The 72,089-nt window shown below is 37.0% G+C and overlaps 1 protein-coding gene and 1 non-coding gene across 2 annotated transcripts; one reads left to right on the top strand and one right to left on the bottom strand.

Moving 5' to 3' along the window:
* Positions 1-24,668: 24,668 nt before the first annotated feature.
* On the bottom strand, positions 24,669-24,775 carry LOC136221047 (small nucleolar RNA R71). The gene has a single exon (XR_010684838.1). It is a non-coding gene; the product is annotated as a small nucleolar RNA R71 (small nucleolar RNA).
* A 13,815-nt stretch (positions 24,776-38,590) lies between these two features.
* LOC136219417 (probable leucine-rich repeat receptor-like protein kinase At2g33170) lies at positions 38,591-43,619 on the top strand. The gene is made up of 3 exons (XM_066006814.1): positions 38,591-39,144; positions 39,596-42,589; positions 42,933-43,619. The coding sequence occupies exons 2-3, from the start codon at positions 39,634-39,636 to the stop codon at positions 43,289-43,291; spliced, it is 3,315 nt and encodes a 1,104-aa protein (XP_065862886.1). The 5' UTR covers positions 38,591-39,144; positions 39,596-39,633; the 3' UTR covers positions 43,292-43,619.
* Positions 43,620-72,089: the final 28,470 nt, after the last annotated feature.

Here is a 72,089-nt window from a genome sequence, read left to right as displayed (position 1 = left end):
GACCAAGAAAATGATTGGATTAGCTAATGTGAAAAATGGTTTATATCATCTTGATATATCAGATGCTGAATATGCCGTTAATTTTCTTCATGTTGCTGCTAATAATGTTGATATTTCTCCTATTAATGCTGCTGTTGTTTCTTCTGATAATAATGTTCAAAATCTTGGTGTAAATTGTAATCATAGACTTTGACATTATCGTTTTGGACATATCTCTAATGATAGACTTGCTGTTTTGGGAAAGTATTTAAATAACTTTTGTATTGATGATTCTTTTGTCTGTCACATTTGGCCTCAATCTAAGCAAAAGAAGTTGGCATTTCCTGTTAGTACTACAGTTGTTACTGAACATTTTGATATCATTCATATGGATATTTGGGGGTCAACAACAAGTTCAATAGAAGGTTATAAATATTTTCTAACTGTTGTAGATAGTTATTCAAGGTTTACATGGGCATTTCTTATTAGAGTCAAGTCTGAGGTTTTCAAGCTTGTTGAAAGGTTTGTTGAAATGATTTACACACAATTTAATAAGCGAGTGAAAGTTATTAGAACGGATAATGGTGCAGAGTTTCAGTTGCCTGTTTTTTATGCATCAAAAGGTATTATACACCAGACAAGTTGTGTAGAAATGCCCCAACAAAATGGTTTGGTTGAGAGAAAACATCAACATATTCTTAATATAGCTAGAGCTTTAAAATTTCAAAGTCTTTTACCAACTGTTTTTTGGAATAATTTTATGGCTCATTCTGTTTATTTGATTAATAGAATTCCTTCTAAGTTGATTAAGAATAGAACACCTTATGAACTTATATATGGAAACATGCCTGATTTTAATGAACTTTGTTCCTTTGGGTGTTTATGTTATGTGAGTACTCTGTCTAGGAATAGAACTAAGTTTGATCCTAGAGCAAAACATGGTATTTTCATAGGTTACCATTTAGGAAAGAAAGGGTCTAAAGTTCTAAGCATGAGAACATGAGATATAGTTATTTCCCGCAATGTGAAATTTCATGAAGATGTGTATCCTTATAGCTCTAAACAAGTTTTTAATCCTTTTAGCGAGGACAAAGCTTGGGATGATAATACTGCTCTAAGTTCACAAAATATTCTCAATAGGCAAAATATGTTACATCCACCATCTCCAAATAATAATGTTGAATTAGGTACATCAGAAAGTGTTCTACAAAATGTACAACATACACAAGTGGATACTAACACTAGAAAGTCTATAAGACAACAAAATCAGCCTAGATATCTAAAGGATTATCACTGTGCACTTGCTGAAACTTCTCAGGTTTCTAATGTTCTTAAAAAATCTATTTATCATCCTTTGTCTTCTGTGCTTGCTTATGATAATTTATCTTCCAATCACAAAGCATTTTCCATAGAATTATCAATTCAGGCAGAGCCCACTAGTTACAAAATAGCATCGCAATATCCTCAATGGCAAGCCGCCATGGATGCTGAAATCAAGGCATTAAACGACAATAAAACATGGGAGATTTGCTTTTTGTCGGAAGGTAAAAAAGAAGTAAAGTGCATGTGGCTTTTCAAAATAAAGAGAAAAGTTATGGTTCCATAGAGAGATTCAAAGCAAGGCTGGTTGCCAAAGGTTATACGCAACGAGAAGGCATTGATTTTCTGGAAACTTTTTCACTTGTAGCCAAATTAACCACTGTAAGATTACTTTTAGCTCTTGCTGCTATACACAATTGGAAACTAGAACAATTAGATATAAATAATGCTTTCTTACATGGTGATTTAGGGGAAGAAATTTATATGAAACTCCCCGAAGGCATTAAATCTGATATTCCTAATCCAGTTTGTAGGCTTAAAAAAAATCTTTGTATGGCCTTAAGCAAGCTAGTAGAATGTGGAACTCCAAATTAACTAAAGCCCTTTTAACTATTGGTTTTGATAAATCAAAGGCAGATCCTTCTCTTTTTGTTCGTAAAAAAAGTAACAATTTTATTGCATTAACGGTGTATGTTGATGATGTTATATTAGCTAGCAATAATGATTCTGATATTTCTGAAGTTAAAACTTTTTTGCATAAATGTTTCAGTATTAAGGATCTTGGTACTTTAAAATTTATCCTTGGTTTAGAAATAGGAAGAACAAAAGAAGGAATACATGTTTATCAAAGAAAGTATACTTTAGATCTTTTAGCTGAAACAGGTTTTTTGGAGGCAAAGCCATGTTGTACACCTATGTCAGTTGATAATTTTGATTTTGCAAATTCGAAGTTGCTTGAAGATGTAACAGCGTACAGGAAATTGGTCGGCAAATTGTTATATCTATGTAATACAAGACCAGATATAACGTTTGCTGTTCAACAACTTTCACAACATTTAGAAAAGCCCACAGAACAGCATATGGTAGCAGTTCACCGAGTTCTACGATACTTGAAACAACATCCTGCCCAAGGAATTTTCTTTCCAGCGAAGTCTAAGATTCAACTTCAAGCATTTACAGACTCTGATAGGGCCAATTGTAAAGAAACAAGAAAGTCGGTTACAGGATTTTGTGTTTTTCTTGGTGATAGTTTAATTACCTGGAAATCAAAAAAACAAAGTACTGTTAGTCGACCATCTTCAGAGGCGGAGTATAGAGCGATGACTTTAACAGCTTGTGAGCTACAATGGTTGTTGTTTTTATTGAAAGATTTACGAGTTCAACACCCTCAACCAACTTTGATGTTCTGTGATAATCTATCTGCAATACAAATAGCAAAGAACGAAGTGTTTCATGAACGGACGAAACATATCGAAATTGACTGTCATTTTATTCGAGATAAGGTACAATCTGGGAAGATTCACTTGCTGCCTGTCACAACAGAAAATCAACTTGCTGATTGCTTCACCAAACCCTTACATTCACCATTGTTAACATCGTTTCTTCGATGATTAGGAGTGTTAGATGTTCATCTTCCCAGCTTGAGGAGGGGTGTTAACCATACATAGGTTTATTATTAACCATATGTTAGTAGTTAATATTAAGTTAGCAGTTAATTAGAATGTTAGTCAGTTTCATTTAAATATATATGTTAGACTCAAATGGTTATAAATAGGAGTAATATACTGACTATGAAGATAACTTCTTTTTTCCTGTATTCTCTTCTTCTTCTTCTTCAATATAACTCCTTCTTTGCTTTCTTCTATATCATCTTGAGACTTAGGGCCAAGAATCAACAAGTCTGACAACTTTAAGTTTTTTTAAGCCAGGCACAAAGCTAACACGAAAATGATTCACTTGAGAGAGCCACATGTCTTGTCAAAAATAATAGATTGCCCATCATCAACTTTCCATCTTATCCTAAACCGGAGAAAATCAATATCATTCCACACACTCCTCCAAATAAAACTAGGATTAATGTCTAATTTGGAAGTATAGAAATTATCACGAGGAAAGTATTTAGCCTTGAAGAGCTTAATGTACAAACTATAAGGATCAGATATAAATTTCCAACCTTGCTTACTAAGAAGGGAAAGATTGAAAAGGTATGAATCATGAAACCCAAGGCCTCATTGTTGTTTCCCTCTACATAATTTAGACTAATCAAACCGGTGGACATTCCTTAGGCTGTCAACTTTCAAAACCCAACAATTAGAATTTATCATTTTTTCAGCTCATCATAGATAAAGCGAATCATAAAAATTGCGCTTATATAGAAAGTGGAGAGAGCTTGAGCCACCGATTTAAAGAGAATATATCCCCAAAATTAGATAAAAAAACTGAAATCCCCATCTACCAAACCGCTTCCCGAACCTATCAATTGTAGGAAAATAGACAAGCCTAGGTGCATCGGAATAATAAAATTTTATCTATTTCCCTTTTCCAAGATCTGTTAATTATTATTTCATATAAAGAGGGATAGAATGAAATAACTTTTCTGAAGAACTATCTACAGTTGCAAATGAAGTGCCCACAACTCTTAATCCGTGTATCACGAACAACAAAAGAAACAACACAGAAAAGAAAGACGATTAGTAATCAACCTTAATAAATAGCAATCGCAATGACTGCTGATGCGCCTTCGGTGAAGAAGACTCACTAAGGGATAAGTGTACCCCGTCGTTATCAAGTAATAAATTTGGAAAGTCCAGGTATCGAATCCACAGGACTTATTTACCACAAGTATCGAATTACTAGGTCTCAGGTGTTATCTAGGCTTTGTGGGTTTTGAGTTTGTTTTCTTAAGTTAATCTACTCCTAGGTTGAATTACGCTACTCCTAGCTGAGTTATACTAGTTCTAACTAAGTTATTCTACGCCTAATTAAGTTAAACTACTCCTAATTGATCTTTCACTAATGCAATTACCCGAAGGAACATGGTATGAACGATAATAATGAAGTTAGGTTATTAGGTCTATTGGTTAAAAACCTGATCTAAGTCACTTGTATTCAAGGCGATTAACACTACTTACCCTCCTGAAGTTCCTAATGCGTGATTCCCTTGTAAGGCCGAAACTAGGTCTAAGGCTCAGCAATTTGGGCTTAATCAACTAAGAGGTCGTCAATCTCCTAGGCTCTGACTAGGTCAGATTCAGCTCACAATATGTGCCTACTCGATTTTGGGGTTTTTTGAATGAGTTAAACCAATTGAATAAAGCGTAAGACAAAGATCAAACAATTAAACATAGAACAAAATAAGAGCCAAAATATTATTAAAGATGAATGATAATGTCACAGGATACAATTAGCCTAGGATTCATAGACTGTATCAAAGAGTACAAACAAGGAAAGGTAAAAGGAGATGCGAAAATCCCTTTCAAGGAACCTGTCTACTCTGCAATCGGCTTCCTAGGTCTTAAGGACGGACCTTGAATATTCCTCGAGAACAGCTTTGAAGGAGCTTCAATGGATGTCAAAGAAGATGGAGGAGATGGAGAGGAAATTCAAGGGGAAAGCTAAAGTAATTTACAAATAATGAAAGATGCCTAATTTACATTGGAAAAATCCTATTTATAAACGCGGTTCAGGCCCTCTTCTTGACCTAATTCGTGTCCTTATGCGTGTAGGAAGTCGTGGGGTCCATCGTGGCATCGTGGGGGCGGAATTGGTCAAAAAGACCAATTCCCGCAGGTCTGCTCACCGAGCAGGCACTGCTGCTCGGCGAGCAGGCGCTGCTGCTCGGCGAGCAGGCGCTGCTCGCCGCGAGCAGGCAATGCCTGCTCGGCGAGCAGGTGCTGCTCGCCGCGAGCAGGTGCTGCTCGCCGCGAGCAGGCAATGCCTGCTCGGCAAGCTGGCCTGTGAAGGCCAGCTGGCCGCGAGCTGGCCCCTAAGGGCCTGTTCGACGAGTCGGCATGGCCAGCTCGGCGAGCTGGCCTAAAATAGGCCAGTTCGTCGAGCAGTCTAGCCCGATGCGCTCCCGCGCGGTCGCCGAAATGCCAATAACGTGTCTTTTTGCCCGAACTTATCCCTGCACATGCACAAAAACTCCAAACAACATTAGTCCAAAGGCTAAATTGACCCGCCAATCACTTATTTGAGCAAACGATTCGTTTGATGCGACTTTTGACGGATCAATTAGCTTCAAAAGATAACGGAATTATTAGATGCATGCCAATTTGGCCGTATTTGCCTAAATTGATCACAAAATGAGCCTAAACAGCGAAAAGTAAATAAAACATTTCAAATTTCTAACTAACTCACATAAAAGCATTTAAATGCGAGAATTGCTCGCTTATTAACTAAATAACGCTAAAAACCGTTCTAAAACCGTACCCAAAGATAGGGGTTTTTGACCCCTATCAAACCTCCTCGCACTTAAAACTTTACTTGTCCCCAAGTAAACTAAAAAACTAAACCCGCAATCACAAGCAAGCTAGAAAACCTCCCGGTTTGACTAGGTGCTTGACACAATTTCGAGCATCTGTAATTACATGCATTCGGAAATACAAAGTAGAGACACGATATCCAAAAGCCGCATTTCAATTATCATAGGTCATATGTTTTAAGAAAAAGGACACATGTTCAATTAAACGAGCTTGAGGGGATCGCTAAGTAAAACACCTCACCATAGGTAGTTCACTCATTTCACACAATTTTGGTGGCTAAAGTGTTTACTCTCGGCTTATGTTCTTGCTTAGGATTACGTTGATTTTGCACGTTCATCCGAGTTCCTCTACTATGCTATATGACTCCGATGATATCAAAAACAGCCTCGAATTGGGGTTGTAATGTGGTTAGAGGGTTAAAGGTACAACAAGGGTTAATAGTTCTAGCGCTAGAAAAACAAAGTTCAAATGGCTTTAGCAAATATGAAGTGACTGAGCTTTTTATTCATTCCTTATTCTCTTTTTAGGATGTTTTCTTGAGACGTTTTGATTTTAAGAACTGGGGAATGAAGTTCTCCCCTTTTTGTTCGTCTCTTTTCTTTTTTTGTTTTTCTCTTTTTCCCCCCTTTTTTTTCTTTTTGGGATAGCGATGCTTATTCACTTTTTAGCCTTTTGGCTTGCTACTATGATGCCATAAACAAAGATAAAGCGCTAGAAACGACAAAGGCTCGATATGAGCTTTGCAAAAACTTAGGGTTAAGTAGCAAACCAAATGATGGTTTGCAAAATTTGGGTTAGAACGAAAGAAAAATCTATAAACTACAAAAATATGGGCTCAAAGGGGCTTCCTAGAGTGGATGAAAAAGAGAAAATAAGGTAAAGAAAATGGTTAATTCTAATGAGGCTGATTCATCGTTTATCATCTCAAATCATTGCATGTAGGTTCAACACAATATTAGGTGCAAAATCTGTAATCTTTCCACAAGTCAAAGCATTCACACAAAAAATGTCAAGAAAAAGAGCTTCTTGATGTTCGCTCTTGGGCTCAAATTCAACTCACAATTCTTTGGGTTTCAATTTTGTGTTTACTAGTTTTCCCCAAACTCAAGTTTAACATCACATGCCTTCAATTCTTAAGTTATCTACCTAAGTAATGATTTTAGCATTTCTTCAAAAGTAGGGTCTAAATGCAAACTTTAGCTCATGCTTTTACAGAAACAAGGATTGTGTCCTACACCTAAACTAGTTGTCATGCAATCTTAGATTCGGTTCTCAGCCCTCAAGGACAAATAACGAAGTTTAGATTCGAAGGAGGTTCACGGTTTTAGGTCCTAAACATGCAAAACCTAAATAAAACCCGAAAAACGCAAAACTAAACTAGACACGACGCAACAAAAATTTAAAAATTATACAATTTTTATAAGTTTGTCTACCCCTCCTCCTCACACTAAAAATATGCAATAAGTTCCAACATTGCATCACAAACCATAAAGTACAAGTGCAAAAAGTTAGGGTGGAGAAGAAAACTTACAGATTTTATCGCAATCGCCAAAAATTTGATGATTTGCGGTGCCATTTTTTTTATTAATTAATTATTTATTTATTTCAGCTCCGTTCGGGAAAAAATCCCGAACCGTTGCTTATCTCGGCCGAGCAGCGGGCTGGGCGCCAGCGCCCAGCTCGCGGCGAGCAGTGCCCTGCTCGCCGAGCAGGGCCTCCTGGGGCCATTTTTTTTTTTTTTATTTTAAACCTCAACACTTGAAAAAAATAAAAAAATAAAAAAATGAAATAAAATGAAATAAAATAAAATAAAACTAAACAACTAAACTAAAATATCAATGTATAATATAAATAAAATAAACCTGAAAAGTTTTATTAGAACTTGGGTTGCCTCCCAAGAAGCGCTACGTTATAGTCGGTGAGCTCGACATAGAATTCCCGCCTAGGTGTATGCTTCTACTCGCGTTAGGAACTCGAACTCCTTAACAAATAACCCGTACCTACAAAACGGATTAAGAGCCTCAAATAAGTTTAATGAAAGTAGGAGGCCGAATTTAAACATATTATGAAAAAGTTTGGTTTGCTCCCTTTTGGATTCTCTTGGTAGGTCGAAGAGAATGAAAACTTCTGAACAAGGAGTAAATCCAAACTTTTCTAACTTTTGAGGAAAAGGTAGTTGATATACACAAGCTTCGATTTGATTATTTATTTCTATCACATGATTTAGAATTTCAGATTTTGAACCGGGGTTGCTTACCGCTTCCGGTTCTTCACTTACCTCGAGTGATGCATGTGATAGTGGATTTGGTTCTACCTTTTTGTCATTCCTCAAAGAGATGGTTTGAGCTGATTCCCTTTGTGGGATTTCTATGTTTTCCTTTATGCCTGGGAGAGCATCTCGGGATTGCTTTTGCATCTCATAGTTTATTTGAGCCAATTGGTTGCTCAAGTCCTTACAAACCCCCTCGTTGATTGTAAGTCGGGCTGATATTCCTTTCAAAAGGGACAACACCTCATCTCGTGAGCTAGAGGATTGTGGAGGAACCTGGCTTGCTTGTTCGTAAGGGAACATTCCAAATTCGTTTTCCCTCTGCTCATTAACAAACCTATCTGGAGGCCTCAACATGTTAGGGTTCCCGTAGGACATATTTGAGTGTTGAGGTCTCCTCCAATCACTACCATAAAAGCTGTAAGAATTGGGGTTAGAATTATACCTTTGGTGATTACCCACAAAACTTACACTTTGATTGGTGTTGAGGCTCAGTTTCGCCATCAAGATATCCATTTTCTTATTTAACTCGGCCATGGAGGGATTGGGAGCCTCATTCTCCAGGGCATGAACGTATTGTCTTGATGGGATAGTAAACTTTTGAGCTTGCCACTCGACTCTTTCTTGCCAATTCATTGATCAGAGAATGCTGAGAAAAAGTAAAGTTCTAGCACACAAGTTGATAAGTAAAAGTATATAGTTATGAACAAATACAAAAGATATGAACAAGTATAGAAGCTATAAAGATTATATATCAACAAGTATAGAGAATAAGTATAACGAATTATGTATAAACAAGTATAAGCGATATAAACAAGGATATTCACAAAAAGAATCGTGTATAAACAAGTGTATGTATAAACAGGTATATGTATAAACAAGTATAAACGATATAAACAAGGATATTTACAAAAAGAATCGTATATAAACAGGTGTATGTATAAGCAAGTATATGTATAAATGGGTATAAATATGAACAAGTATAAATATAAACAAGTATTAACGGTTATAAACAAGTATAGATAAACAAGTATAGATGATATTCACAGAGATATTCACAAAGGAATGCCTAAACTAACAAATCGACCTTTGGTTCGATATTGCAGAAGAAATAAATCCCCGGCAACGGCGCCAAAAACTTGATGCGCCTTCGGTGAAGAAGACTCACTAAGGGATAAGTGTACCCCGTCGTTATCAAGTAATAAATCTGGAAAGTCCAGGTATCGAATCCACAGAACTTATTTACCACAAGTATCGAATTACTAGGTCTCAGGTGTTATCTAGGCTTTGTAGGTTTTGAGTTTGTTTTCTTAAGTTAATCTACTCCTAGGTTGAATTACGCTACTCCTAGCTGAGTTATACTAGTTCTAACTAAGTTATTCTACGCCTAATTAAGTTAAACTACTCCTAATTAAGTTAAACTACTCCTAATTGATCTTTCACTAATGCAATTACCCGAAGGAACATGGTATGAATGATAATAATGAAGTTAGGTTATTAGGTCTATTGGTTAAAAACCTGATCTGAGTCACTTGTATTCAAGGCGATTAACACTACTTACCCTCCTGAAGTTCCTAGTGCGTGATTCCCTTGTAAGGCCGAAACTAGGTCTAAGGCTCAGCAATTTGGGCTTAATCAACTAAGAGGTCGTCAATCTCCTAGGCTCTGACTAGGTCAGATTCAGCTCACAATATGTGCCTACTCGATTTTGGGGTTTTTGAATGAGTTAAACCAATTGAATAAAGCGTAAGACAAAGATCAAACAATTAAACATAGAACAAAATAAGAGCCAAAATATTATTAAAGATGAATGATAATGTCACAGGATACAATTAGCCTAGGATTCATAGACTGTATCAAAGAGTACAAACAAGGAAAGGTAAAAGGAGATACGAAAATCCCTTTCAAGGAACCTGTCTACTCTGCAATCGGCTTCCTAGGTCTTAAGGACGGACCTTGAATATTCCTCGAGAACAGCTTTGAAGGAGCTTCAATGGATGTCGAAGAAGATGGAGGAGATGGAGAGGAAATTCAAGGGGAAAGCTAAAGTAATTTACAAATAATGAAAGATGCCTAATTTACATTGGAAAAATCCTATTTATAGACGCGGTTCGGGCCCTCTTCTTGACCTAATTCGTGTCCTTATGCGTGTAGGAAGTCGTGGGGTCCATCGTGGCATCGTGGGGGCGGAATTGGTCAAAAAGACCAATTCCCACAGGTCTGCTCGCCGAGAGCTGGCCTAAAATAGGCCAGTTCGTCGAGCAGTCTAGCCCGATGCGCTCCCGCGCCGTCATCGAAATGCCAATAACGTGTCTTTTCGCCCGAACTTATCCCTGCGCATGCACAAAAACTCCAAACAACATTAGTCCAAAGGCTAAATTGACCCGCCAATCGCTTATTTGAGCAAACGCTTCGTTTGATGCTACTTTTGACGGATCAATTAGCTTCAAAAGATAACGGAATTATTAGATGCATGCCAATTTGGCCGTATTTGCCTAAATTGATCACAAAATGAGCCTAAACAGCGAAAAGTAAATAAAACATTTCCAATTTCTAACTAACTCACACAAAAGCATTTAAATGCGAGAATTGCTTGCTTATTAACTAAATAACGCTAAAAACCGTTCTAAAACCGTACCCAAAGATATGGGTTTTTGACCCCTATCAACTGCCTCTAATAGAATCGATACGATATCAAAGAGAGAGTAAGAAAGATTGTAATTAGTCGAGACGGAGACGGAACGGTTCCTCTTGCTCTAGTAATGCGTCTCTCAAAATTTAGGGGTTAGGGTGTCTATTTATAGACTTCTCAAAACCCTAATCCCTATTGTGTTAGGTAATTAATTAATTAGAATCTTATTCCGAATAGGATTACTAATTAGATAATTAAATAAACACTTTATTATTATCTAAATAATAACTAATTATATCTAGATAATATTACTAATCAAATTAATAATTTAATTATTGTTAGGAATAATTAATTAGAGTTTCAATCACATTAAAACCTCTAATTAATATTATCAGATAATACTTTAATTTAATTTATAACTATAATCTAATTATAATTATTAACCAAATTAAATATCCCTAATTAATACTCTAAATTTCAGCCCATGTAGTGTGTGCCGCTAATTACAGTTTCGTCCTCTGGTTCCAAGTCCCATATGCGACCCATTAGGTTCTTTATTCCCACTAGCCGTATATATCCTTTGAAATTAATTCATCCTGATTAACTCCAACATGTATATACGGAATACCGTCGCGAGCTGTTACTAGCAGAACCTATGATATTCCCCCAGAGCAATTAAGAAGTCAGATTGATAACTGACGTTAACCTTTCAGCATTAGGTGCTGTATAATACGATCCTTCATCAACTATATCCTGTTGGTCAATTCCTTATAACCATGGAACGTGTCAAGGTTATATATAACGAAGAGTCTGTTTTACTTGTACATGTTGAATTCACTCTGAAAGATAAGTTAAGTGAAATTTCTATTTCTAGTTTTAACTCTATCACCTTGCAAGGATTTCAGTTAATTCACCACAAGCGGCCATTTGGATATATCTCCGATTTATCAGGAGTGACGAATGCTCAATCTGACATTAACTATTCTGCAATCACTTTATGTGATACCCAACCCTGCTCACACACACCCCAGGCTCTCACCTGTTGGATCATGCTCGCACAGAATCAAAGTACCAGACTCCATAATCCAGAATCATAAATTAACAAATGTTTGAGTCTGAGGATTAGTTATACCTACTAATACAAATGAGATGAACAGTTGACACTTTTAGATAAATTAATCCATGCTGTTATCTCAAGTCGGGTCCCAATCCTAATGAACTCCTTCACCGGATCCATGTAACTGTCTAGATATCTAAATATCTAAAGCTTGTGAGATCAGCTTTCTGTCTCGACAGAAAACACTGTTACATGTAAGTCTCAACAGTAATATGCCAACCCCTATAACATATTACTTGACTTGGGTTGGTTTTAAGTCTATTGGTCTATTATGAAGTATAGTCTCACTTCATGCTTGTATGAACACTTTATAACTACTTAAATAAACTTAGGATTACTTTCTTTATGAAAGATTTGTGCCTTTATATATAGTTACATTTTAATGCTATATATCTGATTAAACAAATGATTAAATAAACAATTTATTCATTAATATTTATATCCTAAAACAATTGTATTTAAGACACTAAACTCCAACATCAATAAGAAAGATGAAAATATTTCTCTTTGATCTTCTAATAAGAGAAGGAATCCCCAAATGTCGATATGTGTCAAGGGAGAATGGACCTAGAGTAGGTTATAAATATCTAAAGGAAGATCAATTTTTACATTTGAGCTAAAGAAAATTGAAGAGTTGCTCAAATTGATGGCTTGACTAGACGCTTATGCATAAGCTTCCAGGATATCAAACACCATATTGGTTTCCGACATCGAGGCTTCGAAGAAAACAAAACTGTCATTTGTAAAGAATAAATGAGAAATGGTGGGAACATTCCTACATATCCGATAGCCGCTAATAAGACTACCACCTTCAACTTTATAGAAGAGTTGGGAGAGCACCTCAGCACACAAGATAGATCACCCTAATAAATACATCTTCTTGGAATAATGGGCCTTATATAGTCTCCACTCACAATCACTAAATAAAAAACATAAGAGATAATAAGCATAATCCACTTCACCAAGGCCGGCTCCAGGGGGAGGCCACCTAGGCGGCGGCCTAGGGCCTCCGACTTACGGGGGCCTCCGATCGGAAATTTTTTAAAATTTGATAATTATTAAAAACGTTATGGTTAAAAGGTATATAGAATTAAATATATAACAAGAAATAGTGCTAGCTTGAATGGTAAAGACATAGTGGAGATGTTTACATGGTGAGTGTTCAATTCCTTGAATTAGCATTTTTTGTTCACATTTTCTCTTATTTTTTCTTTTTTTCTTTGACAACAACACAAATGTATAAATTATTACTTTGTTATTATAGTTATTTTTTATTTTTTTATTTTATTTTTATAAATTACAAGATGAAATTCACTTATGAATTACAATTTGTAATTTGGTATAAAATGTTATTTAGACTCTGATTTATTTAAAATTTTAATATTTGATCACTAATTTATTATTTGGTCACATTTGGACCATAAACTATTCAAATTGATGGAATTCTACTTAATTATGATGAAGTCTTGATAAAATTGTTTCCTTATAATATGTGGTGATATTTTGACATATGAGCTTGACATGTCGTACGTTTTAAAGTTGATTTACCCAAATAATTAATGAGATTAAAACAAGAAAACAAATCTCCAAACTAAAATTTATCAAGTCTAATTATCAAAATATCATCATATGTCAATAATTCTATTAAATTTCTATCCAAATTGGATTGAAATTTCACCAATTGTGATAGTTCAGTGGCAAAATGATAAAATTTTGGATAGATCAAGCGCCAAATGATAAGATTCATTCGATCAATCGATGTCCAAATAGTGATTTAAGCATGTAATTCATAATAAATACGCGAGTCAACCAATTTTTAATCTCGAAGATAAATTCTTCTTTTTCTTTCCATAGAATCTTGCGATTAGGTTCGAGTTCAGCCGTTCAAAATTAATACTTTATCGTCTGCTTGCTTCTCGCATGACTGGTGAGAAGAAACTTGATTTTAAATATATAAAAAAAAACTCGATTTTACATATAAAAAAACAAGAAGAATAATAATTTCATAGTTTTATGTTATTATTATATGACTTGAATTGTAGTTAATAATATATTGGTTTTACTGTATAATATTTATTATTTCTAAAATAGTATTAGATTTGGATATGAAAAAAAAAGTGCACAATGCGCCTAGGGCCTCCAAAATGCTGGAGACGGCCTTCACCCAAGTTAAAAGAAAACCGAGTCTACAACTTCCGAGAAAGCCCACTCAACCCCATCATAGGCTTTACTGATGTCAATCTTAAGTGCCACTTCCCATTTGTTACCTTAATTCTTCCTTTTCACATAATGTAAGATTCGAATGCAATCTGAACACTATCCATAATAGAACGCTCGGGCACAAACACAGACTGACTCTCACTAATAATTTTAGAAAGAACTAATTTTAATCTGTTAGCCAAAACTTTTGCAATAATCTTGTAAAGGATATTACGACTTGAAATATAAATTCATCTTATAAGTTAAGATGAAGGAGAAATTCTCTATTTTTTTTAGAGTGCTTGATATAAAATAAGTTTCAATACAACGTTACCCACACATTTTTGGTGTGTGTACCATTTAGACTATGTCTAATTTTTACTTTTTTTCAAATTTTTTATTGCAATATATTTAACATTTTATGTAATTTTATAAATAATAATAATAATAATATGATATGGTATTTGTTTATTTCTTCATTAAATCAAGCTAAATTTATAATTTATAATATTCAAAGTAAATGAAAAATAAGATAGTAAAAATTAATTTAAAACACATTTATGTATTATAAAAGGAAAAATTATAAAGTTGGGTCAAATTGGAGACGCATTTATATATTTAGCTCATTTATCCAACCCACTACATATCTAGACTATATTATTGTGACTTTCTTAAAATATTTCAACCTTTCATCTTCCCCTTCCTCTTCCTCTTCTTTGCATGGTTTCTCTTCCCCTTTCCAGACATTTGATCTTCCTCTCTTCCTTTATATTGCGAAAATCTGCAACTATTTCTTCATCACCATGTCTTTCATCTTCTTCCTCTCTTTATCTTTTGATTATGCATCTTCCTATTTCTAGAAAATTAAGCCATTGTTCTTCATCTTCATGTTTCTTCTCGTCTCTTGATTTCTTTCTTCTTGTGCGGATCGAAGACATCGTTATTTGACGTTATTTTGATTATTTTTCTCCGTTTATCATATGGTTATTGACGATTTTAATGGTAAAAGGCGGAAAAAATGTAAGTATCTACTGTTTTCTCTCCAATTTTTTTTCCCCAAAAAATCATTTCGCGAAATGAGTTTTGCGAAGGTCAACAAGGAAAAAGAGGCTGAAACGGACGATTTTACTTCGCGAAATAAGATTCCGCAAAGTCTGCGAAGAGAAATGTTCATGATTTTTATATTCACAGACTTCGCGTATTCTGCTTTCGCGAAGTAAAATCGTACGTTTACTGTTACATTTCTCTTCACAGACTTCGCGTAATCTGCTTTCGCGAAGCCAATCGTCCCTTTTCTGTTACATTTCTCTTCGCAGACTTCATGATTTTTACATTCACAAACTTCACGTATTCTGCTTTCGCGAAGTAAAATCGTACGTTTGCTGTTACATTTCTCTTCACAGACTTCACGTAATCTGCTTTCGCGAAGCCAATCGTCATTTTTCTGTTACATTTCTCTTCACATACTTCACGTATTATGCTTTCGCGAAGTCAAATCGTCATTTTTCTTGCTAACACGACTTAATTTTTGTGAAGGTGGTTGAATACAGAATATCAAATTCAAGTACCCATTTAGCTTGAATACAAAAGCGGTGTGCATTGTAGCAACTTCATGTTATCTTTTAGTTGATTTGAATTCTTCCGAGTTGTCTATTCATGTTTCTTTCTATAATCTTTTTGAAAATTTGCTAGAAGCTCTTTACTATCGTGCTTTTCACTCCTTAAGCAATGTGAAAGTTGTTATTTACGAAGATATACATTCATAACTCTAAGGGGAGAAGAAAATGAGATAAACAGAACGCGAATTTTGATCTCCTCGAGCATACATAAAATTATTTTTGCATGAGTTATGCCTAATTTGAGGGAAATTTGAAGAAATCAAAATACGCTTAGAAAAAAAAATAAAGAATTTGTAAAAATTAACTAAAATTCATTTATTCCCTTTCTTTAATTTTTTTTTTACCATATCATGTTGATATGGTATAATATTGAGATACCTTTTATATTTAGGGCAAATGATTATAAAGTCCCTATATTTTTACTTAATACACTACTTAGTCTCTGTGTTTTTAAAAATAATTATATAGTCCCCCAGTTTTTATTTTTGTTAACTCCTTAGTCCTTATGCTTGGGTCAATAGTCAAACTATACTAAATAAATTTTAAAATACCAAAATTACCCTTTACTTTATATTTTAATAATAAAACATCTATTTTTCCTGTTTTATATTTTGTTTTCTCTTTTTTCTTTTTTTTTGATAGAAATTGGGACGAGACAGAACTTGAGCGGGGAGATCACCCATGGCCCAAGAACTGTCAAACCCGTCATATATTAAAAAAGGAAAAGATGAGTGTTTGAACAAGAGAATAGAAAGGAGAACAAATAAGAAGAAGGTGGAAGAAGAAAAGTTTAGGAAAGATCAAGACAAACGCAAATGAAAAATATTACAGATGTCATCATTGATAAACCTGTGACAAAAAGCAGGAGCTGAAGGCCACCAATTGATCACAGAGGAAGAGACTCCAAATTTTGCAAAAGCATCAGCAACGCGATTCCCTTCCCTAAAGATGTGTGTAAAAATAATGTTCATCCTAGAGCAAATGCTGAGACAGTGCAACCACTCTTGTCGAATACTCCAAGGAACATCCCTGGAATGAAGTCGAAGCAGATTAACTACGTACATGGAGTCTGACTCAACCCAAAGATGATGCCAATTTTTCTCCCAAGCAAGTTCAATTGCGAAAATATCGGCTCTCAATTCAGCCATATAAGCAAAAGAAGGAGGGGTAGAAAAAGCAAAACAACCTTTGGAAAAGCCGCGATAGTTACGAAAGATACCTCCCGCTCCCGCCTCGCTAGGAGTACCAAAAGCAGAGCCGTCCACATTGACTTTAACCTAACCCGGAGGAGGTTTAAGCCAATGGACCGGAATAATATTGGGAACCGGAGGCGGCCTTGGAGAACCCAGAAGATGGGATAAGATATCAGCATCTCTCCTTGAAGAGAAAAACCCTTTAGAAGAAGTAAATGATTCTCGAATCATTCGAAATAGGGTGATCTTCGAGTGTTGAATAGAAGGAGAAACCTCTTTAAAGGTTGCTTCATTCCTGCAATGCCAGATTAACCAAATGCAAGAGACAGTGGCAACACGCCAGATCATCGACACTTGTGAGCCAAAATGAATGCTACGAAGAGTGCTGAAGAAATGGGTGAATCGGGAATGACGAGGTAAAGTGCAGTCGAAATGAATCTCAAGGGCCCTCCACAGAGAATCTGCAAAAGAACAGCTAATGAATAAGTGGTTAATGGACTCAGCATCCCTACCACAAAGAACGCAATGAGAGGCAAAAGAGAAGCCTAGATGCCGGAGGAGGTCGTGAGTCGGAACCCTTCCATGCAAAACTCTCCAGGAAGTGAAGGAATGAGAAGGGGGAGTGTGAGCATTCCAAACAAATTTATACCAGTCCACCGAGTAGGAGCGAGGACTGATAATCGAATAGTACTCTTTGGCAGAGAAAATACCCTTCGTAGAGGGCTGCCAAGCGCATAAATCAAAATCATATCTACCCCTATGAATAGATCGAATACTGTCTTGAACAACCGGAGGCAGAGTGCCTAAGCCAAGCCATTCCGAATTGACCAAAAAATCATCAACAGAATTAAAGCGTGAACGCTTATCCTGATGATCAAGACTCAATCTGTCCGCCACCGATGGAATGATCCACCGATCAGTCCAGAAATTGAGCGTTGAAGACTGACCAATCCACCAAAAGGTCTGGTTCCAAATGGATGAATAAACAAACTTACAGAAAGACCAAATCGAGGAAGGAGCAATGGTAGCTTTAGGCAAACCAGAGACAGCCATAAATCTAGACTTTATCAGAGAAATAGCAGGACTGTTGCCTTGAATTAAATCCCAACACATCTTCCCCAAGAGAGCCTGGTTAAAGATCCTAAAATCCTTAATGCCCAGTCCACCACCCTCCAAACTTTTGCAACAAGTTTGCCAGGGAACCGTGATTAACTTCCTCTGATCAATACAACCCGTCCAAAGGAAGTTCCTAACACTTCTATTGAGCTTTTTCAACAAACCCACTGGCCACTTATAGATCAAGAATGAATGAACCAGAGAGCCAGTAATAGCAGACTTAATTAGAGTTAAACGCCCTGCGAAGGAGAGAGAGCTACCTTTCCATTTGCTAAATTGAGATAGAAATTTGTCTGCAAGACAGCTGAGGTGACGGGCCCTAGGGGCACCTTTAAATAAAGGGACTCCTAAGTAACTGAAGGGGAGAGACTCCAAACGGATGCCAAGACAGTTAGCAAGACGAACCCTTCTCGGAGGACTCACCTGAGAACCAAAAAAGATAGCAAATTTATCCCAACTAACCTGCTGACCGGATATCTGACCATAGAGCAGGAAAAAATCCTTAAGAGCATGCACATTGCTCAAAGATGCCACTCCAAAAATGAGCATGTCATCAGCAAAAAGAAGATGAGAGGGAAAGGAATTTCCACCAGAATAATACATAGGAGAATAAGTACCATCCCTAACCATTTTAGTAAGCCAACGAGAAAAAAAATCCTCAGCAATGCCAAACAGTAGAGGAGAAAGGGGGTCCCCTTGTTTAACCCCTCTAGAATAAGAAAAGTAACCATTTGGAGAACCATTGATCATCACAGAAATACGAGCAGATGCCAGAATGTTTAGGATCCAATCTCTGAAAGTGAGAGAAAAACCAAAGGAATCCAACACAGCCAAGAGGAAGTTCCAATCTAAAGTATCAAAAGCCTTACGAATATCAATTTTTAAGGCCATGTGACCACCAAAACGTTTTCTGTCAAGCATATTAACTCCTTCAGAAGCTAAGGCAATGCACTGATGAATGCTTCTACCTTTAAGGAACCCATACTGGTTGGGAGAGACAATCCTTGCAGCAATAACTGCAAGGCGATCCGAAAGAATTTTTGAGATGATTTTGAAACCAAAGTTACTCATCACAATTGGACGAAAATTCTCAATTCTGTCAGCTTCAGCTACTTTAAGAATAAGGGCCATAATACTAGAGTTTAAACCAGGCAGGATGCAACCATGATCAAAGAAATCCTGAACCATATTGCAAACATCCTTCCCAACGATATCCCAAAAGAAGCGGTAAAAGGTTCCCCCAAAACCATCAGGGCCAGGGGCACTGTCAGGATCCATGGAAAAGACCGTGTCTTTAATGGCTTCAATGGAAGGTTTAGAAATTAATTCCTCATTTTCCAAAGAAGTTACTAAGTTTGGAATTACCTTATTAATTGAAGAAAGATCGATATGGTCCCTAGAACTACGGAAGAGATTAGAGAAATAATCAATTACATGATCAGATAATCTAGCCGTGTCAGAAGTGTGACCCTCATCGTCGATCCTTAAATGCTGAATGCCGGCATAAGTCTTTCTAACTTTAGCAGACCTTTGGAAAAAACTAGTGTTCCTATCCCCCGCTTTAAGCCACTTAACACGACTTTGCTCTCTGTACATCATCTCCTTCCGAAGAAGTTGTAAATCAAGATTGGAGCAGGTGGCAGAAGCAGCACTACTCAACTCCGGGGAATCACCTTGCTCAGAAATTTGCTTTTGAATATCGGCAAGATGAACTTCAGCCAGGTGGATATTAGAATCTATTCTGCCAAACACGTTTTTATTCCAATCCCTGAGAATAGGTCTAAGAGTGCGAAGTTTATGACATAATAGTTGTGCAGGAGGGAGAGATATATGGGATGCAGCCCAGTGATTCGCAAGTACCCCCTTTAAGGAATCATTAGTGGTCCACATGGCATGGAATCTGAACCTAGCAATCCTTGGTTCCCCAGTTCTGCATTGAAGAAGCATCGGACAATAATCAGAACTATACCTTGCTAAAGCCGTGCAGTAGATAGAGTCCCAAGAATCTAAAAAGCCCTCTGACACCAAAGCTCTATCCAGGCGGCATTCAACATGAGCCGCCCCATGTCGACCATTGGACCAAGTAAACCTCTGACCCAAAGTATCAATATCAATAAGATCACAATCATCAATAAAATTCCTGAATTCCCTGCAGGATCCAACAGCATGAGGGGGGGCCAAGCTTCTCATGAGAGCCCGTAATAGCATTGAAGTCCCCAAGCACCAACCAATTATTATTTGGAAAGGCACAACTATAAAGAGAAGACCACAACTCCCTTCTTTCCGAAGCCAAGTTACTACCATAGACAAAAGAGAGTAGAAAAGATTTATCACCCAGCTGGTGCTAAACAGTAACATATTGAGCATGCGAAGAATGGAGAGAAAGAGAAGAAGCATCATTAGTAAGAAGCCAAAGAGTCGGCGAATCCTTATCATTCCAGGCAAAAAGAGAAAGATCAAGAGATCTCCAAAACCTATCATCAATGTCATTAAAACAAACAAGAGGTTCTGCAAGACATAAAAAATCAGGACGATGTTGTAGGCACAGAAGCTTCAGGGCTCGTTGAGTGCGATCATTACCGATGCCCCTACAATTCCAATACAACACAATCATTGAAACCGCAGAGGCGGCTTGCTATGCCGTTTACCACTGACCTCAAGGGGGATGATGTTGTCTTTTTGCTTGTTTCTTTTCTGTACTTTAGTCCAAGACTTTTCCTCTGTAACATTAACCACTTGCAAACAATCCCCGTTTCTTGAATGCTCAATGATTTGCAAATTAGGAATATCAGAAACCTGAATATTGGGGTGAGAGGATTGCAAACCCAAGACTCCCAGCTCTTTATCAAGTTGATAAGATTGAAAGCCAAGAGTAGGAGAGGCGGGGGCCGTGCCAGAATCAGAGTCAAGAACCGACTCATTAATCCTGACCGAATTGTGAAGTACCATCTGCAAGTCACAGTTATTAAGTTTGCCAGATTCCCCATTGGAAGGAGCCCCTTTAGAGGATTCACCAGTATCCATTTGAACTCCTGGCTTCTGTTTCCAAATCCGAGTAACAAACCTACCTCGGGGCTTAGGAGATCCCATCTTCTGCTTTCCATTTCTTTGCTTTAGCTCAACAGGCTCTTCACGCCGAATGTTCCTCCTACAAGATCCAGCAGAATGACCAATGGAATGGAAAATGGAGCATAAATCCGGAAGTCTTTCATATTCACGAGAAATCCAATGCATTGAGGTGTCAGTATCCACCCTAAGCTTGTATTGAATTTCCTTAGAAAGCTCCACATCAATCAAGATACGAGCATATTGACCCATTTCACCCTCTACAGTGTTCTTATCAAAACGAAGGGGCACCCCAATCGCTCTTGCAATGCTTGCCATGATCCGCTTATCCTAGAATTCCCAAGGAAGATTGTAGAATCTTACCCATACTTGAGCAGAAGTGGATTTGTGAGAGTCCGGGTTAAATCCCGGGCTCCAAGGAATGAAGCGCATAATGCCTGGCCTAAGAGCAATGGCACCACGACTCCAAACAGAATGGAGAGTCTCTGCGGATGAAAGAATAATGTGGTAAAAACCTCTACCCAGAGAAATCAATTTCCAATTAGGAGAACAACCCCAAATAGCTGAAAGTTTGGCCTTCAAGTCCGGTTGCTTCCAAGGAGATTTCCCTTTAGCAAGAGTGATACGCCCGATAATAGAATGTTTACAAAGATTGAGCCTTTCACTGTAAATATCTTGTTGTATTTTGACGGTTTTAAAACCGCCTTCTTCGGATATAAGAGATCGATCCACAGAGGAAGGAACATCCGGAGAAATAGCCGCAGAAGTAGCATTACCAACAAGTGTATCCGCATAGGACTTAGGTCTAGCAAAGGGCCCTGATCCCGAAGTATGGCAAATCACAGCATTACTAGATCCAGACAAAGAATTTTTCAAATAAGAGGATCTGGAAAAAAGATGGGCAATGGAACAATCCATCTCCATTAGATCTGTTAAAACCGACCAGACAAATGGCCTTACAAAACCAAGAAAAAGATCAAACCTCCAAACCAAAAAGATTTTAAACAAAATTAGATTGTCAATTAGATAGTCACCAAACAATAGACTTCCAATTAGATAATCACCATCATCAATTAGATTATCACTATCACCAATTAGAAAATCACCAACACCAAATAAATTATTATTTTTCTTTTAATATGTGCTGATATGAAGATTATTATTTTCTTTTAATATGTCCTGATAATTAGGTATGGTTACTGCGCCAAGCCAATAATAAGATCGGAAAGCACCGGCGGCAGGTCAAAAGGCAAGCGGCGGTGAGAGGTCCGACGACGGCAGCCACGCGCACAACCCTAACGAACGACGCCAGGCAGAGGAGCGGCCGGTGGAGATCCACGACAGAACGAGCAGATCCGAGCGAAAGGATCAACAGATCCGCGAAGAACAGATCCGCGGCTAACTAAACATCTGCGGAAAGCGGCACCGATGGCGAGAAGCGATGGAGAGACCAGAAAGGGGAGAGCTGTTAAGCCCAAAATATACCTAAAATATCATATATAAATACGTTAAATTTACATTGAAATCATGTTAATTATATTCATTTAGAATACTTTTACGTCTTTATTTACTTCTTTGATGCAAGGTACCTAAATATTTGGTAAAATCCAAATAGGAGCGAAAACGGAGCTAAAATGGAGGAAAAACCTTAAAAACGTACCGAGAATGCATATCAGTCAGAAGAACGCTCGAAGAGGATGAAAAGCAGTCGAACGCCAGGGAGGAAAACTCTCTGTCGCGACTGAGATTATCAAAATCTCAATCGCGACTTACGGAGGCCAGGCTGGGGGAAAACAACGTATTCAAGCTCGCCCCTATACCCCCTATCGCGACTGAGATTTTCAGAATCTCAGTCGCGACAGCAAGCCTTCCTGCACACAAAACACATGTTTAATTCAGAAAAACGCGTCTGTTCGTTCGGATAAAAGCAACCCTTCACCAGTAGACACGACCCGTCATTTACAACCCTTCAACAACTATAAATAAGTGATCCATTTCAGAAATCAAGGTTGGTTAAGTTGGAAAAGTTAGAGAAATTAGAGAAGAAAGTTGTTATGTTGAGTTTCTGATTCAGAAAAGAATCAGAAAGTTAGATTTCATTTCTGTAAGCAATCGTGTTGTACACGAATTGTATTTAGATTAGTTATAAACACAGTATTAGTTTAGTTTTCATTCTGATAGTGGACGGGACCAGTCTCTATTCTAAAGATCCAGTGAGAAGAATTGACGGCTGAAGCGCATATGGTTTGACGAGCCTACGAAGTTTGAGAGAAAGATTGACGACCCGGATCTCAAAGTCTTCGTTACAATGCTATCCAAGTTTCTACTTCTCTGTTAACTTGTGAAAATTCACATTTCAATTAATGATATACTTATTTATTCAATATATTCTTACTGTTGTTATTTTGATATTGTTCTGACAAAATGATTTTCAAAATGATATATTGGTGTTTTTATTAAAACGTTCTATTCCATCTTATTCATATTAAGAACTTTGTTGAACACTTAACAAATTTAGTTTTTATGGATGACATGATCGCTGATCGCGGCTTATCAGAAATAAAACACTAGTTTGATTAAGGTAGGAATCGTCTCTACGCTAGAGGGATTTCTATGGTTCGAAGCCATTTAATTGAGTAAATTATTATATTGTTACATGTCCATAATCTCACAAAGTTAAAGTTGTTTACTTTGCTTTATGAAAATAAGATCTATTTCATTCCGATTGCGGAAGTATCTGTTTTGTAATCAAAATTCCAAACGGAATTGTTCTCTAAACTCGATATAATCTTTCTATCTAATCCTAATTTACCAAAACCTATTCCATCAACTAAACGTATTTCTTTTATCAAACCTAAACACGTGATTAAACCGAATTAAATAAAGTTTTAGTTAAAAAGCGTTCCCTGTGGGTTCGATATCTTTTATTACTACAAGCGTATACCGTGCACTTGCGGAAATCGCTCACCAAGTTTTTGGCGCCGTTGCCGGGGAACGCTAAAATTTTTGACAAAATTTTAAATTTTTCGTGTTTTATTTCGAATCTAGGTTTAAACATATTTATTCTAACTTTTATAATTTAAAAGTTTTCCTATACTAATTTATTTATTTATCAAATTCTGTTTTGTAGGTAGTTTCGGTTCGTGCAAGATTTAAGGTTCATGCGCAGTTCTCGAAATTCAGGCATTGCACCAGACCCTATAGACCTAGAAATTGAGAAAACCATTAGGAAGAACAAGAAAAATAAGAAAAACAAAAATAAGACCCCAGTAAAAACACATACCAAGCCAGAAAAAATGGCAGACCCACCAACACTTATGGAATACGCTAGGCCAGGTGTGGCCGGTGTAACCAATAGTATCGTTAGACCCAGAATCACCGCAAATCAATTTGAAATTAAGCCAGCTTTGCTTAATATGTTGCAAAATAATGTAACATTTTACGGGTTACCTAACGAAAATCCTAACACCCATTTAACAAATTTCCTAGAAATTTGTGACACATTTAAAATTCCAGATGTGACTGCAGAAGCAATCAAACTTCGCCTCTTTCCTTTCACTTTGAAGGATAGAGCCAAAGAATGGTTAACTTCTATGCCAGCCGCAACTTTTGCCACTTGGGAACAATTAGCCCAAGCGTTTTTATCTAAATATTTTCCTTTAGCAAAAACCGCAAGAGTCATAAAGGAGTTAACATCTTTTTCTCAAAATGATAATGAGACCCTTTATGAAACTTGGGAACGTTTTAAAGAACTTCAACGTTTATGCCCACACCACCAATTACCCGCTGAACTTTTAATGCAAATATTTTACAATGGACTGAATCCTACAACTAGGGGTTCATTAGATGCTATGTCGGGAGGGCTATTTATGAAGAAAACATCAGCCCAAGCGAGAGAACTTTTGGAGGAAATGGCAATCAATAGCAGTATGTGGCCCGCGGAACGTGGACATATGCCGGTGGCAAAACCATCATCCTCAACCTCATCGTCAGTTAAAGGTATAGTTGAACTTGATCCAGTCGCGATGCTACAAGCCCAATTTTCTTCTTTATCGCATAAAATTGACCAGTTTATGGCACCACGCGATACCAATGGTAATCCAATCCAAACGGATGTGGATTATGAAAATATGAGTGAGATCGAACAGGTAAATTTTGTCCAAGGACAAAACCAAACTAATAATCCTTACTCTAATACTTATAATTCTGGATGGAGGAATCATCCTAACTTTAATTGGAAAGATAACAGTAACAATAATATTAGTGCTAATCAAAATCGTACCACTAATTATCAAAATCAGTCAAGAGATACGATTAGCACTTTATCTTCTAAAATCGACAAGTTTATAGATGCTATCAGTGGAAAAATAAGTAATCACGACGATGGTTTTAAACGGATCGAAAATAAATTCGATCAGCTTATTAAAAACCACTCATCTAGCATCCATAATTTGGAGGTTCAAATTGGTCAACTTGCTAAATCAATTCCATCCCGAAAAGAGGGAAGTCTTCCCAGCCATACGGAAGAAAATCCGAAAGAGCAGGTGAAGGCTATTACTCTTCGTTCAGGAAAAAATTATCAAGGGCCTGAAATGCCCAAGGATGCAACATTACAAGGAACTGATTTACCGAAGTCCAAAGAAGATATCTTAAACACAAATATTTCACCATTTGACACAGGTACTAAAACTTTTGTACCCAAACCACCTTTTCCGCACAAAGTTCGAAATAAGGACTATGATAAACAACTTCTAACGTTTTTGGATAAACTTAAAAATTTGCATATCAATTTGACGTTTATGGATGCAATAACACAAATTCCTAACTATGGTAAGTTTTTAAAGGATTTGATTTCAAAGAAAATCAGTTGGGAAGGAATTTCATCCATTTCGTTAACTGAAGACTGTAGTTCAATAGTATCAAGTAATTTGCCCACTAAACTCAAGGATCTCGGATGTTTTACTATTCCGTGTAAGTTGGGAGATATTGAATTCCCAAGTTGTCTTTGTGATTTAGGAGCAAGTATAAACTTAATGCCATTGTCTATTTTTAACAAGTTAGGTTTAGAAGAAGATATCAAACGTACCAATATGGTTTTGCAATTAGCGAATCAAACCACTAAAAGGCCGTATGGTATAATTGAAGATGTTTTAGTCAAAGTCGATAAATTTATTTTTCCTACCGATTTTGTTATCTTAGACTTTGCATATGATGTAAATTGCCCTTTAATTTTTGGCAGACCGTTTATGAACACGGGACGCGCTCTAGTAGATGTGTCGAAAGGGAAGGTAGTTTTAAGGATAGGAGAAGATAAGGTCGAGTTTAACATGAACAAAGCGATGAAATACCCTATAGAGGAATTCGCTTGTATGAAACTTGATTTAGTCGAGGAATGTGTCAATGATGTAATTCAAAGTGAAGAAATAATTGAACCTATAGTAGACGAGGAATTAGATGATAAGGACCCAAAGCCTTTGATTAGAGAAGATGGACCAGTTCCGCCTTCAATTGTAACACCCCCTAAATTAGAACTTAAAGAGTTACCCAGTCATTTGAGGTACGCTTTCTTAGGCAAAGGCGATTCTCTACCTATAATTATTTCTAACAAATTAACAAGCGATCAAGAAGAAAAATTGAAGCATGTTGTTAGAAATAGGATAGGAAGTATGGGATGGCAAATTTCAGACTTAAAAGGAATTAATCCTAGTATAGTAATGCATAGAATTCATTTAGAAGAAGATAAGCCACCTAAAGCGGATAGGCAAAAACGCTTAAATCCGAACATGAAGGAAGTAGTCAAAAATGAGATTACTAAACTTTTAGACAATGGAATCATTTATCTGATCTCGGATAGTGAATGGGTTAGTCCAATCCATTGTGTACCTAAAAAGGGAGGCATAACTGTTGTAAGAAATGATGAAGGTGAACTTATACCTACACGAACCACCACCGGTTAGAGGGTTTCTATAGACTATAGGAACCTAAACAAAGCAACTAGGAAAGATCATTTTCCTCTACCTTTCATTGATCAAATGATCGAAAGGATAGCCGATCATGCATTTTACTGTTTCCTAGACGGTTACTCCGGATTCTTTCAAATTTACATTTACCCGGATGACCAAGACAAAACAACCTTCACATGTCCTTACGGAACTTTTGCATATAGGAGAATGCCTTTTGGTTTATGTAATGCACCAGCAACTTTTCAACGATGTATGACAGCAATATTTAATGACTTCATTGAAGACATAATGGAAGTTTTCATGGATGATTTTTCAGTTTATGGAGATTCTTTCAATGCATGTTTACAAAACTTAGATAAAGTATTGTCTAGATGTGAGGAAACGAATTTAGTTTTAAATTGGAAAAAATGTCATTTCATGGTAGACGAAGGAATTGTTTTAGGTCATAAGATTTCTGAAAAAGGTTTAGAAGTGGACAGAGCAAAGACTTCAGTTATAGAAAAATTACCCCCACCAACCACTGTTAAGGGAGTAAGATCATTTTTAGGTCATGCAGGTTTTTACAGACGGTTTATAAAGAACTTTTCTGTAATTTCCAAACCACTTACTAATTTGCTTATGAAGGATTCAACTTTTGATTTTGATAAAGATTGTTTACAAGCTTTCAATACTTTGAAAACGGCTTTAGTCAGTACACCAATAATATCAAAACCCGATTGGAATCTACCTTTCGAAATTATGTGTGATGCGAGTGACTTAGCTGTAGGATGTGTATTAGGTCAAAGGAAGGATAAGAAACTTCATGTTATATATTATGCGAGTCACACATTGTCCGGTGCACAACTAAATTACACCACAACTGAAAAAGAAATGTTAGCAGTAGTTTTTGCATGTGATAAGTTCTGATCTTATTTGTTAGGATCTAAAGTTATTATTAATACTGATCATGCAGCTTTACGATATTTATTTGCTAAGAAAGATGCAAAACCACGTCTTATTAGATGGGTTTTACTATTGCAAGAATTTGACATTGAGATTAAAGACAAAAAGGGAGTTGAAAACCTGGTCGCCGATCATCTATCAAGACTTGAGGATGAAAATGGTCCCATCGGTGAAACATCAGGCATTCGAGATGATTTCCCCGATGAACATCTCATGCAATTACAAAGTGTCATAACTCCATGGTATGCGGATATAGCCAATTACTTAGCCGCACATGTTGTGCCAGATGGATTGACTTCTTAACAAAAGAAGAAATTCTTTTCAGAAGTTAAGAAATCCATTCTTGTTCAAAACATGCGGCGATGGAATATTTAGGAGATGTGTTAGTGAGTTTGAACATGAATCTATAATGATAGAATGTCATGCTAGCGCTTACGGAGGTCATAATAGCGTAAGCAAAACAGCAGCTAGAATACTTGAATGCGGATTCTTTTGGCCTACTCTGTTTAAAGATGTCCGTTCATTTATTCTCCGCTGTGATAAATGTCAAAGAACGGGGAATATAGAAAGGAGAGATGAGATGCCTCTTAAGAACATATTGGAAGTTAAAATCTTCGACGTATGGGGAATTGATTTCATGGGTCCTTTTCCTCTTTCTTTTGGCAAAAATTATATATTAGTAGCCGTAGATTATGTTTCAAAGTGGGTTGAAGCAATTGCAACCCCGACAAATGATTCTAAAATAGTTGTTAAGTTTTTAAATTCAATATTCTGTCGATTTGGAGTTCCTAGGGTTATGGTAAGCGACGGTGGTACCCATTTTGTAAATAGAGCTTTTGGGTCACTTATGAAAAAATATAGAGTACACCATCGTATCTCTACACCGTACCATCCTCAAACGAATGGTCAAGCAGAAATTTCAAATAGAGAACTCAAATGGATACTTGAGAAAACAGTTTCGTCTTCTAGAAGAGACTGCGCACATAAACTTGACGATGCACTATGGGCATACCGTACTGCATTTAAAACACCTATCGGGATGACACCTTATAGATTAGTCTATGGTAAAGTTTGTCATTTGCCGGTTGAATTAGAACATAAAGCATATTGGGCTATAAAAACCCTTAATTATGATTTGCAGAGCGCAGGGAAAAAGCGTTTGTTTGACTTAAACGAGTTGGATGAATTACGCTATTTGTCCTACGAAAATGCGAGCATTTATAAGGAGAAAATTAAAAAGTGGCATGATGCCAAAATCAAAATTAAAAACTTTAATGTTGGAGATAAGGTCTTACTTTTTAATTCTAGATTAAAATTATTTCCAGGTAAGCTAAAATCTAGATGGGCTGGACCATTTTTGGTTGTTCAAACATTTGATTACGGAACATTGGAGCTAGAAAAGTCTAATGACGACCGATTTAAGGTCAATGGTAATCGTTGCAAAATTTATTTCGACGGAGCTCCTATTCAAGCAATTGAATCTGTGGATAAATTTTATAAAAATTAATTTCTTTGATTTTTATGTTTTTAATTTATAGCTTTTCTTATTTTCATTCTTTTAATTTATTGTTTTCTTTTTAATTTGTTTACTTTAATTTTTAATTTTTATATATTTATCATTAAGTACAAATGAGTTTTATTCACATTAAAATTTTAATTTAGTCATGTTTTGAAATTTTCATTAAGTGTTAAGTGTTATTTAGAAATTATATATGCAGAAATCTCAGTTGAGATTTTCTATGTTCCAGGATTTGGAAATCTCAGTTGAGAAATTTTCTGTCTTTTTACATTTGAAATAACTGTAAGTGATTACAGTCTTCTTTCTTTAAAATTTTCTGTCAGTTGAATTGAAGAGGTATCATTCTGACACCTATTTCTTTCTAACAGACATAACCTTTCACTATTAGTTCTTATATATTCCTGTAGGATCAGACTTCTTCCATTTTACTTCATCTTTCTAAATTTCTTTCTCAAGTTCTCAAATCCTACAGACTTCATTTTTCTTTTCTATCACAAACATGACTAAGTCTTTGAAGAACATTCAAAAACAAAATCCTTCTCGAAAAGAGAAAGTTGATATCTCCGATAGATATGGAGCATGGTTTCCCATTTATAACCATGATGAGGGGAAACGCTTTATGCAATTCAGATATGCTCAATTCTTTGGCATGATGTATCTGGACGAGTTTCTGAACGAGGAACTCGGGATAAGCGAAGCAATTGATCGCTATCTGAATAATTTGGGTTGGACCAAATTTGTTCATATGAAATTTCCTATTATTGGAGATTGGGTTCTGGAATTTTTCTCCACAGTTAGGTTCGTCAATAAGAGACGTGTTCGTCTCAGTTTTCGTTGTGAGGGGAAGGTATTTACTTTTGGCTATCCAGAACTTCATAATTGGTTTGGATTTCCACCCCGAGACACAACTCAACACTATCCTGGAAGGGATATGACTTCTAGAGACATATGGAGGATGCTAACAGGATTTAGGCGATTCAATCCACGTCTTGCCTTCAACAAATCCATTAATTCTAATTCTATACTGTATCTGCATAAATTCCTCTGTCACAGCCTTTTTGGTCGAGTCAGTAGCAATGTTATGAAAGATACTGATCTTTATGTGTTGGGCGACATTTTCCAAGACAACTCAGTTAACTCCTCAAAGATTTTAATGGAGGGGTTAGTTGCTGCTTCCCGTTCGAAGAAACGGAAGATTGGGTTCGCCAACATCATATGTGGAATAATTTTAGGAGCCAAGGGAACCATTTCTGTTCCTTGGACTGATACAGAACCATACCCGATTTTAGACTACGAGTTCTTGGAGAACGAGGGACTTGTTAAACGAGTTTTCCGTTCTGGTCCAACATTCCTTTCTGCACCGGAGAGGCAAGTCTTCGTTCAAACGAAGATTAACAGGGCCAATGCACGTCGTCTGTCATTTAGTTAGGGATATATATATTTTATGTGTTTCTGTTTGTTGTTTTTAATATATATATATGAGTGCTTGATTGTAAATTATGTTTTTATAATGTTTCTATATAGATGTATATGGTATTGTTTATATTTTGTCAAAAGATAAATAAAAGTGCATTAATTCTTTAGTTTATTTCTTTTATCTTAAGGAACAAACTTTGGGTTTCCTTTAATTTAATGTTTTAGTTTTGTTTATCTCAGTTTCAAGGATTAATGTTCACATTTTGGTACTTAATTTTAAGAGGAATTGGTTTAGAAGTGTTAAAATCATCAAAAATAGTCCCAATTTTACCCAGATTTTTCAGAATCTCAGTTGAGACAGCGAAGGAAAATTTTTAGGCAAAAATTTCGCCCCTTCCCTACTTGCTGTCGCGACTGAGATTTTGAAAATCTCAGTCGCGACTTGCGGCCTGCAGGTGCGGGATTGGGCGAAATTTCACTCTTTTTCCTATTCCTACTCTATTTACTACCTATTCAACTATCCTAATCAATACCTATTACTTACACCTATTTATATCACCTATTTTTACACCAATCAATCATCTTTTCTCTTCCCAATACCAAGATTCACTCATCTTCCCCATAAATATTTACCCTATTCATCTTCTTCCCCAATTCACCACCATTCTCTTTCATTCTAACTTTCATCCTTTCATATTTTCTTCACCTATTTCACCCAAATTTCATCTATTTTCACCCAAATTTCACAAACCAAAACAATATGCCTAGACAAAAGACCGTTGCAAACAAAGCCAAGGCCACCGAGATCAATAGATTACGGGTTCAATATGGAGCACCGCTCGATATCATGTCGGAAGCCGAAGGACGCAAATATCACCGGTTTTCTAATGTCCTCGTAGAGTTCGTGGATATGCCTTTTCTTGACACCGATACGGTAAATATCTTTCTTTTACCGAGCGTATTGATGAATTTCTTACCGTTCTTGGTTGGAAACGATTTGCTAGTATGCGTTTTCCTAGTCTTAAAACGCATATTATTGAGTTTTTGGTTACTCTAACCTATGACAAGAAGAAAGGAGTTATCTCTTTTCGGAGTGATGGAGTCCGTTATGATGTTAATTATGCGGCCATGAACCGTTGGTTTGGTTTTCCTACTCGAAATTTTTATTCAAAGCCAAAGCCTTTTGATTCACACACGGTTTGGAATGCTTTAACCGGTTTAGATGTTTTTAGTCCAAAGAATACATCTAGTAAGCTAATTAAGGATGATTGTGTATTCTTCTTTCACAAGTTTTTATCATTCTCCTTATTTGGTCGGGTTGAAAGTTCAAAAGTGCAAGTTCGTGATTTGGTTGTGTTTGATGCTATTTTTAAGGGTTTGACAATTGATAGTATTGAAATGATATTTACTAATTTAGTTCGAGCTTCCAAGTCCCGCAATAAGCAAGTGCCTATGGGTAATTTGATTACCGGCATTGTTTTGGGCGCTCGAGGTGAATTAGCGGATTATCAAAATATGTCTCATGTTGGTTTACCATCATTGGATCTCACGGCACTTCAAAGGGCCAATTTATTGAAGAAGTTGGGACCACCCGCCTTTATCTCTTATGCGGATCGCACAAGACGTGTTTTTGCTACCATGGGTAGTGAAGCCTCGGGTTCTCAAGGTTTAGGTGCCCAATGTGATGATGAGGAGGATGAAGAGGAATTTGATGAAGCAGAAGAAGAAGAGGAGAATGTTGATGTTAATGCCACCGAGCAAGCACATATGGAACCAAATGAAGAAGAACAAGTTGGATGGCAACGTGTTTTGACACAAATGAACGAGCATAACCGTCACATGAATTTGCGGTTAGATGAAGTCGTTGCCAATAATGCCGAAATGAGTTCAAGGATCACTACATTAAGTCGTGAGCACAAGTCTACTCGTCGCCGGATGCTCTCTTTCTTCCGACTTTAAGGAGTTGAGACTACGCCTTCTCCACCACCATCACCTTGATAGGTTTTATCGTTTCTCTTTTTAACTCATTTTCGTTATTATTATTATGTTTTATTCGGTTTGGTACAATATTTTTACTTATGTTTGGTACAATTCTCTTTATTCTTAATGTTTGAATGTTATGGTATTCTATTTTTCATTTCTAATTCGTATGGTTTATTTCGTACTATTTTTCGTGTTTTATCGCTTTTTGCACCAATGAGGACATGGTCCAAATTAAGTGTGGGAGGAGGTATTTCATATCCATTTTATTTTTAAGTACGAATGAATGCAACGAATGAGAATGAATGCTATTTATTTTTAAATGCATGTTGTTATTCGTTGTTATTCAATTTTAAGTAAAGTATAATATGCAACAATTTTTCACAAACAAATGCAACATTTTTTGCAACACTTTTTCTCTTGCAACACTTTTTCACCAATAATAGCAATTTTTCATAAAGGATAAATTTTTGTTAAAGAAAATATTTCATATGTTTTCAAACACTTTAACTTTCAAAATAATGTTAAGCATATTTTAAGGTTATCATTATTGATAGAAATAATATTTCTATACGGGCTATATTTTTACAAATCTCCGATACGATTTTATCAAAAACGTCTCGAGTAAATGTATATAAGTAAAATTTCTTTAGTTTCAAATCTCTATTTTATATCATGAATTCATGATAAATATAAATCTTATTTTCAATTTTCAATTAGGTTTATAGGCATAAATCGAACTAACAACTTTAGCTTTTTAGCTCGATATTATTTTTCGTCTTACATTAAAAACCAATTGAAGTTTTTAAGGAAACTTTAGCCATAATACATGTTGAATTTCAAGTCAATATAGGATGAATGTGCTATTTTTCTTTCCCAATTTTATTTTCATATTAAATCAAGTAGTCGTATTCTTAACTTTTGGCCACGATTGAGACCAACCTTATCACAATCGAGGTATGAAAGGGAAGAAAATTAAGTATCGTTTACTTTTGGCCACGATTGCGACCACCCTTATCACGGTCGAGGTATGAAAGGAACGTTAAAAAATTAAAGCAAAATTAAACGTGTTTAAAGTTTTAAGTAACGATTGCGTCCACCCATGGCATGGTCGGTACCTCTTAAATGAACACGAAAGCGAATTAATGCGTATAAAGTTACGATCGAGACCACCCTTATCTTGGGCGTAACTAAGCAAATATATTAAACCTAAGTCCTTAAATCCATATTTGTAATAGTTTAGGTTTGGGAAAGGAAATTTTGTGCTTAGAAATGCCTTGAGATGAAAGATTCGGAAACATGCGTGCTTACACCGTCCCGAATACTTCAATATAAAAATTGAAATACAAGACGAGTAATATATCTCTTTTATGCTAGCTAGTTTGATACCTTGTGTATAAATTTACCATGAAAAGTTTATCTTTCGGTTTAACTAATTCAAAGAGGAATATATGGGTATATATTCTATTTATAAAGAGATTGATTAAAGAATAAATTCAGTGAAATTTTGCTCGGGACTAGCAAAAGCTTAAGTGTGGGAGTTTGTTAAGCCCAAAATATACCTAAAATATCATATATAAATACGTTAAATTTACATTTAAATCATGTTAATTATATTCATTTAGAATACTTTTACGTCTTTATTTACTTCTTTGATGCAAGGTACCTAAATATTTGGTAAAATCCAAATAGGAGCGAAAACGGAGCTAAAATGGAGGAAAAACCTTAAAAACGTACCGAGAATGCATATCAGTCAGAAGAACGCTCGAAGAGGACGAAAAGCAGTCGAACGCTAGGGAGGAAAACTCTCTGTCGCGACCGAGATTATCAAAATCTCAGTCGCGACTTACGGAGGCCAGACCGGGGGAAAACAACGTATTCAAGCTCGCCCCTATACCCCCTATCGCGACTGAGATTTTCAGAATCTCAGTCGTGACAGCAAGTCTTCCTACACACAAAACACATGTTTAATTCAGAAAAACGCGTCTGTTCGTTCGGATAAAAGCAACCCTTCACCAGCAGACACGACCCGTCATTTACAACCCTTCAACAACTATAAATAAGTGATCCATTTCAGAAATCAAGGTTGGTTAAGTTGGAAAAGTTAGAGAAATTAGAGAAGAAAGTTGTTATGTTGAGTTTCTGATTCAGAAAAGAATCAGAAAGTTAGATTTCATTTCTGTAAGCAATCGTGTTGTACACGAATTGTATTTAGATTAGTTATAAACACAGTATTAGTTTAGTTTTCATTCTGATAGTGGACGGGACCAGTCTCTATTCTAAAGATCCAGTGAGAAGAATTGACGGCTGAAGCGCATATGGTTTGACGAGCCTACGTTCTATTCCATCTTATTAAAACGTTCTATTCCATCTTATTCATATTAAGAACTTTGTTGAACACTTAACAAATTTAGTTTTTATGGATGACATGATCGCTGATCGCGGCTTATCAGAAATAAAACACTAGTTTGATTAAGGTAGGAATCGTCTCTACGCTAGAGGGATTTCTATGGTTCGAAGCCATTTAATTGAGTAAATTATTATATTGTTACATGTCCATAATCTCACAAAGTTAAAGTTGTTTACTTTGCTTTATGAAAATAAGATCTATTTCATTCCGATTGCGGAAGTATCTGTTTTGTAATCAAAATTCCAAACGGAATTGTTCTCTAAACTCGATATAATCTTTCTATCTAATCCTAATTTACCAAAACCTATTCCATCAACTAAACGTATTTCTTTTATTAAACCTAAACACGTGATTAAACCGAATTAAATAAAGTTTTAGTTAAAAAGCGTTCCCTGTGGGTTCGATATCTTTTAGTACTACAAGCGTATACCGTGCACTTGCGGAAATCGCTCACCAAGAGCGGCGGAAAGAATAGCCCAGACCGGACGGCGAGAAGCGGCGATGGGAGAGCGGCGGCAAGAACAGATCAGATCCAGGAAAAAACCTTAGCAGAGCTGCGACGGAAACCTTCCAAGCAATTGAAAAACCAAGTTGAAACTCTCCATTTTTATTTTATTTAAATCCCGCATTTCCTCGTTTTCTCTTTTTTCTTACATAATCACAATCTCTCCAATATAAACTCCAATATAAAGTAATTGATTTATTAATTTTTATAAAATTATAGAACTTTAATTTAATAACGTAAAATTTATTGACTAAAAAATGAATGAAAAATATTTTAAAAATGATTAAAATAGAAATAATACTTTCATTGTAAAAAGTTTTTACAATTCTAATAAATTTTATGAATAAAGAAAAAAATATATGATTTTTAAAAAATTTATAATAATATTTAATGTTATTTTAAAGATATTATATTAAAATAATAAAAATAATAATTATAATTTAAGAAAATTAATAATACATTTTTTCAAGTATGTTCAAAAACTTTATTAAAATTAATTAGATTAAATTTGAAACAAAAAGATAACTTTTTTTTTTTGTATATATAAGTAGAGGCAATTTTGGACTTTCATTTACAAAAACAAATGGAATGACTAAACAATTGATTAAGATAAAATTTAAGGACCTTATAACAATATGATGAATTTACTAGCGTGTTAAATAAAAACATAAGGATTTTATAATTATTTATCTTTTATATATATATATATATATAAATAAAAGTAGAACTGATTTTATAAATTTATATTTTATAGCATTGACTTTTGATATTATAGTTATTATTATAAAGAATTGGCTATTTCTTTTTATTATTATTTTGTTTTGCATCTTTTAAATAAAGCTTTACATGCCATTTTTGTCTCCAACTTTCTGGGTAAGGGACGCGCCGAATGAAGTGTGTGAAGATCACGCCACCATTCAGTTCGTGCGTTGAGCAGCTTCTCTTCTTACGTGATTAGAATTTTTGAAACACTAAAAAAATCCTAACAACCGGCTTAATTAAGCAACCTACTCAAACTTGACTATTTGTTTGACATCTTATCATTAGACCGTCAACCAATTTACAACTTCTATTATTTGCTAGTTGGTCCTTGAAAAGGACCACTAGAATTGCTCTAACTAGATTCTCATATTTTCTTATGAAAAAACCCACCTTTTCTAAAACTTACATGATGATAAAAAAAAAAAAAACTTACTTATTTTATAATAATTTCTCCTTAAATCTCTCTCATTTGATATTTTTATTTTATTTTATCGCTTTAATGAAAATTATTTTACTACAACAATATGAAAAAAAGGCAACTTTCTAAAATAGGACAATTAGCCTAACTATATATTCTTTTTTGACATTCAAGGACTTGTAGGATAAGAAATCAAATAGCATTTTTTGAAAATAATATAGGGAATCAAAGATGAAAAAGGTATTCTAAAACTACCAAAACTAACTAATTATTGAAAAAATTACAACCACATAGAAGGTCAATGTTATGTTAGCCCACAATACAAATACATAGATAGGTCAATTTTGGGTGGAAATGAACCGAAACTGAAAAATTGCAATAAAAGTCAATAATAAACATAAACACATGTGCTGCAATTACATGTCTAAATACAATCGGTCCCGCTGGTTTAACTTTTTCATGGTTTTATGATTAATCATTCAACTATTAATTAATTACTATTTATGAACCGCTGATATGGGCTTAAGTCTACTTATTGGACGGCTGATGAACCTGTCTTCACATATTGCGTGGGTCCGTCCATATCTGGGGGCCCTTTTGCATTATTTTTCTAAGGGTCCCACTTATAAGTCCCATCATAAAGATAGTATCCTTAATATTCTCTCCCTTTTCTGATTACTATAATTCTCCCAGAAAGTTTTATTTTTAAACTAATACGATTACACAAATGGAAACAGGGACAGAGAAACGACACCGTTTTACTCTGTCAACCAAAAGTCACATACATGGAGACATTCTTTGAAATTGATAAAAGTTAAATAGTTAATTTAAAATCACATCATAAATTGTAACACTTTTATTAAGAAAATAAAATAAAATAAAATTGTAACATTTTTTTTTAATTGTAACCGTATTCGACTCGATTTATAAATAAACAGAGTTTGAGTACAACAAAATTCGATTCAAAAGTTCGCGAAGAGGCTCATTTATTAGTTCATGAACAAGCTCGATTAATCGAACATGCTCATAAGTAGATTTGGTTTGATTATTGTTTTAATAATAATATTTTTATAAAAGAAAAAATGAAAAACAACGAATTTTTGTATAAATTTTAGATTTGTAGTTTATTACGTAGTTTTGTATTAAATAAATTTAAATTAATATAATTAATAAATATAATAATAAATTATTCGCAGGTGAAATTCATGAAATGAATTAATAAACTGCTCGCGAATAAAGTTCATGAACAAGCTCGCGAAGAAATGATAACTCATGAGAAACTTATGAACAGAATATTAAATTATTCTCATTAATTTTTTGATGAACCGAATATAAACAGATCAAAATTCGGCTCAACTCGGCTGGATTGTAGAGTTATCAAAGTATTTTACAATTTCTAGACAAGACTTTTGTTGGTTTAACACTTAATTTAAAAATGGGGTTAGATGGTCGGTTTGTACATTTGTGAATTTTGATTGTTTAGTGATTTGTCAGTAGTAAGTGATTAGTGTTAATTAGGGATGGGGTTAATCAAATTTTTTGTTTGGATTATGGAATTTGGAGACTTCACAAACCAAGAAAGAAGTCAATGTCAAAGCAAAATCCAAGACAAAATTTTCTTAAACTTTTCTTTATATTTTCATAAACAGTTACCTATACACAACTTTATAGGCAGGGCACTAAAAAAGAGAAAGAAACTAAAAACTAGCTAGCCCACCATTCCAATCCAGAGAGAGAAACAATATCACCATGTATGTATATATGCGTATTGGGTACAGACTGAAACTGGAGAGATAGAGAGAAATCAGATACGAAACCATGCCTGTCGGCCATTAAAGCTTCAAGGAAGAGCTAAAGCTCGTTTCTTTTTCTTGTTTGCTTAAAGATTTATCATTTCCCTGCTTTTCAATTTATTAGTTTTCTATACAAAAATCACGCTAAAAAGTCCCTTTTCTGGTTCGTTGCACCTTTTGTTTTGTTCTTGAAAAGAAAGAGGGAAGAGGGAAAAGATGGAGCTTTTCTTCCTGGCTCCAAATTCTTTAGTACCTTTAGATCCAAAGATCCCGGTATATTTATGCTAAAAGCTGATTTGGCTTTGCTTTCTTTTTGTCTCTTAATTCATGAATTCCACCATTTCTTTTCTTCCTTTGCTGTCAAGGAGTTGCAGCAATTTGGTGGAGTTTTTGCTTTTACTATCTCTTCTTTGACGACTGATTCATTCTTTTGCCTTAACTGGTGAGTTTCTTTTGTTTATTGTTTAATTCAAGTCTGATTCTTTTGTTCTTTAGTAGGTATATTCATGTAGGAATTGCCACTGTGGTTTGTAGCCTTTTTAGAATTGTTCTTTCGTGGCTCCTTTCAAATGTACCACTTTGTTAATTTCTAACTAATTTGTGGGATTCATTTTCTAGGTTTTTTTTAATGCAGATTTTAATTTCATTTGTTGGATTTTTGAATTCACGTTGTGGTTTTCATCCAAGTTACAGCTTTTGCTAATGTTTATATGCATTTGAATTCTTTGTTGTGGTTTATGTGATTAATTTGCAGAATTGATTGGTAAACGGTTGTCTTAATTTATCACTATAATCATTTAGTATTCAGTTAAAATAGAGCATTGTTTTGGTGGATGTTTATCATAAATTTGGTTCATTTGGGAATTCCAATCTGAAGTACTTTATATGTACAGGTGTTGAATGATCATATGATTCTCTATTTTTGATCAAGATGAGGGATAATAAAATGTCAGCACATATCAAATCAAGAACAGGTTTTGAAGCGCAGTTTATAGGGTTTTGGCTTGTCACTGTGCTATTGTTTTCTACTTCCAAGGGGTTAAGTTCCGAGGGGCATTTCCTCCTAGATCTGAAGAATGGGCTTCATGATGAATTCAATCATCTGGAGAGCTGGAAGTCCATTGACCAGACACCATGTGGCTGGATTGGTGTGAATTGCACTTCAGATTTTGTGCCTGTTGTCCATTCTCTCAATTTGAGTTCGATGAATCTGTCTGGGGTCCTGAGTCCAAGCATTGGTGGCCTGGTCAACCTAAGATATCTTGATCTTTCTTATAATATGCTCACTGGATTTATACCTGGCATGATTGGTAATTGTTCAATGCTAGAATACCTTTATCTCAATAATAATCAGTTTAGTGGGCAATTTCCTGCTGAGCTGGGTAATCTGTCTTTGCTTCGTCGTTTGAATATATGCAATAACCAAATCTCTGGTACATTGCCGGAGGAGTTTGGGAATTTGTCATCTTTGGTTGAGGTTGTGGCTTACACCAACAATCTGACTGGTCCATTGCCTCGTTCTATTGGGAATCTCAGGAACCTGAAAACTTTACGAGCAGGGCAGAATGGAATTTCTGGCAGCATTCCAGCAGAAATAAGTGGATGTCAAAGCTTAGAATTGCTTGGTCTTGCTCAAAATTCCATAGGAGGGGAACTGCCAAAGGAAATTGGTATGCTGGGAAGCTTGAAGGACATTATTCTGTGGGAGAACCAGCTGTCAGGATTCATACCGAAAGAGATTGCAAACTGTTCGAGTCTTGAGACACTTGCTTTATATGCAAATAATCTCGTGGGACAAATACCAGTTGAAATTGGAAACCTGAAGTTTTTGAAAAAACTATACTTATACAGAAATGCACTAAATGGAACAATTCCACGAGAAATTGGGAATTTGTCTATGGCAACAGAAATTGATTTCTCTGAGAATTATTTGAGAGGGGAGATTCCTACTGAGTTCAGTAAGATAAAGGGTCTACATCTATTGTACCTGTTCCAGAATCAGCTTAACGGTGTTATACCAAATGAGCTTAGTAGCTTGAGGGATTTGACAAAACTTGACCTCTCAATCAATAACCTCAGCGGTCCTATTCCTTTTGGTTTTCAGTATATGACAGAAATGGTTCAATTACAGCTTTTTGGCAACTTCCTGACTGGTGGAGTTCCTCAGGGTCTTGGACGTCACAGTCGACTTTGGGTGGTGGACTTTTCGGACAATGCACTCAGAGGAACGATACCTCCTCATCTTTGTCGGCATTCTAACCTGATGTTACTGAATCTGGAGTCTAATAAGCTTTATGGGAACATCCCAAATGGGATTTTGAACTGTAAATCATTGGTGCAGCTTCGTCTTGTTGGAAATAGGCTTACTGGTGCCTTTCCTTCCGAGTTGTGCAAATTGGTGAATCTTTCTGCTATTGAATTGGATCAGAACATGTTTAGTGGTCCAATTCCTTCAGCCATCATGAACTGTCAAAAGTTGCAGAGGCTTCATATTGCAAACAACTACTTCACTGGTGTGTTGCCTAAGGAAATAGGATATCTATCTCAGCTTGTGACTTTTAATGTCTCATCCAACTTGCTTCAAGGAAGGATTCCACCTGAAATTGTTAACTGCAAGATGCTTCAACGACTTGATCTCAGCCACAACGAATTTGTAGATTCTTTACCGCAGGAGCTTGGAACCCTTCTGCAGTTAGAGATTCTCAAGCTTTCCGAAAACAAATTATCAGAAAATATACCTCAAGCATTGGGAAATCTCTCCCACTTGACTGAATTACAGATGGGCGGAAACTTATTTTCTGGTGAAATTCCAGCACAGTTGGGTTCTCTTTCAAGCTTGCAAATTGCAATGAATCTCAGCTACAACAATCTTACAGGAAGCATACCGCCGGAGCTGGGCAATCTTAATTTACTGGAATTTCTTCTGCTCAACAATAATCATTTGACTGGTGAAATTCCCAACACATTGGAAGATCTGTCAAGCTTGCTGGGGTGCAATTTCTCGTATAATAACCTTACTGGACCCCTCCCTCAGGTACCACAATTTCAGAACATGGAAGTCAGCAGTTTCTTGGGAAATGACGGGCTTTGTGGAGGGCGTCTTGGCAATTGCAATGGAGATGCATCTTCTTCTTCTGATCCTCCTTTCAGAAGCTTAGATGCATCTACCCGTGGTCGGATTGTCACAATTGTTACAGCTTCTGTTGGTGGAGTATCTCTGGTTCTAATTGGAGTAATACTGTATTTCATGAGACGCACAACCGAGACAATTCCTTCCGCACCTGACAATGAGAGCTCGCCTCCGGAATCAGATATGTACTACCGTGCGAAGGACGGGTTCACCTTACAAGATCTGGTGAATGCCACAAATAATTTCCATGATAGCTATGTTCTTGGAAGAGGAGCTTGTGGAACAGTGTATAGGGCAGTTATGCATAGTGGAGAGACCATTGCTGTGAAAAGGCTAGCTTCTAACAGAGAGGGGAGCAGCATCGACAACAGTTTTCAGGCAGAGATTCTAACTCTTGGAAAGATTAGACACCGAAACATTGTGAAGCTTTATGGTTTTTCTTATCACCAAGGTTCTAATCTGCTTCTTTATGAGTACATGGCTCGGGGTAGCTTGGGAGAACTGCTTCATGGGCCCTCTTGTAGCTTGGATTGGCCAACTCGTTTCGTGATTGGTCTTGGAGCTGCTGAAGGTCTTGCTTATTTACATCATGATTGTAAACCAAGGATCATTCATCGTGATATTAAATCGAATAATATTCTCCTTGATGATAAGTTTGAAGCCCATGTTGGTGATTTCGGTTTAGCTAAAATAATTGACATGCCCCAGTCTAAATCGATGTCTGCAGTTGCAGGATCATATGGTTACATTGCACCTGGTAAGTTTTTTATTCTTTCAGACTATTATATATGTTTGAGAACACATTTTCACATATAAAGAAAAGACCTGTAATTTCGATCCATTTGGCATGTTTCCCACTTTGACAACTTCTGATAATTGGAAATTTGTTAGCCTAAATGTGAAGTTTTTCGTCTTTCAGTACGTGGCAAACTAATTTTGTCTTATTTTGTGTAATTACTACAAGAGGTAGTAGCATTGTTGACTAATGTTTTCATCATCATAAGTGTTCAGTTTAGTTTTAGACAGGTTAAATGTTAGATAAGGAATGTGAAATTTCTTGCCTTTGACTGACTGATAATTTCTGTTTTTTTTTATGGCAGAATACGCATACACAATGAAAGTAACAGAAAAGTGTGATATCTATAGCTATGGAGTTGTTCTGTTGGAGTTGTTGACCGGACAAACTCCAGTACAGCCACTGGAATTGGGAGGTGACCTTGTCACGAGGGTGAAAAATCATGTCCGAGACCATTCATTGACTTCAGAGATACTTGATAGTAGATTAGACCTGGAAGATCGAAGAATAGTTAATCATATGATCACAGTATTGAAAATTGCTTTAATGTGTACAAACATGTCACCTTTGGAACGGCCATCGATGCGGGAAGTAGTATTGATGCTTATCGAGTCGAATGAGCAAGTAGGGAATTTTACATCTGATCTTCCAGTAGAAACATGAAACTGGTGATCATTTCCAGTTTCTATTAGCTGAGATTTATTCTTTTGTGGCTTATCTGCAAATGTTGATTCATTACACATTCTCCTACAATCAAATAGCATGTGGGGGATTTCGTGTAGCTCACTCGGGGTAAGATCATTATCATTTTTTCTGATTCTGCAATTAGTACAGTATAGAAACACTTTTGTACAGATGGAAAAAGTACCATTATACATGTTCATCTTATCATTGCTCGTTAGATGTTACTTTTTACAGTTAGCTGTAGCCTCAGTAAATCTGGATTATATTTGGATTTTGAATATATAAATGAAGAGTTCGCCGGTTCGTATTCAGTGTTTGTCATCTAGTTCTTATAATATGAAACAGTTGCAGACATTGCCTTTTTAGTGTAGGATATTCTGTTCCTAAAGACACAAAACAAGGAATTAGTTGGAGGAGTTAGCAGCTCTTTCTGCAAATGGTGAAAACAGTTATTGCCCCTGAGAGTTCTCTCCGACTTTAATTCGAATTAAGGGGTGGTTTCGTTCCTGTCCATCCCTTTATCTTCATCAGTGAGGTTCTGGTTACATGTCCTGTAGACGAAAAGTTCATCTTAATTCTATTTTTTTGCCCCAGCTTAAGCCAAAAACGATATTCTCTTAGCCTGGATAAGGACAAAAAAGAAAATGAAAAGTTCCAAGTTCATATAGGTTAGGTTTATTTATTTATTTATTTTTTTTTGTGTTCCAAGCAATCAAAAATTGAATTTGCTACTGTCTAGGTTGAAAATTTTCCATGTTTGAAACATTATGATAATTTTACTATTTTTTACATTAGAAATATATATGCATTTCGATAAAAAAATGTCTAAGGGCAAATTTAAATCTTATCATCTCTATATACAATCATTCAAGAAAACAATTATGTGCATGTATTCATTTTTTTTATGTGAATAATGTAAGATAATTATCTTCGCAGTTTACTCACAAATAATAAAACAAATCAAGAGTCAAAATAACTCCTAAAGTTGATATTAGTTTAGTCCAAATTGAATTTTAGATATCAATTTGATCATTCTGACAGATTTTAGGTATTAAAACTGATTTAGTTTAGAGATATAATGTTGCTTCCGGTGCTTCAAAGAAATTCAAAGAAATAATGTTGCTTCCAGCAAGGAGGAAGGTTTGTCATTGGGGAAGGCCTTAAGAGAGGATAGGAAAACCCATTCTCTACATGCTCCAGAGATATCTAGGAGAAGAATTATAGCATATGGGATAACATGGCGCTTTCCTAGAACATGGCTGCTAGTCACATTTGATATCATATCTTGAATCCTAGGGGTAGAGTTCTTGATCGCACGTTTTTTTCTTAAAAATCATAACTTTGCTAAGCTTCCATTTCCTTTTGGGAAACAAAATTCTCACCATCAGAGGCAAGGGCCTCCTCCTTGGAGGAATTCGGGTGGTCAAAAGAGGTCTTAGTAAAGATCCACAATCATGTAAGATTCTTCACTAGTTTTGATGAGTAGGTTTTCTTTGTTTCCACTCATTTTGGATTTCCTAGAGAAACTAAAAAAGAAATTGAGATGAAGCAAAAACAAGAATCAAAATATAGAGGAGGTTTGAAGAGCACTCAACGGTGAAAGAAGAGCCCTAAACTTTGCATGGAAGGAAGAAACGTCATGAAAATACAGAGAAATCCATGGAATACCATGTAGATTAAGAAACTACACTGATATATTTCATTTAAGAGCAATACACATATATATACAAGGTTTTCCTTCAATCAAGGAGACAAACTGAAGCTTTAACAGCCCTACAATAGCCTTCGATATGCTATTCATTAATTACATTGACTTATGCTCTAACACTCCCCTCAAGCTGAAGCATGAATTTTAATCATGCTCAGCTTGCTGTAGATACTTATAATATAGACTTCAAGACAATACAACTCAAAACAAGAAACTCAAGATATTTTGGAATAATAAAACATATTTTGTCTGACACAACCTAGAAGAATAAATCGAACAGGAGAGACGACAGATGAACATCAAACTTTGTCGGAAACGGACAAGCAAAACTCAGTCGAAGCAACATGCAACAGGCTACCAGCAATGTGATTTGACAAAAGGATTTTCACCGGCAAACTAACCGGACAGACAGGTCGGAAACAGAGAGGCGATAGTGGCGGAAGAGGAACAACAACAATCCGTTGAGGTGAACTCAAACTCTGGTCACAAGGCAGACAGTAATGCTGCTGAAACTTCTGGAATCTCAATCCAGAAACCCAAAACAAGGCTCTGATACCATGTAACAGACCATGAAAATACAGAGAAATCCATGAGATACCATATAAATTAAGAAACTACATTGATATATTTCATTTAATAGCAGTACACATATATATACAAGATTCTCCTTCAATCAAGGAGACAAACTGACCCTACCAGCAGCTTTAGCAGCCCTACAACAGCCTTCGGTATGCTATTCATTAATTACATTGACTTATGGTCTAACAGTCACAATAACAATTCTCATAACACGAAAAGAGTAGTTCAAAAGATTGAGTTGAAAAGATTAAAAGCTCGAAAAAAGAAAGCAAGGAGTCCAATTGCTATTTATAGGAGTAAATTTGAAAATGGTCATATGAAGTGGACTTTGGGTCAGTTGCTGTAATGTACCCTTGTCATATATCTACCGCCTTAGGAGTACCGTCATCAAATCATAACTCAAGTAGATATAGTGTTGGAATCGAAGCATTGTGAGCCTTAAAAGACATTTTTTCCCTTTATGAAAGGATGGGCGAGGGCTTCTAATAACATACATATATATCACCACTTATGCTTCTACAAGAAGATCTGACTAGATATTCTGAAAACAGAAGCCCTAACTGAATAGCCTGAACACCTGTAGAGGATTTGGATAAGAATTGACGACCGACACTAGAATGACCTGGATGTCCAGATGTAAGCTGATACACGACCTATTCGAATGCCTAATTAATGATAGAAAGAATGAGATTTAGGCAGAGACTAGTGTTGATGGCTAAAGGACATACCCAAAGGGCATACATCTAGAGAAATATAGTGTGAACACAATTACGTAAAACTATTACACGTGGATGCCTCCTATTGGAATAAAACGATCCTCAAATAGAAAGACAATACTCCAAATCCCTAATAGGGACTATAACAAACTATAAATAGAGAGTTTAAGAGAATCTCTCACGTATGCTCAAAACTCTAACCTCCATTAGAATAAATTATCGGTGACTATATCAAAATATCAAACATGCTCAAAATTTGAAATCAAATATAAATCCTCTTACTAATTCATCATAATGTATAACTTGAAATTTGAATACTGTTTTTAGTTCCAGTTATAGCATATACTATATTTATGAGTCTGAAGACTGTCAAACATGCATGGACCCTTCTCAGTGATAGACCAGCGACAGGTAGGGCGATAAGCTTCATCTCTATTATGTTTATAAATATCAAACCATAAAAGGTTTGATCCTTTCCAACTCATCCCGCAGAAAAACAGTGTCGTACCGAAAATGTTTGGCCTGAATGTGAACTGATAGCTTTGTCCAGAACCAATAACATGAACACCAAGATCATCTTCCTTTGATTTGCAGTGAACTGTCAGCTCCAACGCGCGGCTTAGATCGTTTCTTATTATCACCGTTGTAGATTCGAAAAGCTTTGCCTCATTCATACATATGATGGATGAAAGAAGGAGCATTTGAATCAACAAGTTTGTAAGGAGGAGATGATTCATGTAGTTTTTTCTTCCTTGATACATCACAGAGATTATAGATTTGGTTTCAGATACATAATTGTTCATTTTTATCTGGAACTTGAAAATCCCAAAGGTTTTTTCAAAAACATGTTTACGGGTCAAAATACCTGTCTGATTGACATCTAATAGACCAAATTAAGAAAAAAACAGGGACATTCAGATTTGAAAAACTATATAAATTCACATTAATAAATAAAAAAGAATTGTATTGTAGTTTTTCATATCTGACATAAGAAAATTGAGATACTTTGTAAGGATTTATATTTATTTATTTGGGTCTTATTGATCTTTAAATAATGCATGATGGATTTTGGTAAATAAATCATATTTGTGTGTGTTGGGTTTGGAGACTAATAGATAGGTCCAACTTCAACAATCCAACGTAACTTTTTTTTTTTTTTTTTTGGCAATTAGGGTTTCTTGAGGAGTATAAATATAGCCTCTTCCTTCGTAATCCGTATCTCGAAAATTATAGTAAAATATCCTAGTTTGACAGTGCCCCAGACGTAGTCATTCAAATTGAATGGCGAACTGGGTAAATAATTATTGTGTGTTAACATTAGGGAGTGATAATATTTCATATTGCACCTCAATTTTCAATTTTCCGAAATCGCTTTTCAGGTAGTGGTACCGGCCACGACACAACCTTCAATTATTGATAACTTCTTTTTTTTTTTGTTTTTTTTACGTTTTCCTAATTCTTCCATCCATTTGGAAGGGATTTATCCTTTTGTAATGATGTCTATTCTAATTGCGAAAACCCTTTTCAACATCTCCAAATTAGAGCTCTAGATGATCTTAATTACAAAAGAAAAGATAGTCACTGAAAATCCTATCTTCTTTGAGCAACTGAAAAGCGATTATGTTCTGTTTGACGATCCACCCACAAACCCTAGCTCAGATTATTTTTAACCATGTGTTAGCAATATTTTGCGAATATGCTAATTTCAACCTTGTCACGTGTGGTTAGGGTGCGGGCGTGCTAGAGAAATTATTTGTCAAAATATTAAAGACGGTTAAGTTTATGGAATTGCGCGCCAAAACTTGAAATCTTAAACGAAGCGATTGGCGAGGGACGCAAGGATTGAAAAAGTCCCTCTTGGGTCTCTAGCGCCGTTATAGAAACTTTGCTAGATAAATTGTTTTATTTAAGCTAATGCGGGTAAATTGAAGATGAGAAAATAAAGGAATTTAAAGTGCGAAATTGACACGATATTTGATGAAAATTGGTATTTTATTGATTGAATAAGCGTTTGAAACATGAAATTGGAAATGAATTACAATTGAAGCACTTCTATACTAAACATATAACTAATTCAATTGAATTGGAAAAACAAATCAAATACGAGGAATTGAAATGCAATTAAAATAAAAATTGGAATTCAACAACAAACTCGGAGCCACAATAGCTATCTCGGATTGATGTTGAATTTTGGCGTCGGCGTGAGGTCCTTGGAGAGCTGTAATCGGTCGGGCCCGTACGGTATGTGCTTGGTGCAATGGCAAAACGTTGGTAGGCAAATGGGGCAGATTTAGACCTTAACTTCGGAAGGTTCGTTTGGATGCTTAAGAATGTGGAATTGGGCTTGTAAGTAATGTAAATTGAACTTCAGAATGTCAGGAACAACTTTGTATAAGGGACCGGAAGCTAGAACGGACTTTAAATGGACGTAATTGAGAGTTGAAAATGACTGGACGAATCTGGAAGAATCTGGGCAGAATAGCTAAAAGAATTTGGTGTGCAAAGATTAATTTGTAAATAGAGTTTCTGGACTCGGAATTGGGAAAATAAATATACTAGATCGAACTTCAGGACGTCAGGAACAACTTTGTTGAAGAGATTGAAAGCAAAAAATGATTTTAAATGGACGGAATTTGGCTTTGAAAACGATTGGACGAATCTGGAAAATTGATTTGGAAATGAAATTCTAATTGAAAATTGAGCAGAGTAACAGCTTAGGAATGCTAAATTGAATTGAGAAACTTGAAAGAAAGATTATTGCAACTTGAATTGGAGCTAAAAAGAGCTTAAAAAAGGGATCAAAGCTAAGAAAAAGCGAAGAACGAAAAGGAAAAACTTGAAGAACTTGAAGAACTAGAAGCTAAGAACTTAAAACTTAGAACTAGAAAACAGAGAGCATTGAAAGGGACCTTTAGAGAGGGGTTTGTGTTTGTGTTGAGTGTGAAAAATAAGGAAGGGAAGGGGGTCTATTTATAGTTTTTTAGAGTGACATTTTGGTAAATAATCAGTGGTATTTTGGTAAATAGTCACCAACTAACTTAACCAAACCCAACTAACTCTAATTAACTAACTTAACCTCCTCAAACTGCCGTTAACTGCTTCTGGACGAGACGACACGCCCCGCGTATGCTCTGCTACGCCCTGCGTGTTGGCGGACATTAGGCCTAGTGCGTTTCATTGATGGTTTTCACGCATAGCGTCTCTGGTGTCGCGTCCCGCGTCTTGTAGATACGCCCCGCGTCTTCAAGCCTCTGATCCTGGCATGCTCCGCGAATGCGTCTTACGCACGGCGTATTGGCAAATACGTCCCGCGTGAGAAATTACGCCCCGCGTAAGGTGAAGGGCGCGCTGCGTGTTTGCGTTTTGACGTTGATTTCTCCGGACGCCTTGTTTACGCGCTGCGTATTGAGGACACGCCCCGCGTGGTGCCGGATTTTTCCACGGGTTGAAGCTTAGCTTATAGGTGTATTATTTCTAGAAAATATAAACTATATCCTAAAAATATAACCTAAGCATTTATATACATAAAAATAATTATTTTATTTTTCTGGGCTAACAATTGCCCCCCTCTTTTGTGCATAAATGAGTTAGTGATAATAAAATTTATGTACAAAAGAATTTTTATTAAATATTTTTCTTTTCAAAGATAATAGATAAAAGAATCCTGCAGGATTTTAGAATTTTGAATTCCTTAGAACTCTCTATCTTAAACCATCTACAACTCTTCTTTTTCTTTTTTTTTTGCTATCTTTGTTTCTGCCATTTTCTTTTCTCCAAGCTCAAGGACACTCAGAATCAAGCCCTCAGTCTCTCAAGCATGGGTATGCAATCTATATTTTTTTTTTTGATTTTTTTTTTGCTTTTTTATGAGAAAATAGATTGAATTGGAATAAAGACATAAGAATTTTAGAATTGTTACATGGAGATGAAACTGTATTGCTGAAATTTGCATTTGTCTGTCACAGCTGCGAACTCGTATTCTGACACCATTCGCGCTGATTCTCGCCTAGGCATAACCCTTGGCTTGCAGGAGGTAATTTTCATAATTTCATGATCATGTATTTGAAGGTAGCATCCCTAGGTTTTGACTGATTGTGTCTGCACTTTGTTTTCAGGACAGTGTCCTTACCATCAGCCCTGTTGCTATGAATAGCTCACCTTTGCCCCCTTATCCCATGAGTAGTGCTACCGAATTGGCCCTCCATAGGGAGACCTATCAATTCCCTGTGAATAGGAAAGGTCTGGTATTCCCTTGTTGCTACGCTGGGTGGAATGACCTCGTAGATCGCTTAGAACTGAGGTATGCAAGTGTTTGGGATCAGGTTGGCATCAGGAATTTCGTTCGTTTAACTCGTCATGAAATTACTCCTTGTGTGAATGTGCTTGAAGGAGTTTTGAATTTTTGGTCACCGTCATGCAACTCATTGATTCTTCCGCTGGGTCCGATGTCTATCACTTTACGTGACGAGGTTGCTTTGACGGGTTGCCTATCATTGGAGAGGAAGTCCCAAGTTGTGTAGATACCCATGCATTCCCTGGAGTGCAAGCCATCTTATCTAAAGAGGCTGGGACGTATCCCAAGATAATTAAGAAGAAATTGGATAAGGCGGAGTTGGATGATGAGGATCATGTGCATTTCCTGTGGATGATGCTTAGCAACTACATTTTTGAGCCGTTGGGTCTTAGGCCTACCGCTGAAATATTGATTATTGCTAAGGCTTTGGCTTCAGGCCGTCGTTTAGCTCTTGGCACCATGTTGCTAGCTTCAACCTTTCACCGTCTGGCTCTTACGGTTGAGAGTAGACCATTTGTAAAACCTCGGGGTGGTTTGTGGTTGTTACAGCTGTGGGTTTTTGTCTACTTCCCTCATTTGGCTACCGTTTCCTCAGTGGGGGTTTCAGATCATCTTGGTGTAGACCTTTGCTATAGCTCTTCGAGTTTGGCCGTTGGTGTGGTCGTGAGGTTTCTTCGTACTTTAGTGCCATCTCCTCACAATGAGCTGTTTCTCTTTTGGAATAAGAGTAATTCCTGTCTACCATCCTGGGCACTTTCTTACTTGTCTGCTGCCCCCCCATGAAGGTACTAAATGGTGGATGACGGTGTGTGCGACACGTCGGTTACACCATGGGGTGAACCGAACTAGAACCTCAAGGTCATCGAATCCTGGTCTGACTTTGTATGCGCCTTGCCTTTGGGCACGTCAATTAGGATTTTTTCAATCTATTCCAGGGTCACTCCCATTTCCTACCTCCTCTCAGCGATATGGAGCTAGTGACGAAGATATAGCCGCTGCGGTTCTGGACGCGGGATATGATCAGGGACCACTTTTGCTTGGGTCGGATCGACCTTCGTTTGATGCTTGGTGGGATACCGTTTTTCAGCAGTGTGTTCCACCCGTTGGTAAGCTCTTTTTTTATTTTGTATGTATATTTTGTATACATATATACTTATTCATTTTTTTTTTTTTTTAAGATTCGAGTGGTAGCTTGGGGAAGGATAACAATCTGACTCTTCTGGTTCCGATTGCTCTTGAGACAAACGAAAAAGGCAAAGGCAAAGCAATCATGTTGGATGGGGAAGGGCAGGTACCTACCACGGCAGGCCCTTCGGTGAGACCAGGTGAGAGAATTGATTCTGACGAAGACCTGTACTTTGGTTTTGAGGATGGAGCGCTGGATCAACTGGATCAACTAGGGGCACGTTGGAACGTGACTTCTTCGATTAGAACCCTATCTCTTGATGATAGCTCAGCTGAGGCGGACATGACTCCATTGCAACTTCCAGCACGAACACATCTTCCTTCTGCCTCTTCTTTAAACCGATTGATTGCTGCACCATTGTCTCAGGTTTGTATGATTTGTGACTCTGTTTATGAACTATGCTTGGGATGTTTGAGTCATGTTGATTGATTGAAATGTCCTTTGTGAAAATGATAGGAATCAACTCTAGTGCGCCCACCATTAGTTCATGTCGGCCTTAAGGCTGATAATCCTTTTGCTGGTTTGGATTTTTCGTTTCTGGAAGGACCGTCTAACACCGTAGCTGACTCATCTCTGCCTATCGATGATTCTTTGAGTGATGCTCGTGCCAATCTCAGTAAGCTTGTCGCCTCTCCTCTTGACTCTTGGACTCCGACCAGCGTTGAAAGAGCTATGATTGATTTTGACCTCATGATGGGTGTGTGTGCTCATCCCTTCAAAACTGAGCCGTTAAAATCCGCCAAGAACCACGTATTATTTTGCTATCAGTCCTATGTTACTGAGAAAAACGTGGCAGCAGGTCTCGTAGCTCGAGTTAGATCGAATATAGCAGAGTTAGAGGCCTACAGCAAGAAGTTTGATGCTTTGGTTGATGCTGAAGATGCGGATCGGCAACGGTTAGTCAAAATTGCAGCTGTAGAGGAGCGGCTTGCGGCATTGGAGAAGGAGGTGGCTGAGGCTCGAGCGTTTAAGGAGGATATGGTTAGAGCTAGCTCCGTGTTTAGGGCTTGTTTCCCGCGGATGGAGGAAGAGCTGGGACGTGAGAAAGATCGATTGGCCAATCATTACGATGAAATGTTGGCATGGCACCGGCAGAGTGAGCAACACAAAGAGGCTGCCTCCAAACTTTGCGAATCCTGGGCGAAATACCCGAAGCCTGATTTTTGTTTGTTTCCGTGAGGCATGTTCATGGGTTGCCCGTACTTTTCATCTTTGTTTTGATTCTTTCATTCATTTGTGTAGAACGAATGGGCCTTGTGAGTTGATTGCCCGTTGAACATTTGCTAAGTCCTCTATACACTCTTTTTTGGTTATGGCATATTTATTCTTTTATTGACGACCATTTATAGTACTTGAAAAGACAATATGTGAATGCCCAGAATATTTGTAAATGCCCAAAAAAAGAGTGCTCATGCCCCGCGTATACCTGGTCACGCCCCGCGTATTTGTGTCCCTGACCCTGAAGTGTATAGTCGTCGATGACTACGCGTGGTGTCTTTGGTGTTACGCCCCGCGTAGTCAAGCCTCTGGAGCGTATCTTCTATGTATGTCTTGGTACACGTCCTGCGTATTGGGTGAAGCATCCTGCGTGTTTGGCATACGCTCCGCGTAATAGAATACACGCCTCGCGTGTTCGAGTTCCTGGGGTCTGTCTTTTACACACGTCTAGTACACGCCCCGCGTATGAGAATATACGCTCCGCGTGTTCATGCTCCTGGAGCGTTTTGTTGATGCGTTTCACGCGTGGCGTCTTTGGCATTACGCTTTGCGCAGAGAGGTACGCCCCGCGTATTCACGAATACGCCCCGCGTGTTGGTGCTTCTGAACCTGAAATGCTTTATCGGTGTATTTCATACGTGGCGTGTTTGGTGTCACGCCCCGCGTAGTCGAGCCTCTTCTACATCTTATGGGCTGGTTGCTACATCAATTACGTCCCACATACTTTAGAAATATTTCTTCAAGTATTTGTCGTTGATGTATCTCCTGTGTGGTTCTCCGCCCAAGCTCTTTAACCAATACGCGTTCCCGGGAAGCACTTTGTGGATTTGGAATGGTCCTTCCCAGTTGGGCGACCACTTTCCAAACTCACGGTCTTTCGTCCCAATTGGTAGGATTAACTTCCACACCAGTTCGCCTTCTCTGAAGCTTTTCTTTTTGACTTTCCTGTTGTACACGTCTTCCACTTTCTTCTTTTGGATCATCATACAATCGAGCGCTTTCTGCCTTTCGTAGTCCAAATCTTCTAGTTCCATGGTCATGGCTTGTACGTAATTGTCCGGCTCTAAGTCATTCTGACGCATTACTCGTAATGAAGGCACGATGACTTCTAATGGTATTACTGCATCATGACCAAATGTTAGAAAAAATGGACTAACTCTGGTCGCTCGTGTCTTAGACGTTCGCATGGCCCACAGTCTTTCTGAGAGAACTTTGTGCCATTCTCTAGGATTGTCTTCTAGCATCTTTTCCAAGATTTGGATCAAGATCTTGTTGGACGCCTCCGCTTGACCATTCGCTTGTGCATAAAATGGGGTAGAGTGAATCAACTTAATCCCGTACTCTTCAACGAACTCGTTCATATCTTCGCCTGTGAACATGGTCCCCTGATCCGTGGTGATGGATTCTGGGATTCCGAATCTATGAATCAAGTTCTCTTTGATGAACCGTATCACTTGTGTTTGGCCGACTTGTTTCATTGGTGCTGCTTCCACCCATTTGGAAAAGTAATCTGTGGCAACTATGATGAAACAATGGCCTTTTTATGAAGCTGGGAATATTTTCCCTATTAGATCAATTGCCCACCCTCTAAATGGCCACGGCTTCACTACTGAGTGTAATTCTTCTGACGGGACTCGTTGGATTTGGCCATACAGTTGACACTTCTTGCAACCCTTCGCATATGTGATGCAATCGCGTAGGATCGTTGGCCAGAAGTATCCATGGCGATTGATAAGCCATCGCATTCTCCTTCCGGATTGGTGAGCTCTGCATATGCCTTCATGGACTTGCTTCATGACTTCCATTGCTTTTGGGAAGCCGAGACATTTGAGTAGCATTCCGTCGTAGCTCTTACGGTATAAATCACCTGCCATCAACATGTAATTTCGAGATTGAATGCTCAATGAATATTTTACTTTTTTGGATGGGTCGTTGAGGTAGTCGGTAAAGGGTTTCCTCCAATCCTGGGCTAAGTTGATGTCGATGTCGAACGATTCAAACTGGACACCTCTGTCTGCCACGGATGGATGACCTTGTCTTCTAATGATGACGACCTTGTATGCCGTTTCTTTGGAGATCTTCATTCCAGAAGCGATTTGGGCTAACTCGTCAGCTTTCCAATTGTCATTTCTTGGAATATGCTCCAAACTAACCTCATCAAACATTTCCAGAAGTTGAATTGCAAACGCGAAATAAGGTAGCAAGGATAAACTTGAGCATTTATATTCTCTTGTTAGGTGTCGTATGACCAACTGTGAATCGCCGAAAAGCTCGACCTCTTTCGCTCCTAGGTCTCTCAAGATCTCTAAGCCGATGATTAGAGCTTCATATTCAGTCTGGTTGTTTGTGCACTCAAAATCCAAGTTTACCGCTAATATTGTCTTAGTTCCGGATGGGGCTGTGATGATTACTCCTGCTCCGTTGGAACTGTCTGTGCTTGAACCATCGAACTTCAACTGCCATGGTTCTTTGTGCGTCATGTAAATTGGCAGTTCTGCTTCCTCAGGATATTGAAAGTTGGTTGGGTGGTCGGCCACAAAATCTGCGATTGCCTTCCCTTTTATCGAGGACTGCGGGAGATACACCAAAGTGAACTCGGCCAATGCTAGTGACCATTTTCCTATTCTTCCTGAGAGGATAGGCTGGTTCAGCATGTACTTGATCAAGTCGGTGCTGGCAATCACATAAACTCTCGCTTTGAGCAAGTAATGCCTCAACTTTGTGCAAGCGAAGTAAAGGGCCAAGCATGTCTTCTCGACTGGGCTGTATCTTGTCTCCGCCGATAGCAAGGTTCGACTTAGATAGTAGATGGCTTGTTCATGACGGTTTGCGTTGTCTTGGGCGAGCAAGCATCCAATTGACTCGTCGGTCGCTGATATATAAAGCTTGAGTGGAGTATCCTCCCTTGGTGGCATCAACACAGGTGGATTACTCAAGTAGGTTTTGATCTCTTCGAATGCCGTTTGATGCTTGTCGTCCCACTTGAAGCTTTCTTCATCTTTGAGTCTTAACAGATCTGAGAATGCTCTGGACTTTCCAGCCAAGTTTGATATGAATCGTCTCAAGTAGTTTACTTGGCCCAAGAACCGTTGCAACTCCTTCTTGTTCTTCGGAGGTTGAGCTTCTTTGATTGCTTTCGCCTTATTGTCGTCAATCTCGATCCCTCTTTGGTGGACCAAGAATCCGAGAAAGTTCCCTGCTTTGACCCCGAAAGCGCACTTCAGAGGGTTGAGTTTTAAATTGTACTTACGCATCCGCTCGAAACTCTTCCTCAAATGGCCGACGTGTTCTGCCTCTCGCTTGGATTTGATAACGATGTCGTCCACGTATACCTCCATAGAGGTGCCGAGTAAATCATGAAATATGGCATTCATTGCTCTTTGGTATGTGGCGCCAGCATTCTTTAAACCGAACGGCATGACGACCCATTCGAACGTGCCGATCGACCCTGGGCATCGAAATGCAGTTTTTGCAATGTCTTCTTCGGCGATGGGGATTTGGTTATACCCCGCATAGCAATCGCAAAGAGATATTAATTCATTTTTGGACACAGCGTCTACTAGCATATCGGCGATAGGCATCACATAGATGTCTTTTGGCGTAGCTAGATTTAGATCGCGGAAATCTACGCATACGCGTAATTTACCGTTCTTTTTTACTACGTGCACGACGTTCGATAGCCACTCCGCGTATTTTGCCGGTCTGATGAACTTTGCTCTGAACAACTTTTCTATTTCTTCCTTCACCTTGCCTTCAACCTCTTTGCTCATCCTTCTTGTTGGTTGCTTGAAGGGTTTGAACTCCGGTTTGATTGGCAACCTATGTTCCACCACGTCTTTGCTTAATCCGGGCATTTCATCGTAATTCCAAGCGAAACAGTCTTTGAACTTCCGTAGCACAACGATGATAGCTTCCTTTAACGTTGGGCGTAGCAGGCTGCTGACAAATGTAGCCCGAGGTTCCTCTTCTGTCCCTAGGTTCACTTCGTCCAGAGGATCGACTGCCATGGAACCTTCATCTTCTAACTTCGGGTTCGCCCTTTTCAAATCTTGTAACTGGATTTCTTCTCCTTGAGGATCTAGTTCTACTACTCCTTCGGGTGCTTCGATTTTTGAGACCCTCATGTCGTTCTTCTGGTATAGTTTCTCCGCTAGTTGTTGTGCTTTCAGTTTTGATATAGCGGCTGAAGCCACCGCTTCTTTTCCGGATGTTGTCTTGATCATGGAATCTCTTCAATTATGGGTTTATCACGGAATGGCCTTCGGCGGGGCACGATTGCCGTTGGCCTTAGGATGTTCTTAATTTCTTCGCCACATGATTGCTCTTCGTACTTGGATCTCACTCGGATTGGGCCTACAGATTCCTCATATAGTCTCGCCTCGACCACATCTGAGTAGGTTTCGAATGGCTTCTCGTTTGCCCGGATGACTTCCACTTCGTCTCCCTTCCAAAGCAGAAGAAGTTGGTGCAAAGATGACGGGATGCATGAGTTGGAGTGGATCCAATCCCTCCCTAACAGTGCTTGATAACTCGCGGTTGAATTTACCACGAAGAAAGCGGCCATGGCGGTATGAGAGCCAACAGTGAGTTCCAATGGTAGGACGGCGTATGTCTTTGCAATTTCTCCCGTGAAGGCCGAAACTGACACCTCTGATGAGATTATGTCTTCCTCTGATTTCCCTAAGGCTAGGACCATCTTCATTGGCATGATGTTAACGGCTGATCCATTGTCGATGAGCACCCTGGAAATTGGTTTGCCATCCACATGAGCCTTGACGTATAGAGGTTTGATATGGTGAGTCATCCTCGGAGTGGGTTTGTCAAAGTAAACCCTCTTCATGCCCACTTCACCTGATTCTTTTGGTGTACTGTCCTCTTGTTCCTTGTGCTTAGGCTTGGGGATTTCCTTCTTAATGCCGTCGCTTCTAAAGTCTGAAGGTAAGATTAAAGAGGTAGCTGCACAATCTACCCGTATGATGAAATCTCCAACCCGGATCTAGAGGTTCTTCTCTTGGTTTTTTGCTCCTCTTTTTGCATCGTTGGAGTTGACGCTGGATGACTCCTTTTGACTATTTCTTTTTTCTGCCTCTCTCTTCCTTAATCTTCTCTTTGCATTCCTGGAGAGAGGCCTTGGGAATTTCTTGTGGCAATTTAATTGCCATTGATTGAGGGGTGACGTGCTCGCGGGTGTCACGAAACGTGGCCGTTGTTATTGCACGTCTCTTTTCTTCGCGTTTTGTGACTGCTTTGAGCTGTTCTCCGACTTAGATGGCGTCGCTTTTGGTACCCATACTTGTCAAGTTTTCACGTCGCCCTGTTGCTTTCCTTTGCCCCCCCACACTAGTGAAGTGGCATTGACCATGTTGGCTACAGGGAATGGGTCCTCGTCGATCAGCATGCTTTCTTTCTTTTTCGGGAATTGGAGTATCCCGCGGTTAATCCTATCCTGCACGGCATTTCTAAAACCAAAACATGCTTGAGTGTTATGGCTCCAGTTGTCATGATACTTACAGTAGTCTCTTCCGCGTATTTCCTCTTTGGATGGGATCACATGTCTAGGAGGCAGCGTGATGAATTGTTCCTTTAGCAGGTAGTCGAAGATCTCTTCTGTCTTCGAGACGTCAAACGTATATTGGGTGGTTGGGATCCTCTTGACCACCTCCGGTGCTTTGGGATTCTTTAACAACACAGGACACGTTCGAGACCCGGTGTTTGTTAAGTCGGAAATGGCTACCTCATGCGTTTGTACCTCCCATTGGTAGCTTCCCACAGAGTTCTTCTTGCGTCGATGATCTTCCCTCATCAACTCCTCGTACTCGGAAACCTTGGCCACCAACTCGTAGTAATCGCGGAAATCTATCCCCTAAAACTTCTTCTGGTTTTCGAATTCCAACCCACGTTGGGCAATCTTCACGAACTTGACCTCGGGGATGTTGATTCGACAATGATGTCGCATCTTTTTGAATCGGTTGATAAAATTTTCAACCGGTTCTCCATGCCGCTGTGTCATTCGGGACAGCTCCGCAACACAGACCTCGGGCTCTGTCCGATAAAACTGGTTGTGGAACAGTCTTTCCATTTGCTCCCACACAAGAATGGATCCGGATGGTAAGGTGGTGTACCAAGAGAAAACTGGTCCCGTTAGTGAACCTGAGAATAACCGCAAGCGTAACATGTCGAAGTTCGTGTCCATGCTTAAACCACTGCACTGAAAGGTGAAGCGTGCCACATGCTCCATGGTGGATTGCCCTTCTTCCCCTGAAAATAAAGTGAAATCAGGCACTCTAAAATTGTGGGGAAATGGGTATAACTGATCATAGTGTCGTGGATAGGGTTTCTGGAATTCGGGTCAGTGTACTTCCCTCACGGCTGGCCCATAGATCTCTTGGATGATGTTTCTTATGCGTTGGGCCTCTCCCAAGTTGTTGGCAGTGGTGGGCTCCATGCGTGTATTCGTCGTCCGTTGTGGGTGAAAGTTGGCTTGTCTCACATTGCCCCCCACATTACGAGCATAGCTTTCCTCGTAATGTTCGGCATGGTTGCTAGGTCCTGTATGAGACCTAAATTGTTGTTGAGGTGGCGGGACTTGAGTAGGTTCTGGGCTGATCCTGTCACCGCGCTCATTGAACCTGAGATTCTCTTCTCGAGCTGGTGGCGGGGTATACCTTTCCCCAGCTCTTGATGTCAGTGTTTTCTTCCCGCAATCTCCCGGTCCTTGAGATGTCGACCTTTGTGTGAACATCTCGGCACACTTTTCCAGGATTTTACTGATCTCTCCGGTTAAATCAACGATCCTATCCTCGAGAGCCGATCCCTTATTGGAATTGTTTGCCACCTCGTTGTTGGCTTGCATTGCCTTGCATATGTCCTCATGACTTTCCTTCATGGATTGTGAAAACCCGCGTAGGAATTGGTCGATTTGGTTTTCTAATTTCGTAAAAAAGGGTGTTAGGTCGAATGAGGGTGAGCCTTGAGGTGGTTGTTGGTTTGCACCTCCGCTATTGTTCATGGTCTCAGCCGCACCGCCTTCGGGCATACCAGGTTCATTGCTCTGGTCCCGGTTCTGATTTTGACTCTCTTCGGAGTCCGATGGGATGGGATCTGTCCCCGTGTTCTTTCTAGGAGGCATTCTTCGTGAATACTTATAGGTAAAAATGATGAAATCAAGTTAGTAAACTAATATTGAACAAAGAAAGAACAGGAAAATAAATGAAATAAAAGCAAAGCATAAAGGATAAATGGAAAATAAATAAATAAATAAAATAAATGTGAACCGTGTTAGAAAAAAATGTATTGGAATTTTTGGCAAAAGCCTAAAACAAAGGTTCCACTGGGCGTGCCAAAAATTGTTAGCTTTAGCTAATAAATTTTGGTAAGTGAAGTGGGGCGAAAAAACAAGTGAAAAATAGAGTGTTGTGAAAAATTTGGCCGTGTTAGAAAAAAATGTATTGGAATTTTTGGCAAAAGCCTAAAACAAAGGTCCTACTGGGCGTGCCAAAAATTGTTAGCGATATTTTGCGAATATGCTAATTTCAACATTGTCACGTGTGGTTAGGGTGCGGGCGTGCCAGAGAAATTATTTCTCAAAATATTAAAGACGGTTAAGTTTATGGAATTGCGTGCCAAAACTTGAAATCTTAAACGAAGCGATTGGCGAGGGACGCAAGGATTGAAAAAGTCCCTCTTGGGTCTCTAGCGCCGTTATAGAAACTTTGCTAGATAAATTGTTTTATTTAAGCTAATGCGGGTAAATTGAAGACGAGAAAATAAAGGAATTTAAAGTGCGAAATTGACACGAGATTTGATGAAAATTGGTATTTTATTGATTGAATAAGCGTTTGAAACATGAAATTGGAAATGAATTACAATTGAAGCACTTCTATACTAAACATATAGCTAATTCAATTGAATTGGAAAAACAAATCAAATACGAGGAATTGAAATGCAATTAAAATAAAAATTGAAATTCAACAACAAACTCGGAGCCACAATAGCTATCTCGGATTGATGTTGAATTTTGGCGTCGGCGTGAGGTCCTTGGAGAGCTGTAATCGGTCGGGCCCGTACGGTATGTGCTTGGTGCAATGGCAAAACGTTGGTAGGCAAATGGGGCAGATTTAGACCTTAACTTGGGGAGGTTCGTTTGGATGCTTAAGAATGTGGAATTGGGCTTGTAAGTAATGTAAATTGAACTTCAGAATGTCAGGAACAACTTTGTATAAGGGACCGGAAGCTAGAACGGACTTTAAATGGACGTAATTGAGAGTTGAAAATGACTGGACGAATCTGGGCAGAATAGCTAAAAGAATTTGGTGTGCAAAGATTAATTTGTAAATAGAGTTTCTGGACTCGGAATTGGGAAAATAAATATACTAGATCGAACTTCAGGACGTCAGGAACAACTTTGTTGAAGAGATTGAAAGCAAAAAATGATTTTAAATGGACGGAATTTGGCTTTGAAAACGATTGGACGAATCTGGAAAATTGATTTGGAAATGAAATTCTAATTGAAAATTGAGCAGAGTAACAGCTTAGGAATGCTAAATTGAATTGAGAAACTTGAAAGAAAGATTATTGGAACTTGAATTGGAGCTAAAAAGAGCTTAAAAAAGGGATCAAAGCTAAGAAAAAGCGAAGAACGAAAAGGAAAAACTTGAAGAACTTGAAGAACTAGAAGCTAAGAACTTAAAACTTAGAACTAGAAAAGAGAGAGCATTGAAAGGGACCTTTAGAGAGGGGTTTGTGTTTGTGTTGAGTGTGAAAAATAAGGAAGGGGAGGGGGTCTATTTATAGTTTTTTAGAGTGACATTTTGGTAAATAATCAGTGATATTTTGGTAAATAGTCACCAACTAACTTAACCAAACCCAACTAACTCTAATTAACTAACTTAACCTCCTCAAACTGCCGTTAACTACTTCTGGACGAGACGACACGCCCCGCGTATGCTCTGCTACGCCCTGCGTGTTGGCGGACATTAGGCCTAGTGCGTTTCATTGATGGTTTTCACGCATGGCGTCTCTGGTGTCGCGTCCCGCGTGAAGGATTACGCCCCGCGTCTTGTAGATACGCCCCGCGTCTTCAAGCCTCTGATCCTGGCATGCTCCGCAAATGCGTCTTACGCACGGCGTATTGGCAAATACGTCCCGCGTGAGAAATTACGCCCCGCGTAAGGTGAAGGGGCGCGCTGCGTGTTTGTGTTTTGACGTTGATTTCTCCGGACGCCTTGTTTACGCGCTGCGTATTGAGGACACGCCCCGCGTGGTGCCGGATTTTCCCACGGGTTGAAGCTTAGCTTATAGGTGTGTTATTTCTAGAAAATATAAACTATATCCTAAAAATATAACCTAAGCATTTATATACATAAAAATAATTATTTTATTTTTATGGGCTAACACCATGATACTAAAACTGCCAAATATTAAAAGGATACTAAATTGTCACGGGTCATCTTCTTAATCACATGTCCAACCCTCTGTTTATATTGTCAACAAAAAATATGCCAAAATCATACATGACACCTTAAAAGAAAATATGGTTCTCATGATGTTACATTGAAATGGAGATTATGTGATTAATACCAATGTTATCAGAACCGGACCGGACATCAAACTAGATTTATAATTGGATCAAGGGTCATTTGATCGGATCAGATGACTCGGATTGATCGAACTGGATGATGTAATAAATAAATAATATTTATATTATATATATAATTTGATTTTTTTATATAAATTATATATAATCCAATACATCAACATGATATGAGATAAATTATATATAATTTGGGGTATAATAATAATATATTGAAATCAAGTGTGTATATTTGGTCCCTTTTTCCAAAAAAATTAAATAAAACAATTGGTCCTTTTTAAAGAAAATGAAAAAACTGTTTTTTTATAAAGAATTGTGGTTGTTTCTGTAAAAAATAAAAAGTGACTGGATTATATTGGTAATTTTCCAATAATGTGTTTTCCCATATCGGAAAAATGAGTAGAACAAAGCATACCTAAGTACTATAAATAAAGCAGTAGATGAAATGAATTGATTGCGAGCAGTGCTTGCCGGTTGATTTTTTTCCTTAAACCGGAGTTACTCTGGTTATCGGTCTGACTGCTGATTCTCGGTTTGACTCCGATTTTTACTGATTTTTTGTAAATGCAACAAACCAGTCCAACTTGGACCGATAATCTAGCCGGTTTTCGGTTCAACTGGTCGAACCGGCCAGTCCGGTTCGAGTTTTATAACATTGATTAATACTATATTCAACACCTATGTGTCTCCAAATTCTTCAAATACTATAAATATCATACTTTTCAAGCCTTCCTCTCAAAAGTATTTTAGACTAGATACAAATTTATTTTACATTTAAGTGCCAAAATATTACCCGAGACAACTAAATCTCCAAATTATTGGCAAAGGTCCTAACTAAAGACGAAACTACTGACTTATGATATTGTCAATGTCATATACTGATCGGTAACTTTTCATATACAAAGACCATTTTTTTTTCATTTAAAACATTAAAAACATTTTAAAAAACATGCGACAAAGATCTTAATAAGTAATTATGAACTACATAAAGTACTTATACTCAAAGTAACTATATACATACTTTTTTACTTTCCAAAATGCATCATATAAAATTCTTATTCTTAAAAATGAATACATTTTGACAGACGAACCAGAGAGATTGACAATGGAATGACCAATATTTGAGAGGGGGATAGAATTGCCATTACTTATAACAACTTCTTCAGGTCCGTCATACTCGGAATGAACATTGAGGTTTCATATATCAGTAGTTAGATGATGAGTTGCTCCAGAGTCCATGAGCCAATCAGAGGAGCTCATTTGAGAAGTTACAACCATGTTTGAAGCATGTTTGGGTGAAGGGCGAAAGTTATGATTGAATTTTGGCGAAGGACATTATTTTGCGATGTGTCTAGTGCCTTTGAAATTGTGGCATGTAAGAGTACTAACATCAATAGGGGCCGATGCTGTTTGATTGGGGCGGCCAAAATAATTGCCGAATTAGTTTCCACGACCTCTTTGTCAACCACGAGGATTATTTCAGGCTGAGTAATTGACCGAAGGAATGAATAACGAAATTCGGGCTAACTGCCTTTCTTCACTTAGCAGTAAACCAATTCAATCCTCAAATCGAACCGATTCAAGCCTGGCCTCTAAAGCACGTACAAATGGCCGATACACGGGACCGAGCCCATCAAGTGTAGCTTCCACTAGATCATCCTCTAAAATCGAACTTTAAAGTGCAATTAGGTGATCACTAAGGTGTTTGGCTATTTGTAAATATTCAGTAATGGAATTACTTTCACACCGTAGATTGTGGAGTTTGTGCTTTAAATCACGAATCTGTGAACGAGAGCCAGTTGAATATGCTTTAACTAATTTGTTCCAAGCGTTTTTGGGCGTCTCAGCTTTAACAACTTGAGGAAGAACACTTGAAAACAAGGAGTTGGTGACCCAGCTTAGGACATGTTGATCCAGTTGTTCTAGGTCTTGTATACCGGATTGATAGCTCCGATGGGCAACTCCTTAGATAGGGAATTTTTGGTTGCATTAACTATTGGGGTTTAATGTCCTATAATCAATTGTTGTAGGATATAAACCAGTTGTAAATGAATTGTTCATTAATCATTTGTTTTAATAAGATATAGTTTGTTTTAACTATATAAAGACATTCATCTTTTAAGAACTAATTAAGTCAAATAAAAGAAAATCCCAAAGTTTATTTAAAGCCATTGTAAAGTGTTCATACAAGCATAAAGTGAGACCAAACCTTATAATAAACTAATAAACTTTAAACCACCCCAAGTCAAGTAATATGTTTATATAGGGATTAACATAATACTATTGAGACTTGCATGTAATAATATCTTCTGTTATGAACAGAGAGCTGATCTCACAAGCTTCAGATATGGAGATATCTAGACAATTACATGGATTCGGTGAAGGAGTTCATCAGGATTAGGGACACGACTTGAGATAACAGGATGAATGGATTTATCCTATGTCACCTATTAATCACATTGGTATTAGTAGGTATAAGTAATCATCAGACTCAAAGGAATATTAATTAGTGATTCTGGCTGGATTATGGAGTGTGATACTTTGACTCTGTTCAAACACGATCCATAATAGGAAGGATCCTGGGGTGTGTGCGGGCAGGCATTGGGTATCACACAAAGTAATTGCGGAATAGTTCATGTTGGATTGAGCATTTATAACTCCTGATAAATGGGAGATATATCCATGATTGCTTGTGGAGACTTAACTCTAAATCATTGCAAAGTAATGGAATAAGAGTTAAAATGGAGACTTCACTTAATCTATCTACTCAGAGTTAACTCTACATGAACAAGTAAAATAAACGTCTCGTTATATATGACTTGACACTATCCACAGTTACAAGATTCATTCAAGGATATAGCTGGTGAAGGATCAAATTATACTAGACCTAATACAGAAAGTTCAATGATGGAATCAACCTGTCTTCTTACGGCTCTGGGGGAATGTTTACGATTCTGCTATTCACAGTCTGCGCACTCATTCCAATATACAATAGGTTGAATGTAATTCTGGAAATTAATTCAATAAATATATACGGCTAGTAGCAATAAGAACATAATGGGTCACACATAAGACTTGGAACCAAAAGAGGGCAAGATAGTAATTATTGAACGAAGAGATAAAAATGGATTAATAGGGGGGCCAAAATTTATATATATATATATATATATATATATATATATATATAAATTTAGTTAATCTATTTAGATAATTATGGTTAAATTAATTGTAGGATAAATAAGTTAGAAGATTTAATTTGATTACATCTCTAACTGAGAATAAATTATCCTATCTAAAATAAATATGTATATATATTATGTATAATTAATTTATTTAGATAATTATGGTTAAATTAATTATAGGATAAAATTAGTTAGGTGATCTAATTATTATCCTATCACAAATAAATAATATAAATATTATTTGTATTATATTTAGATATAAATATAGATAATAGTAGTATTATCTAATTAAGAGTATTATTTGGAATAGAACTCTAATTAAGTGTTTTAATTAAATCTAACTAGGGATTGAAATTAAGAGACTATAAATACACCCCCTATGCTTTAGAAATTCGGCCAACATTAATTAGATAGTGTAGAATTCGGCCAACATAAGATAAGGAGGAGGAAAAGTTCATTCCATCTCTATTCGATTAATTCCTATTTTCGTTTTCTCTATCCTTGATCTCGTGTTGATTTATTAGAGACAATCTTCTTTGATTGTTATTCATCGATGGTATTCTAATCGTTTACTTGTTTGTTTTTGTTTGTACTCGTGAAAATCGAGATTAAGAGTTGTGGGCATTTCATTTGCAACTGTAGATAGATTGTCAATAAAGGTAATTCATTCTATCCCTTTTTATATGGAATAACGTTTAACGGATCTTGGGTTAAGGGAAATAGGTAAAAATCTTATATTTTCGTTATGCCTCTGTTTGCATATTTTCCTTCATTAACATGATGTGCTAACCCTGGAGCCTTAATTAGAGGTAAAATATATGTTTTCCAAAGAAGAAAATTCGTGGAAGTGAGTTTATGGCTAATTTGTGTGGTGATATTTGGTAAATGGAAAGTGGTATTGGTTTCGGGTTAGCAGTGCCATTGGTACCCATAGAGAAGGAAAAGAAGAAGAAGAAGAAAAAGAACGCATGTATTAAGAGGGGAAAAAGAAAAATGTTGGGTTGTTAGACCTCTAAAGGCTCTGATACATTGAGAATTAATGATTTTACCTGATTTCCATTAATGAGAGAATAAACTTAAATAGAGATTTACAGGATAGGATTACAACATATTGTAATTTGTAATTTGAAATACAAGTATATCTAGACTTAGTCAAAGTGGTTAACTATATATTTACATAATCAATTTGGTTTTGACTATGTAAACCGTATATGTCTATCAATATTATCACAGTTCTCAATGAAATATGCATTGGTTACTCCTATAATGCATTGGTTACTCTCAAAATATTTGTAATTTTTGTTGTTTTCGCTAGGATTAAGGAGCAATTACTTTGTCTTGAATTTAGAATGATTTAGAAAAAACTTAAAATTATTTAATGCATAAGCTTAAATCGGATTGGCTCTAAACAGTGAATTTAATATATTTTTGTTAGCTCATAAAATAAAATTTAATATATTTTTATTAGTAATTTCTTTGGCTTTTTATCCTATTTTTTTGGGATTTATTACAAAAAATAATAGATGCTTTGCAAATAAAAATCTCATATTTTTTTTTTCCTGAAGTACCAATAGCATTCTAATGAATATTATGTTCAATGGATTAAGCTTTTTTTTTCTTCTGAAAAATAGATTTCCATTTGAAAAAATCTTATTTTATTCTTAAGGGTTAATGAATATTCCATGCATTAGAATATATGTTGGGAATATTTGAGCATTTAATTTGAATTTTTAGCATTTATTAAGCTTTTATTAGTAAAAAAAAGAAATATTATTAATAAAAGTCCCACTTATCGATCAAAAATTCTAGAAATATTCAAATGAATATTCAACACTTGGAAGAATAATTTGAGAATACGTGAATAATTATTATAATTTCCTAAATTTTCTAGTTTTTTTCATTAAAAATGGAAGATGGTTGATAAAATCCTATTTTCATTCTCAACAACTCAAGGAATATTCAAATCAATATCCTTCAATTCAGTAGGGGTGCACGTGGTCGGTTAACCAGTCTATTAAGGTTAATTCGGTCGGTTAACCATTTAATCGGTTTTTTAAAAACACTAACCATACACTAGTCCATTAAATTCGGTTAACCACTAATCGGTTAACCAATTATTTCGGTCGGTTAACCTTTTATTTCGGTTTCTAACCATTAGTAAATAAAAAAAAAATAATAAAAGAATTATAATTTTTATTGTGAGAGAGACGGCGGGTCAATGGCGAGTTGAAGAGATTAATTGCGGAGAGGGAGATGTACGTGCATTATTATGATCCCTCAGTTTTAATTCTGTTAAATTGTTTAGTCCCTATATCAAATCTCCGTCTAACAACGTGTTAAAAAACAATTAAACGGATAAAAAAAGGCAAAATGCCCCTAATCAAACATCCAAAAACATAAAAGAAAAAAAACCCGCATAAACTGAAATTAGAGAGATAGTAAGAAATTAACTCAGAGTTATTTACACATTTTCATCTCATTTGATGTTAATATTTGATATAAGGACTAAATCATTAAAAGTGAAAAAAAATTAGAGACCTTATATTATAAGTGGATTGATTAATGAATTATAAAAAACTATAGAGACTAAATAATTATTTACCCGTATAAATAAATTTATTTTTATATTTTTTAATATTTAATTGAGATTCGGTCGGTTTCGGTTAACCACGGTTTTTGGAATAAAGAAACCTTAACCGTAACCATTAACCATTATTTTTAAAATTAAAAACCGTACACTAGTCCATCGGTTTCGGTTAACCTTATTTTCGGTTTGGTTTCGGTTTGGTTTTCCGGTTTTTCGGTTTTTCAGATTTTTGTGTGCACCCCTACAATTCAGGATTCAATTTGAGTATATCTAGCTAATTATCATAATTTTTTAGATTTTAATTAGCTTTATTAGCTTTTATTGTCAATAAAAATAAAATTTTATCGATGAAAGTCCTATTTCATCCTTGGAGATTTAAAGAATATCAAATCCGATATTCTTTTTATTGGAATATATTTCGAGAATAGGTAATTATCATATTTTCTATGTTTCCACCAGAATATCAGTATTTTTGTCATTAATTATCATGTCTACCATATCACTCCCGAAATGAAGTAACAAGCGTAAAATTTTCTAGAATATTCCTCGGATTATGAGGATGATTATTATAAAATATGTTGCACTTTACTTCATTAAAGATAGAATTTTATTAATAAAAGCCCTATTTTTATTCTCAATAATTCAAAGAATATTTAATCAATATTCTTCGATTCAGAATTCAATTTGAGGATGTCTAGGTAATTATCATAATTTTCTCGATTTTAATTAGCTTTATCAACTTTTCATTTCAACCAGAATGGAATTTTATCAATGAAAGTCCTATATCAATTCTCGAGGATTCGAAGAATATCAAATATGAAATATTTTTCGTTGAATAAATATACTTTGAGGGTACTTAGGTAATAATCATAATCTTCCGAGATTTTCATCATAATTAATGGTATTCTTAGAACGTAGTAGCAAACGTACAAGGTTCCAGAATATTCCTCGGAATATGTGTTGGTCCCGTGTAATTAGTTTCAAAGGGGGGGGGGTTAGGAACTAATGTAACTTTTTTACTTAATTATGCTGACTTAATGCAATTCTTTTAATCACTTTAATCAATTCTGGTCAGCACGGCTGAGTGAGATGTAAGACAGCTTTAGTCAGAAGCTGAGTAGAACTGTTTTACTTGTGAGTTGGGAATTGACACGATTGTGGTCAGTTTCCAACTCAGCACTCTGATTTACTCAGTGTCAGCTTATACAATTTATATCTTGAGTAATTATAGCAAGCAACACATACAGATATATATAGAGAGAAAGGGTTAGAAATAACTCAACAGACTTATCCTGGTTCGGCCTCTCTGCCTACGTCTAGTCCCTAGAATCCTTCCGGGCTTTTTCAATCCACTACTGAGCTCTTTAAAGGTAGAACACAAACCGTTTACAAGGCAGTTGAATATGCAAGAGTACCGTCCTCAATTCGTCTACTCAACTCCACTAAGCGCTACAACCCATCACTTAGATTTTCTCTACCGCTGAGTACTAAAACCGAGTACTCAGCACCACTCTCTCAAACTTTACAGTTGATACAAATTTGTTCTTTCTAGATGAAGAACACTTTAGATGATTACAAAATCAATCTAGACTTTTACACAGAGATAAGAATTTGGTGTAAGAATTTCTTTTCTTGTTTGAATGTGCTTTGTATGTATGCTCTTTTTCTTTTTTGTATTTCGGCCTAGGATCCAAGAGATAGTCTTGTCCTTTTATAGTTGATTCTGAAGCTCTAATAATTTGAATCCGGAAGAGTCCGTTTGATTTAAACGGATCTATTGCATCATTCCCTTGGTCAGCATTCAGAATTACAGGCTAATCCTGTCGTCTGAAATTAGCAGGTGTCAGGCTTGTCTTCTTCCGCCAGGTTCGCCTTCTAGCGCCAGTTTCGTCTTTTAGCTAGAGGATAGTTGACCCATGCATCTCGAAACTATATCCTTGTATAATTCCAAAGCTTCTGAATTGGCACAGATCTCTGTCGGATCTTGTCTTTTAGCAAACGGATCATTGGTGCTGTCCTGATGAGCACTCAGCTTAACTTTAATAGCCGTTGTCTTTGATCGTTGCTATTTACGATACTGAGTTGCTTTCTACTCAGCTTCCTTGGTCAGCTTCGTCTGCAAGCTTTCATTCCGAAGAAGACTTCTCTTCTTTTATGCTGAGTTGTGTTCTACTCAGCTTCTGTGGCTCATGCTGACTTCTGTTGTAATTTTTATTTTTGTTCTTACTTATAATTATACTCAACATTGAACAAACACATTAGTACAATTAAATCAAAGCACATAAATTTAATTGTCTTAATCATGGATTAACTTAAATAATTTTGTCAAATCAAAATCATGTGGAAAGGTGTTTCAGCAAACTCCCCCATTTTGATGTTGGCAAAAATATTTAATTGTGTAACTCAGTATTGAGGTTCCCCATGATTGAATTATCTTTTATTCTTCTGAAGTTACTCCCCCGTAAGGGTTGCATCGATTGACTTAAATTTACTCTAAACCTTCTAAGATTTAATCGAGTGAAGTTAAGACATGCCTTTACCGACTTAGTTCAATTCTAGACCTTCCAAGATCTAATTCAGATGAGCCTAGGTCAGCTTTCAGAAGAGATCAATGCTTGGAACATGTATTTACTCAGTTTGATACGCGGTCAGTTTAGGTATCAGAGTTTATGAAGTCATGTATCAGAGTAAATGTGTGCTGAGTGTATTTCACTTGCATTTTCCTTATGTTCACAAGATTTCAATTTGTTGTTCAATGATTGGTTAAGTATGACAGATCAACATATAATCATAATGAGTAAGCATCGCATATAGATAAGTCAGTTGAATAAAAGATGCATAAATATATAGATGGTCAGCATTGACAAAATAGAATAGAACACGTTAGATAAAACGACAAGTCAAGAACTAAGACTAGCCAATTTATTTCTTCCTGTTGACTTGAGCTTGGTTTGCTATTCCTTTGCCTTTGGCGGTTCTTTGTTGCTGACCCTGATTTCCTGGCTTGGGCTGAGTTCCGGAACCAGATGCTTCCCCCGATTTGTGCTGAGTTCCATCAGCTTGCTTTTCTTTCTCCCCCGTTTTGCCAGCATCCGGAGATGGAGGAGTAAAGGTGCCGTGAAGAACAGCACGAGTCAGTTTTGATGAGTACGTTTGGAGTTGACTCGTACTCTCTCGAAGACCGTCGAAGACTGCCATGCCATCGTCCAGAGTGGAAGCGGGTATCCTAATGGTGGCACTGAGCATACTGAGAAGATACTCTTGAGATTTCCCGATCCAAGTTATAGTGTCAGTCATCTTGGCATATGATTGATGATACATTTTGAGCAAAGAAGCATCATAGAACTGACGTTGAGCATTGGTATGCCGGACATGTTTAAATGTGGCTTGAGAGTACTGCAGAATCTCATTCGTCTTTACCTGGTCAGTGTCCATTTCCTCTTTGCTTAAATTGAGGAGTCGAATAGCTTCACCGATCTGTTCGATGGAACACTGGGAGGAGGAGGAGATAAGTTCACGAGCTCCGGTTAGCTCAGAGGTTAGCTGAGAAAAATGATGATTAACCTCAGCAGAGGTTGCATATGTTGAGTTCACAGCTGAGATGACATTGAGTTGGCCTTGGATGGCGTTCATGTGGTTCACCATCATCAACTGGAGTTCAGCCAACTTTACTATAGATTCTTGCTTGGGTTGTTGAGAAGCAAAGGTTGTCATG

This window comes from Euphorbia lathyris, chromosome 2, assembly GCF_963576675.1.
Source record: "Euphorbia lathyris chromosome 2, ddEupLath1.1, whole genome shotgun sequence".
Taxonomy (NCBI): Eukaryota; Viridiplantae; Streptophyta; class Magnoliopsida; order Malpighiales; family Euphorbiaceae; genus Euphorbia; species Euphorbia lathyris.
This window is presented reverse-complemented; position numbering and strand designations above follow the sequence as displayed.

Bases quoted from the DNA above. Each gene is read 5' to 3' on its own strand.
- LOC136219417 (XM_066006814.1), top strand. From the start codon at position 39,634: ATGAGGGATAATAAAATGTCAGCACATATCAAATCAAGAACAGGTTTT. The intron at 42,590-42,932 runs GTAAGTTTTTTA...TTTTTATGGCAG, and splicing joins ATATGGTTACATTGCACCTG to AATACGCATACACAATGAAA.